The sequence below is a fragment of the Lolium rigidum genome, chromosome 5, assembly GCF_022539505.1.
Source record: "Lolium rigidum isolate FL_2022 chromosome 5, APGP_CSIRO_Lrig_0.1, whole genome shotgun sequence".
In the NCBI taxonomy this organism is placed as follows: Eukaryota; Viridiplantae; Streptophyta; class Magnoliopsida; order Poales; family Poaceae; genus Lolium; species Lolium rigidum.
The window spans coordinates 263029176-263101264 of NC_061512.1; the positions used below are offsets into that span (position 1 = coordinate 263029176).

General features: G+C 45.2%; 1 protein-coding gene across 6 annotated transcripts; it reads right to left on the bottom strand.

Annotated features, from left to right (window-relative positions):
* Nucleotides 1–34136: 34136 nt before the first annotated feature.
* LOC124652079 (protein indeterminate-domain 5, chloroplastic-like) lies at nucleotides 34137–40836 on the bottom strand. Of its 6 annotated transcripts, none has more exons than XM_047191102.1 (4): nucleotides 40733–40836; nucleotides 39852–40166; nucleotides 39372–39771; nucleotides 34137–35585 (listed from the first exon to the last, which is right to left on the bottom strand). In XM_047191102.1, the coding sequence occupies exons 2-4, from the start codon at nucleotides 39985–39987 to the stop codon at nucleotides 34529–34531; spliced, it is 1593 nt and encodes a 530-aa protein (XP_047047058.1). In that variant the 5' UTR covers nucleotides 39988–40166; nucleotides 40733–40836; the 3' UTR covers nucleotides 34137–34528. The 6 variants fall into 6 exon arrangements, with proteins under 6 accessions (XP_047047058.1, XP_047047055.1, XP_047047056.1 ...); XM_047191099.1 differs by lacking the exon at nucleotides 40733–40836 and adding an exon at nucleotides 40444–40664; XM_047191100.1 differs by lacking the exon at nucleotides 40733–40836 and adding an exon at nucleotides 40394–40664.
* Nucleotides 40837–72089: the final 31253 nt, after the last annotated feature.

Genomic DNA, 72089 nt, shown 5'->3' on the forward strand with positions numbered 1-72089 from the left:
CAGAGCAAGCTTCTTTCAAACACATCTAGGTCGCCGTCGTCGACAAGCATCATGTATCATCTTCATCGTCGGCATATGGTGCGGTGGTTCTCAACATCACCCTCTCAGACAAGTTAACCCGAGAGATTTTCCTGCTTTGGAAAACGCAAGTTCTCCCTGAGATTCGTGGTGCTCAGTTATTTGGCTTCCTCGATGGATCGTCGGTGGAACCGGAGAAGGAGATCAAGACCAAAGACAAGGATGGGGCTGTGGTGAATATTCCCAATCCCGAGCATGTGCGCTGGGTTGCGCAAGACCAGACCATCCTAGGGTTCTTGGTCAGGAATATGTCAAGGGGGGTTCTTACGCATGTGGTTGGCCTCTCGACATCCGCCGTGGTCTGTAAAGATGTGATGGAGATGTTCTCCGCGCAGTCACAGTCGTGAATCGTGCACCTCTGCATGAAGCTGAATCAATGTCACAAGGAGGATAAAACAGGGTCTACCTGGATGAGATCAATGGTCTCTCTGATGAGATGGCATCTACTGGCAAGCCCATGGACACCGTGGATGTGATTTCACACATCCTCGCTGGGCTTGATGATACCTATGACGGCTTCGTTGCCGCGATAAACGTCTTTCTTATGGCGGAGAAGAACGTGACTCTGAGCGATGTATATGCTCAGTTCATGGCAAATGAATCTCAGATGGAAGGGAGGCTCTCTGGAGATGGGTCATCTGTAAACGCCCCAACTCGTGGAGGTCGCATTGGTGGCCGTGGACGTGGGAACTACCAGGAGCAGTACCAGTACCGTGATTAGGACCAGTACCAGTACCATTATCGTGATCAACGCAATGGTTATGATCAGAGAAACAATAACCGTGATGGGTACAGAGGCGGCCGAGGCAATGGTGGTGGTCGCTACCCACAGGGAAACCGTCCATATGGAGGCGGACGCATCGATGAGACCTGCCAGGTGTATGCCAAGGTTGGCCACATTGCCTTGAGTTGTTGGAAGAGATTCAACAAAGGCTACCGGGTCCGGATAAATCAGCTGGTGTAGCATATGGTTCTGGTTCTTATGGTATCGATACAAATTGGTACAACGACACCGGAGCAACTGATCATGTCACAGGTGAGCTAGAGAAGCTTCATGTCTATGATCGCTACAATGGAAACGAACAGATCCACACAGGTAGTGGTGCAGGTATGGATATATGTCATATTGGTCAATCTAAAATTCGTGCCCCTAATCATGATTGGCATCTCAAAAGTATTCTGCAGGTTCCAAGTGCATCTAAGAGTCTCTTATCCAGTAGTCGTCTAGCCAAAGATAATCATGCCTTTGTTGATTATTGACCTAATTCCTTTTTTTGTTAAGGATCGGGATAGGAGGGAAATCCTGCTCCAAGGCACTTGGACACTATGCTGTTGTAGAGGTTGCGTGTAATTGGTATATTCATGATATTAATATATTTCCTTTATCCAAAAATATGTAGTGATAGTGCGGTTTCTTGCCATCGACCCTTGGATGTATCATATGTATGTGGTTCATTCATATGCCGAGTATCCAAGGTGTATATGTAGATGTGTGGGAGGCCTCTACCATTTGTCGGCGTCATCCTCTTCATCCCATGGTCAACAAGCTCATGGTGTCATCAAGTCGTCATCATCACTTTGGCATAGGCGTCTAGGTCATCCAACTTCAGGTGTAGTTCATCAAGTTCTTAGAGACAATAATATTTCTTTTAGTGAGGCAAATAAAGAGTCAGTTTGGGATGCTTGTCAAAAGGCCAAGAGTCATCAACTTACTTATCCTAAATCATCAAGTGTGTCTAATTTTCCCCATGAATTTGTTTTTTCTGATGTTTGGGGTCCTGCTCCAGGCTCAGTTGGAAGATATACATATTATGTCAGTTTTATCGATGATTATCGCAAGTTTACAAGGATATATATCTTGAAAAATAAATCTGAGACTTGTTTGCTCATGCGTCGTTGCACTTTTATACATTTTCCGGCACTAACCTATTGACAAGATGCCACAGTGCTAGTTCCCTGTTTTCTGTTGTTTTGTATTTTAGAAAAGTTGTACATGAAATATTCTCGGAATTGGACGAAACAAAAGCCGAACTCAATATTTTACCATAACGAAGACAGAGTCCGGAGGGGAGATGAAGAAAGGCCACATGGCGGCCAGACCAACCGTAGGCGCGGCCTGGGTGTGGCCCGCGCCTAGGGGTGGTGTGGGTCCCCTGGCCTCCACCGACCTCGCCTTTCCGCCTATTTATTCACGATCTCGGGAAAACCCTGAACACCCGAGTCTCCATCCACGAAAAGTTCTGTCGCGGACGCTATCGCAGACCCTAGCTTGGGAGGGTTCTGAAGCTCTTCCCGGCACCCTAACGGAGGGGAAATCATCGCCAGAGCCATCTACATCACCATGCCCGCCTCCGAAGTGATGTGTTCGTGACGATGCTATGAGGCACTCCAAACCGAAAAACGATATTTTTCACGAATTTGGTTGCAGATGCTCCATCTGGTGAATTTATCGGTTTCGCTTCTATCCACTTTGTGAACTTGTCGACGGCTACGAGCATATACTCGTATCCTCCTGGCCAAGCCTTGTGTAATTTTCCCACCATATCGAGACCCCACTGAGCGAAGGGCCATGACAACGGTATTGGCATCAACTCTACTGCCGGAGAATGAGGTTTTGCGGCAAACCTTTGGCACGCGTCACAAGTACGTACTATGTCCTTTGCATCCTCGATGGTTGTTAGCCAGTAGAATCCTGCTCTGAAAACCTTGGCTGATATAGCTCGGCTGCTTGCGTGATGTCCGCACACCCCTTCGTGTACATCCTTCAGGATTAACCTTCCTTCCTCGGGTGTGACACATCGTTGTAATACTCCCGAGATACTTCGTTTATACAGCTCTCCTTTGACCACAGTAAAGGCTTTAGATCGCCTGATAACTCGCCTTGCTTCAACTGGATCGTCGGGTAGTTCTTTTCTCAAAATATATGCTATGTACGTCTGCATCCATGGAATCTGTATCATCATTATTACTTTAGGTTCCTCCTCTTCTTCCGATGGTACTTCTTTAGCCCCCGAGGTTTCTCATCCTTTTCCTTCTTCTGCTGCTTCTTCGCCTTGGTTGATCTTTCAACTATCTCTTCCCAGAACACGCCAGGTGGTATTGCGAGACATTGCGACCCAATGTTTGCAAGAACATCGGCTTCATCATTGCTCAGCCTACTGATGTGATTTACCTCGCACCCGTGAAACAGCTTCTCGAGCTCATTATACACTTCTTTGTATGCTATCATACTATCATTGACTGCGTCGCATTGATTCATGACTTGTTGAGCCACCAGTTGTGAGTCGCCAAAGATTTTTAATCGAGTTGCGCCACAAGCCTTCGCCATCTTCATCCCATGTATACGTGCTTCGTATTCTGCCTCATTGTTAGACGCGTTTGGAAACGTCATTCGTAAGACATACTTCAACTTGTCGCCTTGAGGTGATACTAGTATCACGCCTGCTCTAGCTCCCTCCAATCTCTTGGACCCGTCGAAGTTCATAGTCCAAGTTCTCGATAAATCCGGAGGTCCCGTATTTTGTAGCTCCATCCACTCTGCGATGAAATCTGGTAAGATCTGCGACTTTATTGCTTTTCTTTTTTCGTATGTGATGTACCGAGGGGAAAGCTCTATTCCCCAAAGGGAGACACGACCCGTAGCCTCTGGATTATTTAGTATATTGGATAAAGGCGCCTCATTGACCACTATTATCGGATGCGCCGAAAAATAGTGTCGCAGTTTTCTTGCGGTTGTAAACACTCCATATGCTGGCTTTTTGTACTGCGGATACCGCTGTTTCGAGGGTGACAAAACTTCACTGATGAAATATACCAGCCTCTGCACTCCATGGAGTTTTCCTTCTTCCTCTCGTTCGACTACGAGTACTGTGCTGACCACCTGAGGCGTGGTTGCGACAAATAACAAGAGAGGCTCCTTCTCCTTAGGTGCCACCAAGATTGGTGGTGTCGAGATTATTCTCTTAAGATCTTCGAAGGTTCTGTCTGCTTCTTCATTCCACTGGAACTTCTCTCCTTGTTTGATCAAAGCGTAAAACGGCAACGCCTTTTCTCCTAGCCTGGCGACGAATCTGCTTAAAGTTGCGACTCGTCCAGTCAGCTGTTGTATTTCCTTCAACTTTGTTGGCTTTCTCATTGTTACGATAGCTTGAATTTTCTCTGGATTGTCCTCGATTCCTCTTGCTGAAACTAGGAACCCGAGAAGTTCACCCGCAGGAACGCCAAAGGAGCACTTTGTCGGGTTCAGCTTGAGGCGGAACTTGTCAAGGTTGTCGAAAGTTTCCTTCAGATCCTCGATCAATGTTGACCCCTTCTTTGTTGTTATAACGACATCGTCGATGTACACTTGTACGTTTTTGCCAATCTGTGTTGCAAGACACTTCTGCATCATCCGCTGGTATGTTGCTCCCGCGTTTTTTTTGACCAAAAGGCATTGTTCTGTAGCAGAACACGCCATAAGGTGTTATAAAAGCTGTTTTGACCTTGTCATCTTCTTTTAATCTGATCTGGTTATAACCAGAATATGCATCCAAGAAGGAAAGACGTTCACAGCCTGCCGTGGAGTCGATAATTTGATCGATCCTTGGGAGAGGAAAGTGATCCTTTGGACAATGTTTATTGAGACACGTGAAGTCGACGCACATGCGAAGGACTTTCGTGTTTTTCTTCAGGACCAGCACTGGGTTAGCTACCCACGTGGCCTCTGTATGTAACTCTTTGATAAAACCAGCCTCTCTAAGTCGATCAATCTCTGACAGCATGGCTTTGCGGTTTGGTTCCGAAAAACGCTGCAAAGGTTGTTTAATTGGTCTCGCTATTGGATCCAAGTTTAGGTGGTGCTCGGCAAGTTCCCTGGGTACTCCTGGCATGTCAGCTGGACACCATGCGAAGATTTTCCAGTGCTCACGGAGGAACTCGACGAGCGCGCTTTCCTATGCGAGGTCCATGTTTGCCGCAATGGACGTCGTTTTCTTGGGATCTGTCGGGTGAATCTGTACCTCCTTAGAGTCCTTGGTGGTGTTAAAGGTTGGTTCCCTGAGTGGCCTTCCTACATCTGGCAACACGTCATAGTCAGTTGTTAGGCTTGACGCCATATACTCTGCTTGCATCCGGAAATTTTTTGACAGTCGATGAAAATCCTTGTCACATTTATCAGCTAACGCGAAACTGCCTTTGACTGTAATCGGTCCCTTGGGTCTAGGTAGCCTCCACAACAAGTATGTGTAGTGTGGTACCGCCATAAACCTGGCATACGCTGGTCGTCCTAACAAAGCGTGATATTGTGATAGGAAATCCACAACTTCGAAATCCAGCCTTTCTATCCTGTAGTTTTCTCGGGTTCCAAACTGAACGTCAAGATTGATCTTCCCCAGCGGATAACTTGGCTTGTCTGGTGTGATACCATGGAAACGTGTAACAGTTGGTTTTAAGTTTGCCAGGGATATGTTCATTTTCCTTAATGTATCTGCATACATAAGGTTTAAACTGCTGCCTCCATCTATGAATACTCGAGAAACGTCGAATCTTGCGATCACCGCTGGTAAAATAATTGCTGATTGCCCTAGTCGAGGAACTTGTTGCGGGTGATCTGCTATTGTGAAACCAATGTCCTGTCCCGACCAATTCAGGTACTCAATTGTTGGTGGAGGCATCTTCTCTGCCATGAATACTTGACGCGAGATTACTTTCTGAGCCCTGTTAGATGGCCTGGCTTTCTGAATCATCGAGACCGCACCGTTGGTGTCGATATAAGGAGGTGGATTTGGAGCTGCCGCTATTTGCAGCTGATGTCGATTTGCATCCGTAATTGCGGGAGGAGGCGGAAGGTGGATCTCACTCCTTGGCCCCTGGGGGTTTCTATTCATTGCTTGCGTGTTGGCCTGCCCTGCAAATCTCAGCATTGCTTGCAAATTTCGACAGTCCTTCTGCGGATGTCCTGACTGCCTCTTCCCATTATTATCGAGATAAAAATGCATCTGACACGGTCCGTTCATCATATCCTCGGGAGATATATATGGTCTCTGGAACCTTGGTCCATTATTTGGTCTACTGTTACGGGAGTTGTCTCTATTATCGCCTCGCTGCTCGCTACTCCTTTGATAATCATCTCGATTGTTTCCTCTAGTGTTTCCTCGAAATCCAGCCGATATTTGGCCAGGAGCATCATAACTCGAGAACTGTCGAGGAAATCGTCGTCTATTTTGAAAGTTTCGACTGATGTCCTCCTCTGGCGACGTATGTCGCTTGTTGTGAACATCATCTTCTCCATCTGCCCACCTATTCGCTATTTCCATTAATGTTGATATTGTCTTTGGGTTGGTTCTCCCCAAATCTTCGAAAAAATCTCTCCGTCGAATTCCTGCTACAAACGCATCTATTGCTCTCTCGTCAGATATGTTCTCTGCCGAGTTTTTGATAATATTCCACCTCTGGATGTATTTTCTCATTGATTCATCATACTTTTGCCTGCAAGCCCTCAACTCTTCTAATGATGCGGGTTTTTTGCATGTGGATCGGAAATTTTTCACAAAAATGTCCTCGAAACTATCCCAACTATCGATGGACCCCGGAGGCAGCTTCTTTATCCATGATCGTCCGGCTCCACTCAAGTCTACTTGGATGCTCTGCATGGCTGTTGCTCTGGTTCCACCTATCAGCTTCACCGTCTCGAGATAATCAACTAGCCAATCCTAAGGATCTTGTAAACCATCGAATTTTTTAAATTGTCGGGTAGCTTAAATCCTGACGGGACCCGAGTTTTTCGGACTCGTCTCGTAAAGCACGGGAGTCCACACATATCTTCTTATCAACTTCTGGTGAATGCCGACGTTCCCTTCTGTCCTGTCGCGCTCTATCCACCCTTGCCTGAGTCGCTGCATCTCTTGACCCACTCGCTCTCGGGGATCCCGCACCGCCGCAGGTAGGTCGCGGACTATTTTGCCTTGCAGATCCTTCGGGAGGTGTAGTTGTGAATGCTGTTCCCATGGCTCCAACTCCTGCCATGGCCATGTTATACAACGCTTCTCTTGGATCTCCAAGAGGTGGCCTGGATGCGAAGATGAAAGCTTGCGTCGTCATGTACCTAGCTTCTGGTGTTTTGGGAATAATATTCCCCCTCGTGTCGATTGACATAAAAGACATGTCGAGGTTTTGAACTAAATTCTCTCTGTCAGCCTCAGGTATGTTTTGCGTACCGAGATCTTGCTCTGTTTCGAGCTGCTCTGTGACTATCTCCCAAAGTACCTGATTGTCAGCTCAACTCTGCCCTGTGCCTGCTTGACTCGGCAGCTGCCTCCCTTCTTCTATTCAGGTCAGTTTTCTGTTTTTCTAATTCTCTTCCAACACGGGCGAGTTTCTATTGGTATGCTTGCAATTCTTCCGCCGTAGCAGTTGTGGTCATTGGTTCTGTACCATCCATGGCTCTTGCGGCTCTGTCCCACACTGCTTGTGGGAGTTGAACCCTTAGACGCGGTGTAGGCCCGACATATTTAGTGCCTAAACCTCGCCTGAGATCAGCGGGATCGACATATGGGTTTCCCGCATCGTCGAAAGCCTCTGATGTCTCCGGCTCTGCTCGGATTGTATCTCCAATTGCATAGATTTGATGGTATTTTGAACTTTGATATTTGTCGGGATTGGTGACACCGTCATATAGATCGGCGAAGACCTCCCCAACAGCAATGGATTTGTCGATGAAGTTGAAACTATCGATGCTGTCTGAGTCGCTGCTTATATCAGAGTCCGCAGACGACTCGAAGGACATGTCGCCAAATATCTTGGCGAGATTTTCGCTTGCCATAGTGTTGATGAAGCGTGGCGGCTAAATCTCCTCGTCGCCTGACTCGATTGATGACACTGAATCCGAAAAGTCGGGATCGACCGCTGATAATCCCAACGAGATCGGAACTTCGAGACGATACGATCCTTGCTTTTCGACACGGAAGTGGAACTTTCCGAACATCATCTCCATGGGCTCCTCCAGATACGCATATGCATCCAAACGGGAGGGTGGGTGAGGAACAAAATCGACTAGATCAGTTTTGATCTGTTTACCTCTATCCATCGCGTTGCTTGCTACCGACGAAGTCGACGATCTTGAACGTGCCATCGAGATCAGCTCCTTGTTGCCTCTAATTCCCATAGACGCCGCCAATTGACAATGGATTAACTTATCAATGCCTACGTATTGTAGACTAGGGTTTAGTTGGAAGTAGAGGGCAAGTAGATCTCGAAGGTTTCAGCCGAAAAGTACTCGACGATTAAGAAGCTAGGGTCATGTTGACAATGGATTTGATCCTCTCTTTGTCCCTCGACTCCCCCTTATATAGGAGGCGGAGCCGAGGGTACCGTGTTACACAAGATTACAGATTCCGGGAGACTCTCTGACTTCAACCCGTGAAGTTACAAGTCTCTATATTTCCTAATACAACTCTAACTTTCCTTAATACTAACCGGGCTTCTGAACTTCATATTCTTCGACTTGTGGGCCTTCAGTAAACCTCGGGTACCATCTTTGGCAGGCCCATTGGGGATATCTATGTCATATGGGTCCATATCATTAGCTAGATGGTTGTCTTCTCCAATTTTTGACTCATGTGTTAGATCTTGTGAGCTTCTCTACCTGATCAAGATCATCCTAATGTAATGCTGCATGTTGTGTTTGCAGGGATCCAATGAATGTTGAATACTATGTTGAGATCGATTATATATTCTTGGCATATGTTATTTATGATCTTGCATGCTCTTCGTTGCTAGTAGATACTCTGACCAAGTAGATATTTGTGATTCCAAGAGGGAGTATTTATGCTCGATAGTAGGCTCATGCTTCTAGTTTTCTGGAAGAGTGACAATAACTTCTAAGATTGTGGATGTGTTGTTGCTATTAGGGAGAAAACAACAATGTTTTATCCAAGGATAATTCTATTGTTTAGTTTACACACATTGCTTAATGCGATAATCTGTTGCTTGCAACTTAATACTAGAACGGGTTCGGACGATAACCGGAAGGTGGATTATTAGTCATAGACGCAGTTGGATTACGGTCTATGTATTATGATGTAATGCCCAAACGAATCTCATGGTAATCATCTTGTCATGTATGGTCGGTATTCTGTCAATTGCCCAACTGTAATTTGTTCATCCAGCATGTTATTTATCTTTATGGAGAGACACCTTTAGTGAACTATGGACCCCGGTCCTTTCTTTTATGCTGATAAATTCATCCACTGCAATCCTGCTATGTTTACTTACTGCAAGCATTGTTCTCTTTAATTACTGCAAACATCTCTTTCCGCTTGATACGTCTAATCCTTTGTGTTCAGCAAAACCGGTGAGATTGACAACCTCACTGTGTGCAGGTTCCATGTTGTTGCTGACGCCGGTAGTGCGCCCTGCCAATAGTTAGCTAGCAACACCTTCAGAAGTCATGTTATTCTACTACTGGTCGATTAAACCTTGTTTTCTGACTGAGGGAAAACTTGCTGTTGCGCTCATCATACCTTCATCATCTTGGGGTTCCCCAATGGTGTGCATTCTGCGCTCATCGGTGTAGCATATGGTTCTGGTTCTTATGGTGTTGATACAAATTGGTACAGCGACACCGGAGCAACTGATCATGTCACATGCGAGCTAGAGAAAGTTCATGTATATGATCGGTACAATGAAAACGAACAGATCCACACAACTAGTGGTGCAGGTATGGATATACGCCATATTGGTCAATCTATAATTCGTACCCCTTATCATGATTGGCATCTCAAAAATATTCTACATGTTCCAAGTGCATCTAAGAGTCTCTTATCCACTAGTCGTCTCGCCAAATATAATCATGCCTTTGTTGAGTATTGGTCTAATTCCTTTTTTGTTAAGGATCATGTCAGGAGGGAAATCTTGCTCCAAGGTAGATGCGTGGGAGGGCTCTACCATTTGTCAGTGTCATCCTCTTCATCCCATGGTCAACAAGCTCATGGTGTCATCAAGTCGTCATCATCACTTTGGCATAGGTGTCTAGGTCATCCGTCTTCGGGTGTAGTTCATCAAGTTCTTAGAGACAATAATATTTCTTTTCCAAGAGTCATCAACTTCCTTATCCTAAATCATCAAGTGTGTATCTAATTCCCCTTGAACTTGTTTTTTCTGATGTTTGAGGTCCTGCTCCAGGCTCAGTTGAAAGATATAAATATTATGTCAGTTTTATCGATGATTATAGAAAGTTTACAAGGATATATCTCTTGAAAATTAAATCTAACGTGTTTCAGAAGTTTCGTGATTTTCATCACCATATTGAACGTCTCTTTGATAAGAAGATTGTTTCCATGCGAACTAACTGGGGAGATGAGTATCAAGAGCTCAACTCCTTTTTCCAGAAAGTTGGTATCACTCATCTTATCTCTTGCCCCCATCCACATCAGCACAATGGTCCAGCTGAGCGCAAACAAGTCGTCGGAGTTCAGGGCGTCTATTCAGTTTCCATGACAAATGCTCCATTCGTGAGAGTGAGAGCCTGCAGAGCTATATGAGCCTTACTTCTAACCCCCAAGCTTCTTCCGCACCAGAGGCAATTTCCTTCCTGAGCTGACATCATTGTCATAGTTGGTTGTGTTGAAGTAGACTCGATCTGTATGATGTGTGCACCCCCTACCTCGTGCCAATTGATGAATGATTGTTTTCACAATCTAAAGTATTTTCAACTTTGGAAGTCGGAGATCGGTTTATTTGTTCGGCAAAATGCTTGGGTCAACAAGGTTGGATGAAATACACATTGATGATGATGAACTTCTCTGAGGGGGAAAGAACAGTCACGCCCCCCGTGCTGCTCCTCTCGAGCAGCCCGGGCGGAACCCTAGGCGAACAGCACCGCCGCCACCAAACGCCCCTCCTCCCTCTGCCGCCGCCGGAGGGCGCCACCGGGCAAAAGCCTGTACGTTGTCGGCGGCGGCGGGGCAGCCTCTCCCCTGCAACATCTCCACGCGGGCGTTCTCACGGGGCTCTCCCCCGGCTGGTGAGCTTCTGCTCCGGCGCGGCTTTGGCGTGGAGTGCCCTTGCCCCGGTGTGGTGCTCGTCCGCGTGCCGGCGTGTAGGTCGCCCCGTGCCGGCAAGGAGCTGCTCGGCCTCCCCCGTCTCGGTCTCCTCCTTCCGGCTCCATGCAACGCCGGCCTCCTTCCCGCGGCGGATGCTCGCGCCGGCGCCGGCCTATGCGACGCCCCCGCGCCCCTGGCGGTGTGGCTGGCGGCTGCTCCCCTTCCCTGCTGGTGTTGCTCCACGCGGGGGCAGATCTCGCCCGGCAGATCTGGCCTTGGAGCGTCCCGCAGGGGCTGGACCGGCCTGCTTCCCCGTCCAGGTTGGACCGCTCAGCTCTACGGCCACTCCCTGCCCCGGTGGCCCGTGTCCACCCTACGACCGTGGTTTCCGCTGATGTGGTGGAGGTCAGCCTGTCTCGACGCTTCGTATCAAGCTTCGAGAGAGATCTTCGATCCTGGCCTCGCCGGATCTGGCGGTGGCGGCGCTCTCTGCGTCGTTCTTCTTCCTTGGAGGCACCGTCCTGAAGCTTTGCACGTGTCGGATAGCTATGCCTCTCTTCGTCTCGCCGACCCTTGGCTCGTATCCCTCTGGGGCTAGGTTGTTGTCATGGTGGCCTAGACTGTGCTGCCTGGACGTCCTGGGGTGGCCTCGGCTTGCGTTGCTCTTCGACCACGGGGGTGGCACACCGGTAACATCGCCCTAGACTCGGCTATCCGACGCCCTTCGTCTGTGATTGGTCTCAATGGCACAATGCCCTTCGGCTTCACCAATGTCACACCGGTGCCATCGCACGGTCTCGGCTATCCGATGCCCATCGACCGTGCCGGTGACGCTTCTTGATGTGCTCATGTCTGGTCTCCACGTATTCAGCTACCTGTTTCGTTGGGCTGCTTGCCTTCGGTGTTGAGGTTCTCACCGAATGTCCTCCTTGGCGGCCGGCTTGAGGTCCTCGAGGTGGCTTGCTGGTTATGACTTTGCTCCGGTTCGTGCTTGTGGCGTGACTCGACTCTGCATCGCCCTTCGGCCACGGGGTCGGCACACCGGAGTCGTCATCCCGGGCCTCGGCTATCCGACGCCCTTCGACCGTGCTTGGTCTCGGTTCCGCGGGTCCTTCGTCGCCGCCCGTCGCTCACCCTGCTAGGTCGTGGTGCTTGTCTCTTGGGGAGCTAGCCTCCCGGGGGTTCAGTTGTCTTCTGATGCTAACCTCCCTCTGCCTTTTTGTGTTCCCTTGCTTCTAGTTTGTTTTTGTTGTATTTTTTCTCTCTTCTACTCCCTTGTAACCCCCTGTAATTTCTCTAATCTGGTTGTAAGAACTTGGGCCTGCCAGACTACTTTCGTGGAATGCAACAAGCGGTGGGGATCCCCCCCCGTCAACCTCGAAAAAAATGAACTTCTCTGAGACTTTATTATCGTTATGATGACAATATAAGACGTAAAGACTAGAATATGAACTTTACAGGCTTATAGATGCACTCAGTGAGATTTACAAAATGGATCTAGGGTTTATGGCTATGGATTTCTACCGGCTTGATGTCGCTGTGTTCCACTTCCCCTCTGTATGAATGGCTTCAGTATATATAGTCGTCGGCGGTAGGAGTCTTCATGTTGCACGCTATGTCTTCGTAGTCTTGCACGTGTACATCTGGTTGACGAAGTCTTCGTGACATCTTGCTGTAGCACGACATCTAGGTCGGCTGAAGCTTCATGGATGCATGCCTTCACGTCGTTTAGGTCATGAGCTAAGAAGAGATGCTAGCCCATGTATGTAGGGGTACGGGCTGAGTCCACTTATATCCGACAACCGATGTCCGCCGGAGTGACGGGAGGTGCCGTGTTGTCTGCGCCGCCTAACACGTCGTGAGAGCCCATTTGTCATCACTTGGGCAGATGCAAGCCCGTGTCTTCTCTTTGACGGTTATTTTTGCCTTTTCGGATATTTTTTCCATGGTTGCCGACCGTCTTCTCCTTGCCTTTACAAAACACTCGGGAGTATAGACCTCATAACATGCAATTCCTTCTCCTTGTTTCAGACTGGGTGTAATTAATATATTCGCGATATTAATATATTCTCTTTATTGAAAAAATATAAACAATTTCGATATGTTATCAGAGCTAGCCAAATCCATCTCTCTTGAAAAAAAAGCAAACTAGCCAAAAATATTGGCTGTCACAAACAAAGTGTGATAACTGTTTTACACAACTACATACAGCATGAATCAACTTGGAATGATCCGTTCATTCCTATCCAACCCAGCAACCTAGATATAGTTACCGCGACGCTTCCGTGTGACATTTCACAGCAGTACTACTCAGAGACCTCCATAGTAGCTAGCTAGTTCTGGCCTTGTGCCTGCTGCACTGACTTGCATGCATCCGTCTTCTCTCTCGTACCTCTCTCTTCACGTGGACTACAAAAGTTTTCAGAGGGCCACTTTGTTCTGTAGCATTTAGCTACTTCCAAATGTTCCATTGCAACGCAGTACATACCTTTTCCTGTGCCTACAGTTGTATATGTCAATCCACTCCGTTTGTGGTTCTTCAACCATGCACAGAGAGCACGAGAAAGTATGTGAGAGCAGTGTAGAATTAGACTGCAGACGACAGCAAAGTCAAGAGGCCAAGATCGAGGGAATAATTAGCTAGCTCGGGGTGCATTCTAGCGGGCAGCGGCTCACAGTGGGATGCGTGCTTTGGATCATCCGCTTGTATCTTCCTCCCCTGTCGTGTGCTTCATGTCTCGTCTGGCTTGAGCTTACCTACTGATCCAGCCTGACTGACCCCGGCTAGGACGTCTGCCTAATTAATGCACACTGTTCTTGCTTCATCTTCCAGGCCTTTCAGCTTTCAAAGCAGCGCCACCCAGAGAAGAAACCAGCTGCGGCAGCCAACATTGCTCACACTGTCACACACATATCTGTTGTTGCTTCGCATGCAGTTGCATGTGTACGTGTACCAGCAAACAAGTAGTAGGGTCGTGATTGGTTGCCGGTATCCCCTCCAAACAAACTTCATATGTGCAAAAATTATGTCTTTGGAGTCTTAGGGCATCTCCAGCGGCGCGACGCATTTTAGCGTCCGCGCGCGTCCGTTTGCGTCGGCCTTTTTGGTCGAAAACGACCGCGCGTCCGTTTGCGTCGGGGGTGGCTCCAGCGGCACGACGCATTTTTTTTAGGACGAATCATTTTTTTGAACTGAACCATAATTTACAAAAACTGAAACATAACTTACATACTTGAAAACATAAAAAAAAAATCTAAAACGCCTATCGCCGCGCATCGTGGCCGTGTCGCTCCTCGTCGTCTGTCGAGCAAGATGATCTCCGGTATTTCCCACGACCGCGCAGCCATCCGGGGAGCGTACGCCGGGCGCGATCACGGTGCTCGAGGTTGAGGAGGTTGCGGCCGAGGCGGCGGTGGAGGCGCCCGTGGCCGCGGCCGTGGCGGCGGATGAGGAGCCCGGCCCATAAGGCCGTGGCGGCAGTGGGGAGGCGCCGAGCCATAAGGCCGTGGCGGCGGTGGGGAGGCGCCCAAGGCCGTGGCGGCGGTGGAGGAGGCGCCGCCGAGTCCAGGAGCGCATGTCGAAGGGCTTCATCGGCGGACGAGCCGGGCGGCATGACAGGCGGTGGCGTAGCGGGGCAACGGCGGCCGCACGAGCGCGTCGTACTCGGAGACGAGGAGGCCGAGCTTGGCCATCTCGTCGTCCGTCATGTTGTCGGGGAACTCGAGTTCCGGCCCTCCGCCATGGCTCGCTGCCATTCGTGGAAGACGAGGCCGACGTAGTCCTCGCTGTCGTCCTTCACCTCCTCGCTATGGTACGCGAGCGCCTCGATGTAGTCGTCGTCGTCGTCGTACACGGCGTAGGCTTCGTCGTCGTCGTCCTCGTCGTCGCGGTCGTTGTGCTGCGGCTGCTCACGTCGCGTCGGCGCCTGCTGACGACGCGTCGGCGCCTGCTGACGACGAGCCGGCGGTGCAGGCCGAAGGGATAATCCTCGCCGCCCATGAAGCCAGCCCTTCGTCCGCTGTCCGTCTCCGTGGACAGGTACGTACGCCAACTCTCCGAGTCGATGGCGTACGCCGGATCGGCGCGGAGGTCCGCCGGCGGATATCGCCTCCTCGCGCCGGATCTCCTTGGTCCGCTCGGGCTCGCGCGCAGTGCATCGGAGGGATGGGCACCCGGCGGCAGCCGAGCCGCCGGCCGCCGGCAGCCGCACGCCGGACCAGGCGTCGCACGGCACCCATTTGCCGTGCATGAGCCTCCCCACCGTGACGGGGAGCGCCACCTTCTTGCTGCCGCTGCCGGAGGCCTCGAAGTCGTTCTTCTTCCCCATGGCGCAGCGGCGGTTGTGGTGCGAGTGGAGCGGTGGGCGAAGGAGCAACGCGGCCGCTGGACTTTGAAGGGCGGCCGCGCACGGGATACGATGCCATTGAAGGCGCCGCGAAGCCCAGCCGCCGCCCGCCGGTGCACGCGCGGAACGGGAAGCCGCGGCATTCATGGCGAAGGCTGCGGCGCGTACGCGGAGGCGCCGACCGCGGAAGCGATGGCCGCGGAAGCGATGCCCTCCATGCGGGCTCGCCGCCGGGCGGGCCCGGTGGAGACCGCAGCGGACACTTTGCGCGTCCGCGCAGCGTCCACCGAGACGCAAACCTGGCGTATATTTGGGCCAGGTTTGCGTCTCCGCGGACGGCCCGGTCACTTTGCGTCGTGCCGCTGGAGAGGGTGCCAGACACATTTACGACCAAAGCGGACGCTGAGCGACCGTTTGCGTCGCGCCGCTGGAGATGCCCTTAGAGCATCTCCAGCCGTGTCCCCCAAACCATCCCCAAATTGCGCCGGATTGAGCGTTTGAGGGACGTGTTTCGTTCGTGCCGCGTTTGGAGGACGTCGCTTCCCAGCCGCGTCCCCTAAACGCCGCCCCCAAACATTTTTTTTTTGTTTTTTGCATTTTTATTTCAATAAAGAGAAGAAATATTCCACAAACTAATACATAATTGAGTAGTGGTTTACACGAAGACATAATTTGGAACATGGTTTTGCACAAACTAATACATAGCTTGAACCATGGTTGACATAAATATAAAATATTGCAAAAGAACTAAACCTAACTAGGCCGGGCATCGAAGGTTTCGTGTGTTCGTTGCCAAGAAAGAACACTCGAGGGCACACCCAGTCAACCAAACTGGAAAATCCAGCTGGTGAGGGTGCCCCTATTGGTTCTTCCGAGGAAGAACAACCAGAAACCTTCGTGCATATATTCGTTGCCAAGAAACAACACTCTTTAGTCATCGTCCTCGTCGGTGTTGTCGCCGTGGTAGTTCCGGCGGCAACGCGTCTCGTCGAACACCTTGACTCTCATGTCCCTGTCGCCAAAGTAGGAGAACAGGAGGACGAAGCCGGCTTCGAGGAAGTGGTAGCGTGCAAACTTCTCCCAGCCGATGTGGAGGTACATCTTGCTGCGCGCGTCGTAGATCATGTCGACGATCCACCGACAGCAGCCGCAGCCGTCCTCCCGCGGATGCAGCGAGCGCGAGCGCTCGTCGCCGGCGACGTAGTCGGCGAAGGAGTCAGGCAGCCTCTGGATGCCGTGCGGGTCGCCCATGAGGACGACGATGAACTCGAACATCACGGCCCCCTCCTCATCCTGCATGCCCGACGATGAGGACAACGATGGCGTCGCAGGCGACGGCGAGCGTGTAGCTCTGCCGCGGCCGTGGCCACGACCAAGATCACGGTCGCGAGCTCGGCCTCCTCCTCTACCAACCATGGCGGCGACTCTTGAGATGGTGGCGGCTATTGTTAGGGAGAGATGCGCTAGGGTTTCTGTGTGAGAGGGACGATGAGAGGCGGCCCTTTTTATAGGCCGGAGGGAGGCGGGGGAGCGGTGGCGCTCATTAACGCTGGAACGAGAGCTAGGCGCGATGAGACGCTTCGCTGCGCCTTTGTGGGAACTGCACCGTCACTGCACGGCAATAACTTCCGTCGCGAGGTAGGCGACGGTTAGGTTGAAATTCAATGTGTCGCTGATGAGTCAGCCCCACCACTCCTGGCCTCGCTTTTCGGTGTGTCCGGCGTCCCTGGTGCATCCCCTGCGGGGCGGGGACGGGCTCAGGGCGCCGGACACCGTATCGGGGTGCGCCGGACAAAAACTGGGGGACGCGGCTGGGAACGTTTTTTTGTCCAGCGTTTTTTTGGGGGACGATTTGGGGGATGATGTCTACGGGAGCTTCTATTCTTGTAGACAGTGTTGGGCCTCCAAGAGCAGAGGTTTGTAGAACAGCAGCAAGTTTCCCTTAAGTGGATACCCAAGGTTTATCGAACTCGTGGAGGAAGAGGTCAAAGATATCCCTCTCATGCAACCCCGCAACCACAAAGCAAGAAGTCTCTTGTGTCCCCAACACACCTAATAGGTGCACTAGTTCGGCGAAGAGATAGTGAAATACAGGTGGTATGAATAAGTAGTAGCAACGGCACCGGAAAAGTGCTTTGCCCAGGACGAGTAATCAAGCAGTAGTAACGCGAGCGTAGTAACGCAAGTAAAACAATGAAACAAGCAGCGATAGCGATATTTAGGAACAAGGCCTAGGGATTACACTTTCACTAGTGGACACTCTCAACATTGATCACATAACAGAATAGATAAATGCATACTCTACACTCTTGTTGGATGATGAACACATTGCGTAGGATTACACGAACCCTCAATGCCGGAGTTAACAAGCTCCACAATAATGCTCATATTTTAGTAACCTTTAGTGTAAGATAGATCAAAAGACTAAACCAAGTACTAGCATAGCATGCACACTTGTCACCTTCATGCATATGTAGGAGGAATAGATCACATCAATATTATCATAGCAATAGTTAACTTCGCAATCTACAAGAGATCATGATCATAGCATAAACCAAGTACTAACACGGTGCACACACTGTCACCTTTGCACACATGCAGGAGGAATAAAACTACTTTAATAACATTGCTAGAGTAGCACATAGATAAATTGTGATATAAACACATTGCAATCATAAAGAGATATAAATAAGCACCTCGCTATGCCATTCAACAGTGAATAAGTATTCTGTGAAATATAGCCTAAGAGACCCACACAGTGCACACACTGTCACCTTTACACACGTGGGACAAGGAGTCTCCGAAGATCACATAAGTAAAACTCACTTGACTAGCATAATGACATCTAGATTACAAGAATCATCATATGAATCTCAATCATGTAAGGCAGCTCATGAGATTATTGTATTGAAGCACATAGGAGAGAGATGAACCACATAGCTACCGGTACAGCCCCGAGCCTCGATGGAGAACTACTCCCTCCTCATGGGAGCAGCAGCGGTGATGAAGATGGCGGTGGAGATGGCAGCGGTGTCGATGGAGAAGCCTTCCGGGGCACTTCCCCGCTCCGGCAGGGTGCCGGAACGGAGACTCCTGTCCCCGGATCTTGGCTTCGCGATGGCGGCGGCTCGGAAGGTTTTCCGTATCGTGGTTTTTCGCATCGGGGGTTTCGCGACGGAGGCTTTAAGTAGGCGGAAGGGCAGAGTCGGGGGCCAGACGAGGGGGCCACACCATAGGGCGGCGCGGGCCCCCCTGGGCCGCGCCGCCTTGTGGTGTCGCCACCTCGTTGCCCCACTTCGTATGTTCTTCGGTCTTCTGGAAGCTCCGTGGAAAAATAGGCCCCTGGGTCTTCGTTTCGTCCAATTCCGAGAATATTTCGTTACTAGGATTTCTGAAACCAAAAACAGCAGAAACAGGAACTAGCACTTCGGCATCTTGTTAATAGGTTAGTTCCAGAAAATGCACGAATATGACATAAAGTGTGCATAAAACATGTAGGTATCATCAATAATATGGCATAGAACACAAGAAATTATCGATACGTCGGAGACGTATCAGCATCCCTAAGCTTAGTTCTGCTCGTCCCGAGCAGGTAAAACGATAACAAAGATAATTTCTGGAGTGACATGCCATCATAAACCTGATCATATTGTAAACATATGTAATGAATGCAGCGATCAAAACAATGGTAATGACATGAGTAAACAAGTGAATCATAAAGCAAAGACTTTTCATGAATAGTACTTTCAAGACAAGCATCAATAAGTCTTGCATAAGAGTTAACTCATAAAGCAATAATTCAAAGTAGAGGCATTGAAGCAACACAAAGGAAGATGAAGTTTCAGCGGTTGCTTTCAACTTATAACATATATATCTCATGGATAATTGTCAATGCAAAGTAATATAACAAATGCAATAAGCAAGTATGTAAGAATCAATGCACAGTTCACACAAATGTTTGCTTCTTGAGGTGGAGAGAGATAGGTGAACTGACTCAACATAAAAGTAAAAAGAATGGTCCTTCAAAGAGGAAAGCATCGATTGCTATATTTGTGCTAGAGCTTTGATTTTGAAAACATAAAGAGAGCATAAAAATAAAGTTTTGAGAGGTGTATGTTGTTGTCAACGAATGGTAGCGGGTACTCTAACCCCCTTGCCGGACAAACCTTCAAAGAGCGGCTCCCATTTTATTTTATTTTTGGATGGCACTCCTTCCAACCTTTCTTTCACAAACCATGGCTAACCGAATCCTCGGGTGCCCGCCAACAATCTCATACCATGAAGGAGTGCCTTTTTATTTTAGTTTTATTATGATGACACTCCTCCCAACCTTTGCTTACACAAGCCATGGCTAACCGAATCCTTCGGGTGCCGTCCAACAATCACATACCATGGAGGAGTGTCTATTTTTGTTAATTAATTTGGGACTGGGAATCCCATTGCCAGCTCTTTTTGCAAAATTATTGGATAAGCGGATGAAGCCACTAGTCCATTGGTGAAAGTTGCCCAACAAGATTGAAAGATAAACACCACATACTTCCTCATGAGCTATAAAACATTGACACAAATCAGAGGTGATAAATTTTGAATTGTTTAAAGGTAGCACTCAAGCAATTTACTTTGGAATGGCAGGAAATACCATGTAGTAGGTAGGTATGGTGGACACAAATGACATAGTGGTTGGCTCAAGTATTTGGATGCATGAGAAGTATTCCCTCTCGATACAAGGTTTAGGCTAGCAAGGTTATTTGAAACAAACACAAGTATGAACTAGTACAGCAAAACTCACATAAAAGACATATTACAAGGATTATAAGACTATACATCGTCTTCCTTGTTGTTCAAACACCTTACTAGAAATTATCTAGACCTTAGAGAGACCAATTATGCAAACCAAATTTTAGCATGCTCTATGTATTTCTTCATTAATGGGTGCAAAGCATATGATGCAAGAGCTTAAACATGAACACAACAATTGCCAAGTATCACATTACCCAAGACATTATAGCAAATTACTACATGTATCATTTTCCAATTCCAACCATATAACAATTTAACGAAGAGGAAACTTCGCCATGAATATTATGAGCTAAGAACACATGTGTTCATATGAACCAGCGGAGCGTGTCTCTCTCCCACACAAGCATGATGTATTCCAATTTATTCAAACACAAACAAAAATATAAACAAACAAACAGACGCTCCAAGTAAAGTACATAAAATGTGACCGAATAAAAATATAGTTTCAAGAGAAGGAACCTGATAATTTGTCGATGAAGAAGGGGATGCCTTGGGCATCCCCAAGCTTAGACGCTTGAGTCTTCTTGAAATATGCAGGGGTGAACCACCGGGGCATCCCCAAGCTTAGAGCTTTCACTCTCCTTGATCATAGTATATCATCCTCCTCTCTTGACCCTTGAAAACTTCTTCCACACCAAACTTTAAGCAAACTCATTAGAGGGTTAGTGCATAATCAAAAACTCACATGTTCAGAGGTGACACAATCATTCTTAACACTTCTGGACATTGCTCAAAGCTACTGGAAGGTAATGGAACAAAGAAATCCACCCAACACAGCGAAAGAAGCAATGCGAAATAAAAGGCAGAATCTGTCAAAAACAGAACAGTCCGTAAAGACGAATTTTAAAATGGCACCAGACTTGCTCAAATGGAAAAACTCAAAACTAATGAAAGTTGCGTACATATCTGGGGATCACTCACGTAAATTGGCATAATTTTCTGAGTTACCTACAGAGAATTAGACCCAGATTCGTGACAGACAGCAATGCTGTTTCTGCGCAGCAATCCAAATCTAGCATCAACTTTACCATAAAGACTTTACTTGGCACAAAAACATGATAAGGATAGGTTGCTACAGTAGTAAACAACTTCCAAGATACAAATATAAAACAAAGTACTGTAGCAAAATAACACATGGGTTATCTCCCAAGAAGTTCTTTCTTTATAGCCATTAAGATGGGCTCAGCAGTTTTAATGATGCACTCGCAAGAGATAGTATTTGAAGCAAAAGAGAGCATCAAGAAGCAAATTCAAAACACATTTAAGTCTAACATGCTTCCTATGCATAGGAATCTTGTAAATAAACAAGTTCATGAAGAGCAAAGTAACAAGCATAGGAAGATAAAACAAGTGTAGCTTCAAAAATTTCAGCACATAGAGAGGCATTTTAGTAACATGAAAATTTCTACAACCATATTTTCCTCTCTCATAATAACTTTCAGTAGCATCATGAGCAAACTCAACAATATAACCATCACATAAAGCTTTCTTATCATGAGTCTCATGCATAAAATTATTACTCTCCACATAAGCATAATCAATTTTATTAGTAATAGCGGGAGCAAATTCAACAAAGTAACTATCATTATTATTCTCTTCAAGTGTAGGAGGCATAGTATAATCACAATAAAATTTACTCTCCATAGTAGGTTGTACCAAAAGACCACTATTATAATCATCATAAATAGGAGGCAAAGTATCATCAAAGAAAATTTTCTCCTCAATGCTTGGGGGACTAAAAAGATCATGAAAACCAGCTTCCCCAAGCTTAGAACTTTCTACATTATTATCAAAATGGTGTTCAAAGCGTTCATACTAATATTACTACCAGCATGCAAATAAGATTTCATAGGTTTTTTAATTTTCGCATCAAACAATCCATGTTTTAAATCAGGAAATAGAATAAGAAGCTCATTGTTGTCCATTATGCCAAACTAGTGTAAACAAGAAACAAAAAGATGCAATTGCAGGATCTAAAGGAAATAGCTTCGAGCACAAACACAATGGCGCCGTGAAAAGTATCATGTACCGGAACCGGAGTATGAGTGCCTTTTTACCTTTCCTCCCCGGCAACGGCGCCAAAAAAGTGCTTGGCGCGTAGTTGACGAGGGAGGAAAAGTGCTTAGTTGCCGGGCTTGCCAATGTGTGAGTGCCGTTTACCTTCCCTCCCCGGCAACGGCGCCAGAAAAGTGCTTGATGTCTACGGGAGCTTCTATTCTTGTAGACGGTGTTGGGCCTCCAAGACCGGAGGTTTGTAGAACGGCAGCAAGTTTCCCTTAAGTGGATACCCAAGGTTTATCGAACTCAGGGAGGAAGAGGTCAAAGATATCCCTCTCATGCAACCCTGCAACCACAAAGCAAGAAGTCTCTTGTGTCCCCAACACACCTAATAGGTGCACTAGTTCGGCGAAGAGATAGTGAAATACAGGTGGTATGAATAAGTAGTAGCAACGGCACCGAGAAAAGTGCTTTGCCCGGGACGAGTAATCAAGCAGTAGTAACGCAGCAGTAGTAACGCAATAAAACGAGAAACAAGCAGCGATAGCGATATTTAGGAACAAGGCCTAGGGATTACACTTTCACTAGTGGACACTCTCAACATTGATCACATAACAGAATAGATAAATGCATACTCTACACTCTTGTTGGATGATGAACACATTGCGTAGGATTACACGAACCCTCAATGCCGGAGTTAACAAGCTCCACAATAATGCTCATATTTTAGTAACCTTTAGTGTAAGATAGATCAAAAGACTAAACCAAGTACTAGCATAGCATGCACACCTGTCACCTTCATGCATATGTAGGAGGAATAGATCACATCAATATTATCATAGCAATAGTTAACTTCGCAATCTACAAGAGATCATGATCATAGCATAAACCAAGTACTAACACGGTGCACACACTCGTCACCTTTGCACACATGCGGGAGGAATAAAACTACTTTAATAACATTGCTAGAGTAGCACATAGATAAATTGTGATACAAACACATTGCAATCATAAAGAGATATAAATAAGCACCTCACTATGCCATTCAACAGAGTGAATAAGTATTCTGTGAAATATAGCCTAAGAGACCCACACGGTGCACACACTGTCACCTTTACACACGTGGGACAAGGAGTCTCCGGAGATCACATAAGTAAAACTCACTTGACTAGCATAATGACATCTAGATTACAAGAATCATCATATGAATCTCAATCATGTAAGGCAGCTCATGAGATTATTGTATTGAAGCACATAGGAGAGAGATGAACCACATAGCTACCGGTACAGCCCCGAGCCTCGATGGAGAACTACTCCCTCCTCATGGGAGCAGCAGCGGTGATGAAGATGGCGGTGGAGATGGCAGCGGTGTCGATGGAGAAGCCTTCCGGGGGCACTTCCCCGCTCCGGCAGGGTGCCGAAACAGAGACTCCTGTCCCCCAGATCTTGGCTTCGCGATGGCGGCGGCTCTGGAAGGTTTTCCGTATCGTGGTTTTTCGCATCAGGGGTTTCGCGACGGAGGCTTTAAGTAGGCGGAAGGGCAGAGTCGGGGGCCAGACGAGGGGGCCACACCATAGGGCGGCGCGGGCCCCCCCTGGGCCGCGCCGCCTTGTGGTGTCGCCACCTCGTGGCCCCACTTCGTATGTTCTTCGGTCTTCTGGAAGCTCCGTGGAAAAATAGGCCCCCGGGTCTTCGTTTCGTCCAATTCGAGAATATTTCGTTACTAGGATTTCTGAAACCAAAAACAGCGAGAAAACGAGAACCGGCACTTCGGCATCTTGTTAATAGGTTAGTTCCAGAAAATGCACGAATATGACATAAAGTGTGCATAAAACATGTAGGTATCATCAATAATATGGCATAGAACACAAGAAATTATCGATACGTCGGAGACGTATCAGGGGACGCGACTGGAGATTCTCTTAGAAACGGGCTGCGTTACTGCTCTGACGCTGCTAAAAGTTGTCCCGGGCCAGGCCCAATAGGAACCCGGAGGACGTCAATGGTGCGAAAAACGAAAATGGTGCGCGTGGGAGATCGACCGAGATGGCGGAGAAACCAAAATCGTCGGTTGGGTTTCGCGGCGGAGCTAGTGTCACTATGTCTATCCATTCACCTCCTAGCAAAACATCCGCTGATTCCGTCAACTCTGGCACGGGAAGGTCGGTCTTGTCCATCGCAACAACGCGCTGGTATCCTTCATCTCCGTCCCGGGCTCTGCGGGCGAGCTCTTTTTCTTCTACGAACCCGACTACTTACCTTCGTGCGCAATGGCAGAGGTACACCACCGTCTCCTCCCCTACTTCCTATCTTGCTCCCTGTTTTCCCCCACCGTACTCACCTTGAAGTATGGATACCATCTGCCGTTGTTTCGTATCTTGCTCCAGGTTTGCCCCCACCGTTAGGGGATAGCCCGTACAGTAGATTTAGTAAACACTCATGTTAGATCTAATTGAAAAGGTCGACTGGATGAATTTGATCCATCAGGCAGCAACACTGGTAGCTGTGATTCAGGTCTAGATCCTCCTCCTTCACAAAAGTCCAGTTAGGTAAGCTACTTATCCGATAGTGACTTATGGTCATATGCCTCTCTGAGATAAGGAGATGATTTTCAATCTGAACTAAATCCACAACTCGAACGATGTAGTGGTTGTCCAGATGTTTCAGATGAAAATATTCCCCTTCTATAAACTTGTAAAGAGGTTTAGGCAGAGAAGACTATTGCAAGATAGCATCGACACCTTTGTGAAAGAGTAAGTTTCTATGTTCCTTCATGTTGTTGGCCATAACCAGAATTTCAGAGTAAACCACAACACATTCAGGAGATCCATAGAGACGGTTTCTGCTATTTCAGCCAAGTCCTTTATGCAATTGGGGAGCTCGGGTAATAGATGACCAAGCCACCTTCTGGTGAAACACAGGAAACAACGGCAAATGGTATCCATACTTCAAGGTGACACAAATATTGCTTTGTCATTTGTTCAGAATACCACAATGCACAAAAGCATGTTTCTTTGTTCTTATCATGACTATTTGTTTTTGTCATTGGAGGAATGTATTGGCACAATTGATGGTACTCATGTAACTGTTAGAGTGCCAAAATACAATCAACAACATACAGAGGAAGAAAGCGCTACGCTAGCTAGAATGTGCTTGCTTTTGTTGATTTTGATCTCAAGTTCACATATGTGCTAGCTTGTTGGGAAGGATCATGCCATCATGCAAGCATTACTACTGACAACATGTCTAGACCTGATGGGATACATCTACCTGATGGTAACTTCTACCTAGAAGATACTGGCTATGGTTGTCGGCCTGGGATTCTACCATCCTTCACGAAAACCATATATCACCTGAACGTGTTCTCTCCAAGGAACTGACCGAAGAATGCGGATGAGTTGTTAAATCTAAAACAATCTAACCTCACAGTCACCATCGAGAGGGCTTTTGTTGCATTAAAAAAAGGTCCAAAATACTTGACCAGAAGCCATGCCACCCTTTTCCCACTCAAGTTAAGCTTGTTCTTGTATGTTGCATCCTTCACAATTGCATTCTAGGGTGTGGTATCAATGACCATGTCCCATATGAGCTTGAAGTTACTCCTGATGAAGTTGAGGGTGGCCATGGTGTTGAGCACAACCACACCCAAGCTTGGAAAAACAAGAGAAATGAGTGGGCTCAAGCATTGTGGACACGCAGAAATGAAGTGCACGATTGAGAAGGAAAAAATAAGAAGAATAATGATAAGGGGTGGCCCGATCTTCTCAGTAAGCAACGGTGGTGATGATGATCACGAGGTGATGGCAGCGGAGAAACACGACGATGAGGTGATTGATAACTTGTATGACGCAACGAGATCTCTCGATTGGTCCCTGTCGCCAATGCAACAGCTCTCAACCCTGCAAGATATTCGCAACTCCACACACTTGCGCACGTAGTCGCCGACCACGAAGCGGTAAGTTGCAACCGTCTAATTCCCAATGGAACAACGAGATCACACAAGACTTTTTCAGGATCTACACAATATCAAGCAATATGGTGTAGGGATTCAATAGTTTTGCTAGAGCAAACAACTAAGAACTAGGGTTTATCTTAAACGTGGTCTAAAACAGCTAGGGGGCGTCCTGGGCACTTATATAGGTGTCCGGGATGAGTTCTCAGTCGAAAAGATACAAGAATAACCGACCCGAATAGATCCGGTCGAGACGGACTCGGACCGGTCCGGTCCGGAATCCGGTCAACCGGGCCGTGGACCGGGCGGGCCGGTCTCGTGGTCCGGTCAATCGGGCGGCAACCGGAAACTTCGCAACTTTCCGGTTGTTGCCCGGTACGATGCTTCATATCCGGTTGGCGGCCGGTTGGCGACCGGTCAACCGGGCCTCGTGACCGGGCTGGCCGGTCAGGGGTCCGGTCGGACCGGGTGCTGGACCGGCCTGGACGTCGTCTTCTCCTCTCGCGCATTCCTCCCGCTCCTCCCTCGCGCGTCCATGAGATATCTTCATGTCCAGCTCCTTGTCCAACTTCACATCCATCTTCACGTCCAGCTGCTCCTCTCCTCCTCGTGCGATGCTTGTCTCCTCTTCATACCTGATGATACATAAGTAATAGGACTTAGGTAGTATAAAGTTCTCATCAATCAAGGTATCGTTTAGGAACAAGTTCACCTGTTGTTTAAGTAGCTTCGCACGAGCTCGTGTCATTGGTCCAATCCCGACTTCATTGGACTTGAGTTTCACGACGAGGTTCATCTTCGATTGGTGATGACGGAGGTAGTAGTGAGGTAGGGATGTCCTCATCATCTCCCCCCTTCAAAAGGCGTCGACCCCGACGCTCCAAGGTCTTCTCCGTCATATGGTGTCAAATCAGCAACATTGAAAGAATTACCGACACCAAACTCATCCTCTCGGAAGATCTATCGAGTATGCATTATCATTGATCTTGGCAAGCACTTTGTAAGGACCAAGCACCACGAGGCTTCAACTTAGACTTCCTCGGCTTCGGGAACCTATCCTTGCGAAAATGTACCCAGACCAAATCACCAGGCTTGAACAACATCTCCTTGCGCTTCTTATTCATCCTTGCAGCATTGCTCTTGCCTTTCTTCTCAATAAACTCTTTAGTCTTCACATGAATCTTCTTCACAAAATCTGCCCTCTTTGATGCCTCCATATTAACTCTCTCATGTATGGGTAAAGGCAACAAGTCAAGTGGAGTAATGGGTTTGAAACCATACACCACCTCAAAAGGACATAGCTCCGTGGTAGAATGCACCGCCCTGTTGTAAGCAAACTCCACATGCGGAAAACACCCTTCCCACTCCTTCAGGTTCTTCTTGATCATGGATCTCAACAGTTGTGACAATGTTCTATTCACCACTTCAGTTTGACCATCAGTTTGGGGATGACAAGTAGTGCTGAACAGCAGCTTCGTCCCCGGCTTTCTCCAAAGCGTCTTCCGAAGTAGCTCATAAACTTCACGTCACGATCGGAAACAATAGTCTTCGGAACTCCATGTAGACGTACAATCTCCCCGAAAAACAGGTTAGCAATATGCGACGCATCGTCGCTCTTGTGGCGAGCAATAAAGTGTGACATTTTAGAAAATCTGTCCACTACCACAAATATAGAATCATGGCCTCTTTTAGTACGCGGCAAACCCAACACAAAATCCATACTAATATCTTCCCAAGGTGTAGTAGGTGCCGGTAACGGAGTATACAAACCGTGAGGCTTCAGCTTGGACTTGGACTTGTTGCAAGTAATGCACCTCTTCACATACCTGTCCACATCCCGCCTCATCTTTGGCCAATAAAAATGATCGGCGAGCATGAGTAGCGTCTTCTCACGCCCAAAGTGACCCATCAAACCTCCAGCATGTGATTCCTGCAATAAGAGCAAATGCACAGATGATTCTGGAACACATAGTTTGTTAGCTCTAAACAAGAACCCATCATGTATGTGATATTTTTCCCATGCTTTACCAAGAGCACATAAACGATATGGTTCAGCAAAATCATGATCAGTAGCATACAAATCACATAGTATCTCTAAATCAGGAATTTTAACATCAAGTTGAGTTAATAGCATATTCTTCCTAGATAGAGCATCAGCAACAATATTATCTTTTCCCTTCTTATGCTTAATAATATATGGAAAAGACTCAATGAACTCAACCCACTTAGCTAGACGCTTATGCAAAGTAGATTGGGCTTTCGAGATATTTCAAAGCTTCATGATCAGAATGTATGATAAATTCTTTTGGCCACAAATAATGTTGCCAAACCTCAAGAACTCTAATTAAAGCATACAATTCTTTATCATATATTGGATAGTTCACCTTAGCACCGGAAAGTTTCTCGGAAAAATATGCAATTGGACGACCCTCTTGCATCAACACACCACCAATTCCAATACCACTAGCATCACATTCAATCTCAAATTGCTTATTGAAATCGGGAAGTGCAAGTAACGGTGCAGAAGTTAACAATCGTTTCGATTCATCAAAAGCATGATCTTGGGCAACGCCCCACTCAAATGCAACACCCTTTTTAGTCAATTCATTCAAAGGTGCAGCAATAGTAGAAAAATTGGGCAAAAACGGCGATAAAACCCAGCTAGACCATGAAAACTTCTTACTTGACTCACATTCATGGGAGTAGGCCAATTTTGAATAGCTTCAATTTTAGACACATCTACTTCTACTCCATGCTTAGAGACAACATAACCCAGAAATATGACCTTATCTTTGCAAAATGTGCACTTCTCAAGATTACCATAGAGTTTACTATCACGCAACACTTGCAAAACATGTCGAATATGTATAATATGATCAGATTCATTGCAGTCTGTAGATTAATATGTCATCAAAATACACAACCACGAACTTGCCAATAAAATCACGCAAAACATGGTTCATCGAGTCTCATGAAAGTGCTAGGTGCATTAGTTAAACCAAAAGGCATTACTAACCACTCATATAAACCAAATTTTGTTTTAAAGGCGGTTTTCCACTCATCCCCTTCTTTCATCCTAATTTGATGATAACCACTACGCAAATCAATTTTAGTGAAAACAACGAGCACCACTCAATTCATCTAGCATATCCTCTAAGCGGGGAATAGGATGACGATATCGAATAGTAATGTTGTTTATAGCTCTACAATCTACGCACATACGCCATGTACCATCTTTCTTAGGAACAAGAATAACAGGAACAACACAAGGACTAAGGCTTATGCGGATATAACCTTTGTCGAGTAGCGCTTGTACTTGCTTCTGTATCTCCTTCGTCTCTTCGGGGTTCGTTCTATATGGTGCCCGATTGGGTAGCGAAGCGTCGGGAATCAAGTCGATTTGATGCTCAATACCTCGCAATGGTGGAAGTCCTGCGGGTACCTCGTCCGGAAACACGTCGCCAAATTCCTGCAAAACATTAGAAACACCAATAGGAAGAGGGGTCATGTCGTTAGAAACCAAAACCGTACCCCCGTACAAGAGCACAAGAGGCATGGCTGTAGGATCCTCACTAAATTCTCTCATGTCTTCTTTGGTGGCTAATGAGACTAAGGAATTCACTCTCTCACTTTTCGTTATATCACTCACAACATTACAATTCTCTCGCCTATCTATCGAAGCATCCTCCAAGTTGACTTCAACTTTACGACGAGACTCATTGACAATTTGCTTGTGGTGTCATAGGCTGTAAATTAATTTTCTTGCCCTTGAACTCCAAGTGATATGTATTAGCACGGCCATTGTGTTGCACAGAACGGTCATAGAGCCAAGGCCGTCCCAATAGTAGGTGACACACCGTCATAGGAACAACATAAAAATCAATGCAATCCTTATATGGTCCAATAGCAAACTCAACACGCACCATGTGGTTTACCTTCATCTCACCATTGTCGCTCAACCACTGAATATAGTATGGATGTGGGTGCGATAGATACTTCAACTTCAGCTTGGTACATAACTCCTTGCTTGCTAAATTGCGGCAACTCCCGCCATCAATAATGACCTTGCAAGCCTTGTCAGGACCAACTAAAGCCTTTGTTTGGAACAAATTGCAGCGCTGAGTAGATGCACTAGGCAACACATTAAGAGCACGCTGCGACACAACAATGGTGCGAGCATCGGACGGATATGCATCTTCACCATCGGTGTCATAGTCATCATTGTCCGGAGCATTAGGATCAACATCATCTCCGAGTCTCGTATTCATTGTCCTCATTGATAACCATGACTTTGCGGTTAGGACAATCTCTCTTGAAGTGACCCTTGCCACCACATGTATGACAAACCATATCACGGTTACGCGCAGTAGACACATTAGAGCCACTCGTACTTGTCGCAGAATCGGACTTCTTTGTGTTAGACACATTGGAGACCGGTTTACTAGGCGGAGTAGAGTAAGGTGCGGAGCGCGTCGAAGGCGCCGGCGCCGAAGATGGTGCCGTGCGGGGTGTGAAACGCCCACCTCCTGTAGCTCGACCTTTGACCTTTGCTTCGTCGACCAAGCGTGATTCAGCTTCTCTTGCATGATGTAACAATTGATTCATATTGGTGTAGTTGTAGTGACGAACAATGCCTTTGATATCATACTTCAAACCGTTGAGGAATCGCTGCATTGTCATCTCAAGAGACTCACGGACACGGCCACGCTGCATAAGCATCTCCATCTCCATGTAGTATTCATCCACAGTCTTCACACCTTGTCTCAATAGAGTCAGCTTATCATATATATTCCACAAGTAATTTGTAGGCAAAAAGCGAGAAGTCATTGCCTCCTTCATGGCATGCCATGTGCGTATAGGCTGGTCACCATCCTCTTCGCGATTACGAACAAAAGCATCCCACCAACGCAAAGCGTAGCCATCAAACTCGGAGGAAGCAAGCTTGATCTTCCGGTCTTCAGTATAATGTGGATGTAAGCTCCACAACTTCTCAATCTTCAGCTCCCAAGTGAGGTATTCTTCAACGTCAGCTCCTCCTTCAAACTTGGGTATAGAAAACTTGGGTTTACCCAAGCCATCTTCCTCATCTTGTCCACGACCATTGCGGCCAAGTGGAGCCCAACCGCGAGGACGATTACCACGTGGCGCATCACGAGCATTGTGTGCATCATCTTGAAGCTCAGGATCTTCGTCATCGTCTTGTTGTTGTTGCGCGGTCAAATTCTCAACAGCTAAGCGCAAATCAGCAAGATTACGTTGTACATCCGTCATTTGATCTTGCATGGTAGTGACGGTCACATGAGTAGCATCCAGCTTTTGGGAAATCTCATCAATCTTCCGAGTAAGCACCTCATCCTGAGCGCGGAATTCACGTCGCATCTCATTACGAAGAGCCTCATACTCCCTCCATGTGATGATATCTGCAGCACTCTTGTTTTCCTGGTTAACAATTTTATGATCACTAGCAGACATCGTTAGTAGATTAGTGCACTAAATCAAAAATATATGGTGGTACTCTCACAACTCACTCAAAACTGATAAGAGAAGGAAATCTTACCGTTCCAAAGTAAATTAGTGTTGCTTACCACTTGTAGGAACAACTAGTGCACGGATGTAGCGAAGCGAATATCAAGGGTATAAGAACAAATCACACGACAAAGCAGGGTATATGTGGGGCTATAGGTAGGCTACCTATTTGCACCAATAACAAGCTCTAGCGCTGACCGTAGACAACCAATGATACTCACACAAGGCGATATAATGGGGCAATGCAACTATATGTGGGAAAGGTTGCAATGCACAAGAGAGACGCTAGCAAAGCTCAACGAGACAGACACAAGATTGCTCAACTACGGGTGCAGTAAAGTAAACTTAGGCCTTCACTTGATTCAACTAGCACATCACTTTTCTTTTTGGATTTTTCTTTTTGTAGAACACACGCAGCTATGTAGCTCCTTTTGCTTCTTTTCAATTTTCTCTTCTTTTTTTTGATTCAACTCCTTGATAACACGGCCAACAGAAATTGCAAAGCACCAAAACCCTAACGAGCAGCCTGTCGAGCGGTAAAACTAGTCTCTTCTGGGGAAGTTCCTAGTCACTTTATATCGAAAGGCTGTGTCTATGGTTGGGAACAAGCACACTGTATGCTATGTGGACTCGGAGTAACAAAACTGACTCACTATGAGAAACTAGATGATAGAGAAAACACAAACCCTAACAATACTAGATGGAAAGAAAAAGATACGCAAAAACAACTACGAAAAGCAACTAAAACTCGAAATTAGTGCAATCTAAGGCTATAGCAAACCCTAACCCTAATTTTTTTATGGCTTTTTACTGGATAGGAAAACACTCACAACTCAACTATGGGGTGGATTGTGGATGGCTTACCGAGGAAAACTGGAAATCTGATACCAAGATGATAAGGGGTGGCCCGATCTTCTCAGTAAGCAACGGTGGTGATGATGATCACGGGGTGATGGCAGCGGAGAAACACAACGATGAGGTGATTGATAACTTGTATGCCGCAACGAGATCTCTCGATTGGTCCCTGTCGCCAATGCAACAACTCTCAACCCTGCGAGATATTCGCAACTCCACACACTTGCGCACGTAGTCGCCGACCACGAAGCGGTAAGTTGCAACCGTCTAATTCCCAATGGAACAACATATCACACAAGACTTTTTCAGGATCTACACAATATTAAGCAATATGGTGTAGGGATTCAATAGTTTTGCTAGAGCAAACAACTAAGAACTAGGGTTTATCTTAAACGTGGTCTAAAACACCTAGGGGGGCGTCCTGGGCACTTATATAGGCGTCCGGGACGAGTTTTGGTCGAAAAGATACAAGAATAACCGACCCAGAATAGATCTGGTCGAGACAGACTCGGACTGGTCCGGTCTGGAATCCGGTCAACCGGGCTGTGGACCGGGCGGGCCGGTCTGTGGTCCGGTCAACCGGGCGGCAACCGGAAACTTCGCAACTTTCCGGTTGTTGCCCGGTACGATGCTTCATATCCGGTTGGCGGCCGGTTGGCGACCGGTCAACCGGGCTCGTGACCGGGCTGGCCGGTCGAGGTCCGGTCGGACCGGGTCTCGGACCGGCCTGGACGTCGTCTTCTCCTCTCGCGCATTCCTCCCGCTCCCCCCTCGCGCGTCCATGAGATATCTTCATGTCCAGCTCCTTGTCCAGCTTCACATCCATCTTCACGTCCAGCTGCTCCTCTCCTCCTCGTGCGATGCTTGTCTCCTCTTCATACCTGATGATACATAAGTAATAGGACTTAGGTAGTATAAAGTTCTCATCAATCAAGGTATCGTTTAGGAACAAGTTCACTCGTTGTTTAAGTAGCTTCGCACGAGCTCGTGTCATTGGTCCAATCCTGACTTCATTGGACTTGAGCTTCACAGCAGGTTCATCTTCAGTTGGTGATGACGGAGGTAGTAGTGAGGTAGGGATGTCCTCATCAAATAAGGTTGCCCTTGCCCTACCACCTTGATCGCCATTGATACTATTCCCCGATCTATACTGATAAACTACTATTCTTAGTAGTTAGGGCTGGATTTAAGTACCCGTAGTCGCAATGAACTGCTAGTCGCTATGTGTGATGAACTGGTAGTCACTGTGTAGTTGATTTCATTTCTAGACAATGTGTGTGATGTGGTGGTGTACTCTGTTACTGTCACCATTAAAGAGAAGAGGTCCCCGCAAAAACTCGATCGCCAAAAAAAGAGGTTACCACAAACATAGGTTACACACAACCAAACATACAATCTTGCATCGGCATATCGGTTTGTGCATACGTACGTGCGGCCAACAAATCATCAACATAAGAAATGAGCAAGTGTTGCTATCCGGGGTACCAAACAAAGTCGTTTTGCTCTGGCCATGCCCCTCAGGAGCTGAAAAGGGGACTCATGCAACCAATCACACCCAAGAACTGCAAATGGTCAAGTTTAAATTCCGTCTTACATGGCCTGTAATATGATGATGGATTCTCAGTTTGCATCAAGGGGAGACTGACCAAATGTACATACAACATGATAGAAAAACAGCTAATTGACAGTTTGTACGAACAGCAAAATTAAACTGAAGTTCTGGCCTCACAGGGTTATTGAACCGGCTACCTAACGCAGCTAGCTATGGCGCCAACATGAACACATGCATCAACTAATAACAGGCTGATAGATTATCCAAGAAATTAACCTTGTCCTCACTCCTGACTAGTCCTTGACGTCCTGATGTGATATGTTCCATGAAAATCTTCAAGATTTTTTTTTTTTTTTGCATGCATGCATGTTTTCTTGTTTTGTTTCTTGTCGATTCTTGCGGACTACTTCAGCTCGGCCGGGTCCAGCGAGCCGATGTGGAGCCCGGCAGCGCCACCGTGCCGCCGGGGCGGGCCCATGCCAGCGTGCACCACGCCACCGGGACCGACACCCAGGAAGTCCCTCGTGCTCAGCTTGCCGTCGTCGATGGGGAAGCCGCCGCCGCCGAACGCCACTGTGCCACCACCCGTAGTAGCAGGAGCGCCGCTCCCGTTCGCCAGGGAGTTCATAATGAGGTCATGGAACGACTGCCTCTCGCTCGCAGACGACGAAGACCCGCCTTCTCCGGCGCCACCCCTCATCCCAGGGCCACGCATCAGCCCGGCGCTCGCGTTGTGGCTGCTCGTCGTCGCGCCCATCTGCGCCGCTTTCTGCAGCAGCGCCGTCGCCGACATCTGCGGGAGTCCGCCGCCTGACTCAGACGAACCGAACAGCGAAGGGAAACCCCCACCACCGCCGCCGAGGAGGCTTCCATTGTTCTCGGCATTGACGTTGCCGTTTCCGGCGCTGCTGTTGAACTGGTTCTGGAACATGACACGCCCGTCCTGGCCGCCGCCGTTGCCCGAATAGAAGCCAAGGTTCAGGAGGTTGTTGTTACCGTTGCTTCCGCTTGCCTGGTGTTGGTCTGGAAGTTGCATCAGGCCGTGGAAGGCCGCGGTCGACTTGCCCTGGAGAAGAGAGCTCTGGTTGCCATGGGAGCGGTGGACGTCATCCTCGGCGAAGTCCTGGGCGGCGGCGGCGCCGAGGTAGTACGGAGAAGACGAGGCGGCCTGGGAGCGGAACATGGAGGATCCCGCGGACTGTGGCATGAGGTGCTGGTCGAACTGGCCGCCATTGCTGCCACCGCCAAGGTTGTGGATGTCCATGGCCGACGCTGAGGAGTGGTGGCCGGACTGGTCAGGAAAGCTGCCGACCGGCAGTTGTTGGGGCATGCCGGAGAGAGTGTTGAGGGCGCCCATGTTTCCGACGCCACCGTATAGGCTGGCGCCGATCGCCGGCAAGCGCGCGCTCTCCTGGGCCAGCGCGTCGCAGAAGGCGCGGTGGGTGATGAAGCTGTCCCTCCTGCACGCGTACGTGAAAAAATGTCAAAAACAATTTATTACGAACGGTCGGATGCTTAAATGTGATTTGCTTTGCTCGAGTGTGAATCACACTACAAATTTTCGAGAACACATAACGTGTACAATGATATGGGTGGTGTAAGTGATTTATAGTGGACAAATACAAACAGGGGCGAATATATGTTTCGAGCGATTTGAGATTTAGGCCTCGGTCCTGCGTTATCAAAAACACATAAGTGTACTGAAATGGGAGTGGTACGTGTAGGTAAAAACACATAAGTGTACAATGAAGTGGGAGTGGTGTAAGTGTTTTATAGCGGACCGATACAAACATGGGCTGATATATAGTGCGCTCTCCCCCCCTCTCTTCCTGCCGTGCACGGTATAACATTTACATGTATGCCTGTGTGCTGTATTTTCGTTATCAGCCTGGTAATGAAAATCGATCCCATTGGATCGCTTGGAAAAAATGGGCTGATATATAGTGGACTAATATAAACATGGTTCGTCGCTGTCGCTTAGGATTTAGATCCAGGGCCATGATTTCAAGAAACTCAGCCGAAACCTCCTTCATCAATATGAAAAATACTAGTTGAGTTGAGCTAGCCCGAGCCTTAGCCTGCCATTAGCCCCACCTCTGCATACATAAAACATATACTATATTTTTTGTGCATTCCCTAATGAAAAACATGCTCTCACTAGATCAATTGCACATCCTATGAAGTTATAACTTATTGAAAACCATATGCACAATTGAGAGATTAAAAAAGATAATTGACTAGTAGCAATGTATTGCATCAAAACTATCGTCCCACTGATTAATGGCGATCCGGATATAAGTTTACTAATTTATTGAGTGGAATCGCTCCGTGCCCGCATGTTATATATACCTCGAACCTAGCAAAACCCCAATTGTACCGAGTAATCACGCTTTGATGCCGTGTTGAATCAAAAGAATTGTTCCACTTATTAATTGTGCTTGTTATAAGTTTACTTATTTATTGAGTGGAATCGCCCGGCACTGCGTGCTATATATACCTCAAATGCAGCCAAATGCTAAATGCACTAAGTAATCACGCTTGAGGCAGGGAGGATATCTTTTTCGAGTTGGCAATATTAATTTCTGTTAACTGGTTTTTGTTATTTGTATCCAATGAAATTAAAAGCAAATCATAGGAAGATGCATGTAAAATTGGCAATGCCAAAATGTGGTGAGCAAGTTAAGCTATGCCAGATTGTTACATCAAAAGGATATAAAATGGCAATACTCCCTTTCTAATCATAGTTACTATATGCAATAAACATAGTGTAGTAAACACGTGCAAGACAAGACTAGCACACACTGTATGACATGCATCAAGACCAATAGCCATGCTATTAGTGTGAAAAAAACATGCTCTCACAAGATCAGTTGCACATCCGATCTACTTATCACCTCCTAACTTATTAAAATTCACACATACTATCAAGAGATGAAAAGGAGAATTGACTATTAGCAAAGAAAAATTGACATGACTAGTACTAATATATTGAAGCAACTTGCTCGTTCCTATTATTAATTACCATCGAATTATATGTTTACTTATTTATGGAGTGTAATCGCTCCACACCGTGAATCCAGCCAAAACGCTAAATGTACCGCTATATACACCGTGGACCCGGCCAAAACGCTAAATGTACTGAGTAATATGCTTGAGGCCAGGAGGAATCTTTTTCGAGCTACCAATATTAGTTCCTATTAAGTGGTTTTTGGAAAATGTATCCAATGAAATTAAAAGCAAAGCAGAGTTAGATGCATGTCAAATTAACAATGCCAAAATGTGTTAAGCAAGTTAAGCTACACTAGATTGTTTTGTCAAAAGGGCAATCAAACATCCTTTCTAATTATAGTGAATATATGTCATAAACATAGTGTCGATAACACGTCCAAGACAAGACTAGCACGAACATATGATATGCATCAAGACCTATAGCCATGCTATTAGATGGAAAAACATGCTCTCACAATATCCATACATACAATCGAGAGATTAAAAAAGACTAGTAGAATTTTTTTTGACATGAATACTAGCAATATATTGAATCAACTTGATTGTTCAAATTATTAATTGCCACCCAGTTACATGTTTACTTATTTATGGAGTGGAATATCTCCGCACCCACGTGCTATATACACCGCGGACCCGACCAAAACGCTAAATGTACTGAGTAATCAAGCTTGAGGCCAGGAGGAAATCTTGTTCAAGGTAGCAATATTAGTTCCTTTTAAGTGGTTTTTTCAGAAATGTATCCAACGAAATTAAAACCAAAGCAATGTTACATGCATGCCAAATTGACAATGCCAAAATGTGGTAAGCAAGTTAAGCTACACTAGATTGTTTCGTCAAAAGGATATAAAATGGCAATCAAACAACCTTTCTAATCATAGTGGCTATATGCCATAAACACACTGTATTAAACACATCCAAGACAAGAATAGCACACACATATGACATGCATCAAATCCTATAGCCATGCTATTAGTGTGGAAAAACATGCTCTCACAACTGACTAGTGGCATTTTTTTTGACATGACTAGTAGCAATGGATTGAATCAACTTGATTGTTCCAATTATTAATTGCTATCCAATCATACATTTACTTATTTATGGAGTGGAATCGCTGCGCACCCACGTGCTATATACACCGCTTACCCGGCCAAAACGCTAAATGTACCGAGTAATCATGCTTGAGGCCGGGAGGAAATCTTTTTCAGGCTAGCAATATTAATTTTTTAACTGTTTTTTGGAAAATGTATCCAACAAAATGAAAAGAAAAGCAAAGCTAGATGCATGACAATGAGAAAGTGTGGTAAAATTAGGCAAGGTTTCATGACCACATCAACCTAATCACAATCACTATAGGACATCAATCAATCAAGGATAAAACACATTCATGTAAGACAACACCAGCATGCAAATGTACATGACACATGCATCATCTAGAGCCTCGGCAGGCTAGCTTTGTGGCTAGCTAGTCGACCGGATGGTGCTGATTGATAGCTGAAAGCAGGCTATGCTAGGCATGGCCAGCAGTAGTACGTACTTGCCACTTTGGCAGTTGCCGTGCATCGTTCACATGAGAAGGCAAGGAAGCCTGCGTTGCTGCTACTGCTGCCATGGCTGGAGCCCTTGGTTGGATTGGTCGATTGGATGCAAGGAGGAGAGAGTGGCAGCGGCATGTCATCACGTGAACAGGTGGGGGATCCATCGGTCGGTCGATGCAGACGAGAGAGAGTGTGAGAAGAGTGCGGATTCCGAGGTGTAAAAAGGCGGAACTGCCGCCAGATGACCATGTCAGGACGTGTGAGTGTTTTAGCATATCTCTCCAGTCCCCTCCCGACAAGGGCGATTCACGTGGGAGCAGAGCCATCGATCCACTCTCTCTCTCTCAACATGCCCTTCTATCTCTCTCTCCATCCCTTCCATTCTCTCTCTATGGAATCCAATCCTACCGAAGCTAGCTGCTGCACACACTCACACGCCCATCCTTAGCTAGGTTCTACCAGCAGTAACAGCCCTAACCCTAGCTATCTATCCTACCATCACATCACCCATCAAATCGACTCCTCGTCAAAGTTTCATCATGACCCAATCATTCATCCACGCATAGCATATCCAAATCGGAAAAGCAAACAGTACATAACATATGAACCGTAATCTCGAATAAACTGAAAATGGAAGAAATATATTTCGCCAAGATTGAACTCGTCGATCGACCGATCGAAGATGGACACAAGCGTACGTACCTGGAGAAGAGGGTGCCGCAGTCGCAGCGGTACTCCCTTGTGCCGCAGGTCTTGGAGTGCGCCTTCCAGTCGGACTGCACAGCGTAGCGCTTGGCGCACTTATCGCACTTCCACTTCTTCTCGCCGTGCTTGCGGCAGTAGTGCTTCTTGATCCCGGTGAGGTCGCCGAGGGCCCTGGCCGGGTCGTGGTGCACGCAGGTCGGCTCCGGGCACAGGTACACGCGCCGCCGCAGCGCGTCCTTGGGGTTCTTCTGCTTCAGCTTCCATGGCAGGTTGTGGCCGCGGCGGTGCAGCTGCAGGTTCTGCTCCCGCTGGAACCCCTTGCCGCACACCTCGCACACGAACCGGTTCGTCGCCATCAGGGAGCGCGGCGACAGGGCGATCACCTCCGCGTCCGGATCTGAAGGTCGATCGATTGATCAGTCATCATACTACATAATCACCTAGGTTAAAGGAAGAAGAGATGGATGGATTTGTTACTTGGGTTGCCTGGCTGGTTGCGCTTCTTCTTGGGCGCCGGCGCGGCGGCAACGGGAGCGGGAGGCTGCGCGGGCACCATCGGCTGCATCTGCGCGTCGGAGAGGCCGAAGAAGGGAGCAGACGAGGCGGCGGCCATCGGTGGAATAGAACAATCAGCTACTCCTTCCAATTGCTTGTCGTTGGCTTCAAGTGAGCGCCGCCACCGAGCAGTCTTCCAGTCCTAGTGTGTCAGTGAGTCTAGAGAAGAACACAAGGCGACGACATGGGATTCGATTAATTGCAGCTACTGCTTGCTTCCGGCGGCGTCTTGTGGATCTACAAGACAAAGACAAGCAGGAGAGGATCGATGAGAACAGCTGCGCCCGTATGTACGTGAGAAAGAAAGACATAAATATGACCAGGATCTAGCTAGCAGCCTGCTAGCTGTGGTATTGAGGTAGCAACCATGTACAGGACAAAATCCAAACCATATACCATGCCATACCCCCTTGCGAGCAAGAGAACAAAGCAAGGGAGACGCCAAATCCACAGGTAACACTCACGCAACACTCGCAAACAAGCAACCCAAAGGAACACCGGTGGAAGCACGCACCGCGCCAAGGTAGGAGAAGACTCCGTGGAGAAAATGGCCCAAAACACACGCGCGCGCGAGAGAGAGAGAGAGAGAGGGAGCTGGAGAAATGGAGATTGGGGAAAGGCGGGCAGGCAGTCAAGGGTTGGAGGAAAACGAACCACACCAGCCCCTCAAAACAACAGGAGCAAGGAACCAAAGGAGCGATGGATAGACAGCAAGAGGCCGAGACCAGGGAAATATATAAAACGCCGCGTGATTTCGATAGGAGAATTTGAAGGTAGCGAGGACATGGAGCGAGGAACCCTACCCGGTTGTTGCTTTCCTCCCCGGCCGCTTCTCCTCGCCTTGGACTGGAGTCTACGATATCTGCTCGTCTGGTGCGGTGTGGGAGGATGGAGGGATGGAGTGGTTGCAATGGCCTGGCCTGGAGCTAATATATTGCCTCCCGGCGATGAGGACAGCGACGCCCACGCAGGAGGAGGAGCAAGGGTCGCGAGGTGCGCGCGGGAGTGGGTCCAAGGGTCGCGTGCACGGTCTCGCAGTTCGATTCTACCTGACGCATGCGTCTAGCTAGGTTCACCAGGGCCGTTAGTTTCAATGATCCAACGGTCATGTGGAATTTTCTCGAGGTGGCGTGTGTGGGGACAGGATGGCCGGGTCATGATAGCCGTCCGTCCGTGCAGTTGTTATGCGACTGTGCGTCGATTGCGTGCAGCTACCCAATGTATGTACATTCATGCCTTGTGTATGTAACTATGTATGTCTCATGGCGAGTGTGCTACTGCCTGGCTAGCTATTTCTCCGTAGGCTCGAATTGACGGCGCTGCCTAGTGGAAGATCTACCTTTTGGCCAAAGGTCTTGCATATATGATTCTTGTTTAAAACTTTCGCAGTGTCGGAAAAAAAAAGTACAGTACTGGTGTTGTGATCTGCGTTTTTCTGTTTCTACTTCTTTCTTCACACATGTATGATGTAGTCACATTTTTAGATGGGGTCCACCTCACCCTAACGCTAGCTGGTTCCGCCTCTAGCAACACACGAAGGTGCATCGATGGATAACGGCGTAAACGGGGCGCGAGGTCCATAGATCAGATACATGGTCGCCTTTGGCAACACAAACGTCTAAGTTCACCGGAACCGTCGGTTTCTCTCATCACACGGCTATGTGGAACTCTCTATCAGGTGCGTGTGTGTGTGGTGAGGATGGCTAGGACACGCCGACCGTCTGCTTCTGCACGTCAACGAGCATGGTTGTGCGTCGATCACATGTAGCTACATATGTATGCACATTTGTGCCTTGTGTAGTATATACCTCTCAGCGAGGATGCTACTGGTAGGAGGTTTCTCCATCGACTGAGATGGACGACGCACGACGGTTGCAAGTGGCAGCTCTAAATTTTATTTGTGGTGTGGGGTAAAATATTTACTAGGGTATATGAGTTGTTTTTTCCGTTTCTTCTTCTTTGTTCACGCACGTATGGTACGATGGCATCCTCAAGCGGGGCCCACCTTACACTAACGCTAGCTAGATCCACCTCTAGCAAGGACACAGACGTAGGTGTAGATATGTAGGAGTAACGAGGTCCACGAGGGTGTGGGCCTAGGGGTCACGTACACAATCACGCTTGCCGACGCAAACGTCCAAGTTCATAGGTACCGTTGGTTTCTCTCATCCAACGGTTTTGTGTAATGCCTCCACCAGCGTGTGTGGGGTCTGAATGTCAGGGTAATGCTGGTCGTCTTTCTTCCACCCTGCACGACTGTGCGACTACAGTTGCCTCATATGTTTATGTCTTCAAGTGATGATTTTGTTGGTTAGGTTTATTCTCTATCGGCCCACGTGGACCTCGAACAACGATGGTTGTTAGTGGGTGGCATACAAATATTTGGTAGTATGAGGCAACAAAGATATTGAGGTGTATATGCGCTAGATTTCTTTTTTCTTCTTCTTTTTTACTCATATATTGTAGGATGAAATCTTCGGCTAAGGTTCGCACAACATGAAAACAGCTAGGTCTTCTCTTGTCAGCGTCGCACACCTACTCGGAACCAGGGTCACGAGATCCATGCGGGTGTAAGGCCCAGGGGCGTGTTAACATTTGTCCTTGCCAACTCACCCTTTAACTCTACCTCGATGCATATGTCTAGGTACATTACGGTCATCTCTTTCGTTTATACCATAGTGCTCTCGAATGTATTGAGATGCCGATTGTGGGGTCTAGCTGGCCGAGCCATGCGTTGTTCGTTCATCCTTGTGCATGGTTATGGAACAACCGTGTGCACGGGCCTCCTGTTTGCATATCTCTGAGCGAGGATTCTCCTATATTACCATTTCTTGGTCCACCAACATGGACGACGCACAACTAGCGGCTGCAGTGGGCGTCCAGAAAATTTTGGAAGTGTGGGGCATCAATGATATTGTGTTGTTTAAGAGCTAGATTTTTTAACTTTTTTTTTTCATTTTAACTCATATATAGTAGGGTGGAATATTTGGTTATGGTTCACTCACCATGTAACGAGATGGATCCACACCAAGGATGGGGTTGGGGCCTGAGGAGCATGGTCCCCATATCCTACTTGCGGTTGTACTCCTGGTTGACGTGTATGCACGTGAGCTTTCTGATTTTCTTCTTGTGTCGGGGCTAAATGGCCTGGTCATGTCAGCTATATGTTATTCATGGCGGACGGGCGTCGATCGCGTAAAGGTAGACAAACAAGTATGTGCGTATTGTGTGTTCCCCTGAGCGAGATTTCTGCTTTGAAAGGTAGGAGCATGGTCGGGTGACATGCTACGATGCATTAGCATAGCATCTTTGAGGACATCCTAGGTGGCCTTTAAGAAATTTGTGTACATGTGTATTGTACACATTGTAGGTCATACAAATTAAATCATAGCTTGTTTAAGTGTTATGGACATTTCTTCGTGTACAAGAATACATTTAGAGGTGGCAGCGAGGCTTAATCAATTAACTAAGGCTAACAGGTCATCCAATAAAGTTTCTCCATTTCTCAAAATAGTGCAAATAGAGAGGATGATGAACATCTCCAAATCGAGCCTCCTACTTCCTTGGACGAAGCCATCGACTTGCAGTGCGCTTACCCAGGTGCGGCCTTCCTGGCTCTACTCTCTCTATTTTTACGCCATGGTTGTCAATCCTCTAGTCAGTTGTAGTAGGATCAATATTTTTTTTTGGATCACGCCTAGCAGCATAGATTTTCTTACATTCCTTGTATAAATACTCTCAATTTCTTCCTCACGAGACGTTCATTATCATCTAGTATGTCACTAGTATCTCCTCGTCCTCTCTCTATAACCCTCTTACGCTATCTAGTCTTCAGTGTTTTCGGGAAGGAGGGTTTTTCGATCAGGTTTGTGGGTCACGCGGTGTCTCTGGTCATCTAGATCTGATTCCCCTTTGTTCCGCTTGGAACCTCCTAGGAGATTTCATTTCCTTTTCACTGTTTGCCTGTGCATGGTGATGTTGCATGGCAGTCACATTTTGTGGCAAGATACAACGATGTGTTTTTTCTCGACAAGCGTACCATCCTTTAGGGAAGTGCACTCGTGGATCGAAATGTAGGCATATAATATGTTCCAAAGTGATTCCTACTTTGGATAGTGTGGATGATATGGCAAATTTGAGCAAATTCTTGCCTAAAAGGACAACCATACTCTCCAAAACCCTAAATTCAAATTGGAGCCGATGCCACTCTCTCTCTCATGTGCCTGTCGGAGCTCTGAAAACGCGTAAGAGCATCTCCATCGGCGCGCCCCAAAAAGGCGAAAGCTTTGTTGAGACCGTTAGAAGAGGAGGAAAAGCTTCATTGAAGTTGTCATAAGTATCATGGGTGCATTTTGAACGGTGTTTTCAGTTATGTATTTTCATAAGTAGTATTAAGATTTTAGTATTTTACCGCGTTTACGCTCACCTATTCTGCTTGTTTCACTAGATCCCAAAATAAAGAGATTGATGGATAAATCAACTAAAATAATTATTTGGGCATAAATATGATCATTGGAAGAAATAAATGCCTTCCAAACATGTACGCATGCACCTTGGTGTCAAGCCAAAGAGATAATCCTTGAAGAAACAAACACCAAAGTTTGATGACCATTAGTACGGTCATCCGCGGCCGTATGGATGATCATACAATATGTTAGCGTCTTTGTCTCTTAAAATACTTTCACCACCCCACATGCAATTAGATCATGTATCTGAGATACATAAACCACCGAATTTCGAAAAAAAACTCACCTCCTGAAAGGATCTGGAGGGGGAACTCGTAGAGTGAATCCACCGCCACCGTTGCTCGGATCTTGGAGGCCTTGTCATCGATGTTCATCACCCTCATCCATCTTGTTGTAGTTCGAAACCTTAGTGTGGAAATGCATGTCTACTTTTTTTATCCTTCATACTCCATTCATACCAGCATGATGATGTTGTTTTTCTCCATGTGTGAGTAATTTCATTTTTTTCCCGGAAAAATGGAGAAACCCTAGCAATTTCATGAACTGAAATGAAGATTATGTTATCTTCATTTGTATTATGTGTGGTGATATTCTTCAAAGATGTTGTGTGAATGTTGAACGCATAATAATTTCCCCATTAGGACATTGGAAGAAATAATAGTTGTATGTAGTTGGTAGTACGTGGGCATCAATACATGACAACATTCCCTGCCTTTGTCAACTACGTATTAGCGAGGGGTCCTGTGATCCAAGAGTGGATATCCATAGCCATGGGGAGACCCCTAATTACTAGCAGTGTACTCCATTTGCTGGCTTAGGGGGACTAGTGGTGGTTATGCGACGTTCATATAAGTGCAACTAAGTGCACCTTTATGTGGGACTCCACCCATACACATATGCTACAAAGACATCATATATCCTACTCATGTTTTAACCATGCTAGTGGGTGAATCCACAACTCTTTGAGAACTTTTTACCATTATTGCAGTTTCAAGTTATTTACATCGCTTACTATGTTTCCTTTCTCTACCAACTTTATTAACTATTGCTTTGTTAAGAACCCAACACCAACAATCGCTTTCATCATACTTTGATTTGGATCGTAAATAACTTGCATGTACATCTAAGCGAATGTAACAAAAGGCAATTAAACCTTTACCAAATAGCTCCACTGTGGTTTGATACTCTTATTTTGAAAGTAGCTACAAACATCTTGTCCACTTGCATACATCACTAGCCATTGCCGCATGAACCTACGAACAACAAATCACTAGCAAACCACACAAGGTATCCTATTATTTTCTCTAGCAAGCATGCAAGCCATGTGGTTGTCACCCCAAATATACAAAAACCCTAGACACCCACAAACCTCACTCGGTGGCCACCAAAAACATAGGAGGACCTCCCCACTATTGGTAGAATGCTCGCCGACACTATGGAACATGATTGTGGCAGTGTTGCAAAAGAGTGGAAATATAGGGTCCTCCGGATATGGCCTAGGGTTTGTCCTGGGTGTGTCTTGGGGAGCGCCATGTGACATGGAAAACTAATTCTAGATGACTAGTTCCTTTCTAACCCAGATCGCAAGAACCCTTAATGGGCTAGGAAGGGCCTCAAGATTTATATCAGTTAGGGCCCATGCTTCATTTTAGTGAGAATTTCTCGCTTCGGGCCTAGGTTGGGCTGGTTGGTTGAGGTTGGACTTCCAAGTCCAGCCCCAAACCTAGCGCAGCTCGAGGAATGCCGAGGTCTAGCGACCTTGCAAAGAAGGATGTAATTAAGGGACCCATGACAATTATTGAGATGTAAATATTCTAATTAACGCATCCGATGACAATTAAATAAGGAAGGTAAGATATTGTACATATATTTTGACACCTCTCCGAATTAATATGTTCTGAGGTAGCGATACCATTTCTCCTTTTGTGTGTACGCAATCAAGATTTTTATAATAATCGAGGTGTTTCTCATCATCTCAATTAGAGTTTCCTCTCACGATTTGTTAGAGAGACGAGATGAGATCTCGCGACTATGGTGGTGAACCCCACTCGGAGGAGCGAGACCACTTGCAAGCCACCACAATCTCTTCCCCTAGCGGTACCATATCCGTTCCCATCGATTTGTCTCTCCCCCCATCCACTTCCATTTTCGTGGGTCCTCTCCAGCTCGAACCTACCGACTGTCTTACTAACAACTCGTGTCATGTCGGTCAAAATTAGAAGCCTTATTGCGGCCACACGTCCTATAATTGACTTAAACCTCATCCGTAGTGATGACGATGGAGATCTCCAAATTGAACCTCCTACTTCGATGGACGAAGCTGTCGACGTGTAGTGTGCTTTCCCGGGTGCGGCCTTCTTGGCTCTATTCCCTCGGTTTTCACACCATGGTTGTCAATCCTCTAGTTGGATTAAGTAGGATATATATTTTTCGTTTGGATCATGCCTATTAGCCTAGATTTGCTTGCATTGCTTGTATAATACCATCCATTTCTTCCTCAGTAGCCACGAGATGTTCATTGTCATCTAGTATGGCGATCGGATCTGCCCGTCCTCTACCTCGACGCTCATCTTGGGGACGAAACTCCTTGCGGGGTCGCTCCTAGAAATACTCTTTCTGACCCTCTTGCCCTATCTAGCCGTCAGTGTTTTGGGTATGGAATGTTGGTCGGTCAGGCTTAGTGGGTCATACGGCGTCTTTGGTCATCCAAATCTGATTCCCCTTTGTTCCGCTTGGATCTGCCTTGGAATTTCCATTTTTTGTTTCACCATCTACCCGTGCGTTGCAAGGCGGTATGTGTTTTTATCCTCGACAAACGTACCATCATTTAGGGGAGTAAATTGTAGGCATATAATATGTTCCAAAGTGATTCCTACTTTGGATAACATAGATGATATGGTAAATTTGAGTAAATTCTTGCCTAAAAAGGACACCCCTAGTCTCCAAAACCCCAAATTCAAATTGGAGCCGCCACACTCTCTCGGATCTTTGACAACGGGTAAGAGCATCTCCGACGGCGCACCCCAAATAGGAAGCGATAGATGTGCCTCTGGTGGCTATGGTGTGTGTTGGCAACACTTCCCTAAGTTAAGGGACGGCCGTTCCACAGTGGAGCACCCCATATGTCCGGCACCCAAATAACTAAATTTTTTTGAATGCTGTTTTTTATTGAAATTTGTTTCAAAAGATAGTGAAATTTAAAATAAAGCATTAGAAAGTACTAAACTAGCCGAACACGCGGTAGGCCCTGCTCTCTGCATCGTCACCGCTGTCATTTCTGGAACATGAGGCGAAAGCTTCGTCGAGGTTGTCGTAAGGCTCACGAGTGCATTATGAATGGTGTTTTCAGTTATGTATTTGCATAAGTAGTGTTAGGATTTCGCCATTTTACCGCCTTTACACGCACATATTCTGTTTGCTTCACTAGATCCCAAGATAAAGTGACCGATGGAAAAAATCAATTAAAATAATTATTTGGTCATAAATATGACCATTGAAAGCAATAAATCCCTTCCAAATATGTATCCATGCACCTAGGGGTCAAGCAAAACAGATAATTCTTAAATAAATAGTGACCGAAATTTTAGCGACAATTAGTACGGTCATGCCCGCCCTTATAGATGGTCCTAAAATATGTTAGCTTATTTCTCTCATCAAATACTTTCACCCCTCATGCAATTAGATAATATATCGGAGATACAGAAACACCATTTCGACAAAACCTCACCTCCGGAAGCGATCTGGAGGGAGAACTCGCAGAGTGAATCCACCGCCATCGTTGCCCGGATCTTGGAGGCTTTGTCATTGTTGTTCATCACCCTCATCCATCTTGTTTTAATTCCAAACCCTAATGTTGAAATGCACATCTACTTGTTTGATCCTTCATACTCGATTCATACCATCATGATGATGTTGTTTGCTTCCATGCGTGAGTAGTTTCATTTGTTTTTAGGCAAACCCTAGTAATATCATGAACTAAACTAAATATTATGTTATCGTCATTTGTATTATGTGTTTGGTAATATTCTTCAGAAATGTTGTGTGAATGTCGAACACACAATGTTTTGCCCATTTAGGATATTGGAGGGAATCATAGTTGTATGTAGTTGGTGGTACGTGGGTGTTAGTACGTGTCAACAACTCAACATCCCATGTCTGTGTCAACTATGTATTAGTGAGGGATCATGGGATCCGATAGTGGATATCCATAAACATGGTGAAACCCTTAATTACTAGTGTACTCTGATTACTCGCCTTGGAGGACTAGTTGTGGTTATGCGACATGCATATTAGCGCAAATAAGTGCACCTTTAGGTGGGACTCCACCCATACATACATGTAAATATTCTAATTATCACGTCACATGACAACTAAATAAGGAAGGTAAGATATTGTACATATATTTTGACACGTCTCCGAATTAATATGTTATCAGGTGGCCATAACATTTCTCCTTTCGTGTGTACGCAATCAAGATTTATAATAATTGAGGTGTTTCTCGTCGTCCCAATTAGAGTTTCCTATCACGATTGGTTGCAGAGAAGAGATGAGCTCTCGCGACTATGCGGGCGACCCCCATTTGGAGGTGCGCGACCACTCTCCAGCCGCCACAATCTCTTCCTTCAGTGGTACCAAATATGTCCCCTCCGACTTGTTTCTCCCCCTACCCACTAGCGTTGCCGCGGGTCCTCTCCAGGTCAAAATCACCCACCCCCTTCCCATCGACTCGTGCCATGGCGGTCAGATCTAGAAGCCTTGTTGCAGCCACCAGTCCTATCATTGACTTAAACCTCATCCCTAGTAATGACGATGGCGATCTCCATATCGAGCCTCCTACTTCTATGGATGAAGCCGTCGACATGTGGAAATGCACGTCTACTTATTTGATCCTTCATACTCCATTCATACCATCATGATGATGTTGTTTGCCTCCATGTGTGAGTAGTTTCATTTGCTCTTAGGCACATGGAGAAATCCTAGCAATACCATGAATTAAACTAAAGATTATGTTATCTTCTTTATATTATGTGTTTGGTGCTATTCTTAAAAAATGTTGTGTGAATGTCGAACGCACAATGTTTTACCCATTTAGGACATTGGAGGAAATCATATAGTTGTTTGTAGTTGGTGGCACGTGGGCGTCAGTACGAGACAACATCCCCTGCCTCTGTCAACTATGTATTAGCGAGCGATCACGGGATCCAAGAGTGGATATCCATAACCATGCGGAACCCCTTAATTACTAGTGTACTCCGGTTACTGGCTTAGGAGGACCGGTGGTGGTTATGCGACATGCATATTAGCGCAACTAAGTACACGTTTATTAGGTGGACTCCACCCGTACACACATGTAAATCTTCTAATTACACATCCCATGACAACTAAATAAGGAAGGTAAGATATTGTACATATATTTTGACACCTCTTCAAATTAATATGTTCTGAGGTGGCGATACTATTTCTCCTTTTGTGTGCACGCAATTAAGATTTACAATAATCAAGGTGTTTCTCTTTGTCCCAATTAGAGTTTCCTATCACAATTGGTTTGAGAGAGGAGATGAGCTCTCGTGACTATATATGCGGTCGACCCCCATTTGAAGGTGCGCGACCACTCTCAACTTCCTCCGGCGGTACCAGATCTATCTCCTCCCAGATTTTTTGCACCCCATACCCGCTAGCATTTCCGTGTGTCCTCTCAAGCTCAAATTCACCCACCCCTTTTCTGCCGACTCCTGTCATTGCGGTTGGATCTTGACGCCCTGTTGCGGCTGGAAGTCCTACCAATCATTGACTTAAACCTCATCCCTAGTGACATAGGCATCCCTAATGGGCCTACCGGAGAAGGTACCCGGGGTTTACTGAAGACCCACGATCCAAAGATTACGAAGCCTAAAGCCCAATAAAGTATCGATATGGAAGATAGAGATATATTAGGAATAGAGACTTGTAACTATACGGGACGAACTCAAAGAGTCTCCCGCTGTTTGTAACTTGTATGTTACGAAACCCTCGACTCTGCTTCCTATATAAGGGGGAGTCGAGGGATAAAGAAAGTATCGATTCATTGTCAACACAACCCTAGTTTTTAGCAGTCGAGCACCTTTTCGGCTGAAACCTTTGAGATCTACTTGCCCTCTACTTTCCATGAAACCCTAGTCTACAACTTGTAGGCATTGACAAGTTAATACCTTGTCACCTAGGAATGACGATGGCGATCTCCAGATCGAGCCTCCTACTTCTTTGGATAAAGCCATCGACATGCAGTGCGATTACCCAGGTGCGGCCTTCCTAGCTCTATTCTCTCTATTTTCACACCATGGTTGTCAATCCTCTAGTTGGTTGTAGTAGGATCGATATTTTTTGTTGGATCACACCTAGTAGCGTAGATTTTCTTGCATTCCTTAGGTAAATACACTCAATTTCGTCATCCATGGCCACGGGGAGTTCATTATCATCTAGTATGGTTATGGGATGTCCTCGTCCTCTACCCCTTCGCTCGTCTTGGGGAAGAAACTCCAAGCGGGGTTTCTCCGTGCAATACTCTCTATGATCCTCTTGTGCTATCTAGTCGTCAGTGTTTCGGGGATGTAGGGCTTGTCTGTCAAGCTTAGGAGGCCACAGTCCATCTCCAGTCGTCTAGATCAGATTCTCCTCTGTTTCGCTTGAATCGGCCTAGGGATTTCCATTTCTGTTTCACCGTCTATATGTGCGTGGAAAGGTTGCATGGCGGTCACATTTCAAAGGATGCTACTACCTTTTGTTTTTTCCTCGAAAATGTACCTTCCTTTAGGGAAGCGAAATGCGCGATTAAATTATACTCATATAATATGTTGCAAAATGTTTCCTATTTTGGATAGTGTAGATTATATGATAATTTTGAGTAAATTCTTGCCTTAAAAAGGGCACCCCTAGTCTCCAAAATCCAAAAATAAAATTGGAGCCAACGCCACTCTCTCTCGTGTGCCCTGCCAGAGCTCTAACAACGCGTAAGAGTATCCCCACTGGCGCACCCCACATTGGCGGCGGCAGCTACGCCAGTAGAGCACTATGGGGCTCGGCAACACTTCTCTAAGCTAAGGGATAGTTGTTCCACATCGGCGTACCCCATATGTCTGGCCACCAAATAATTTGAACTTTTGGAACCCTGAAATTCATTGATATTTGAAACAAAACATAGAGAAATTTAAAATAGAACATTAGAAAATACTCGAACTAGCCGAACGCGTGGTAGGCCACTGCTCTCTGCACCGTCGCCACCATCATCGTCGGAAGGGGATTCAAAAGCTATGTCAAGGCTGTCCTAAGGCTCATGAGTGCATTTTGAATGGTATTTTCAATTATGTATTTGCACAAGAAGTGTCAGGATTTTGCTATTTTATCGTATTTATGTGCATCTATTGTACTTGTTTCACCAGGATCCCAAAATAAAGAAGTCGATAGAAAAAATCAATGGAAATAATTATTTGGGCATAAATATGATAATAAGCAATAAATACCTTCCAAACATATACCCATGTACTTGGGGGTCAAGCCAAAGAAACAATCACTCAAGTTTTTACGACCATTTGTACAGTCGTCCCCACCCGTATGGATGATATTACAATATGTTAGCGACTTTGTCTTGTCAAATAATTTCACCCCTTATGCAATTAGATCAAGTATAAGAGATACATAAACACCACATTTCGACAAAACCTCACCTCTGGAAGGGATGTGGAAGAGGAGCTCGTAGAGTGAATCCACCGCCACCGTTGCTCGGATCTTCAAGGCCATGTCATCAATGTTCATCACCCTCATCAATACTGTTGTAATTCCAAACCCTGGTGTGGAAATGCACGTCTACTTGTTTGAGCCTTCAAACTCCATTCATACCATCATGATTATGTTGTTTGCCTCTAGGTGTGAGTAGTTCCATTTGTTACAGGGAAGATGGATAAACCCTAGCAATATCATGAACTAAAATAAATATTATGTTATCTTCATTTGTATTATGTGTTTGGGTGATATTCTTCAAATATGTTTTGTGAGTGTCAAACGCACAATGTTTTGCCCAGTTAGGCATTGGAGAAAATCATAGTTGTATGTAGTTGGTGTTACGTGGACGTGAGTGCGTGATAACATCACATGCCTCTGTCAACTATGTATTAGCGAGGGATCACGGGATCCATGAGTGGATATCCATAACCACGATGAACCCGTTAATTACTAGTGTATTCCGTTTACTCGCTTAGGAGGACTAGTAGTGGTTATGCGACATGCATATTAGTGCAACTAACTGCACCTTTAGGTGGGACTCCACCCATACACACATGCTACAAATACATCATATATCCTAATAATGTTTTAACCATTCTAGTGGTAAGTCCACAACTATGTGAGAATTTTTTACCGTTATTGCAGTTTCAAGTTCTTTACATCGCTTACTATGTTTGCTTTTTCGACTTGCTTTATTTACTATTTCTCTGTTAACAATCACTTTCATGACACTTTACTTTGAATCGAGAATAACTTGCAAGTACATCTAAGTGAAGGTAAGAAAAGGCAGTAAAACCTTTCCTAAATAGCTCCATTGTGGTTTGATAATCTTATTTCGAAACTAGGTACAAACGTCTTGTGCATTTGCAGACCTCACTAGCCATTTCCGCATGCTACTACGACGAACAAAACACTTGCGAAACCACACGAGGCCTCCACTTTTTCTCTAGCACACATGCAAGCCTTGTGGTTGTCACTACAAATATGTATAATTCCTAGCCACCCACAACCCTCACTTTGTGACCACCAACAACATAGGGGGACCTCCTTTCGTGGAGGCTTTGTAATTGATGTTCATCACCCTCATCCATCTTGTTTTAATTCCAAACCCTAATGTGGAAATGCACGTCTACTTGTTTGATCCTTCATACTCGATCCATACCATCATGATGATGTTGTTTGCTTCCATGTGTGAGTAGTTTCATTTGTTCTTAGGCAGATGGAGAAACCCTAGTAATATCATAAACTAAACTAAATATTATGTTATCGTCATTTGTATTATGTGTTTGGTAATATTCTTCAAAAATGTTCTGTGAATGTCGAACACACAATGTTTTGCCCATTTAGGATACTAGAAAATACCCCGCGCGTTGCTGCGGAATATTTTGGAAAAAAATCATAGATGATCACATATGTTGTAGCATGATTGAAAGGTTATAGAAATTTTGTACAGCTTCAAATATAGCGCGATCAAAATCATGTTTTAGCAAGTTATACAGAAATAAAGAAAAATCAATAATCCATCGCATGCCTTCTAGTTCCTCTTATAGATTCGTGTAAAGACAAAGTATAATAACTATACATAGAGTTACTTAAAGAAATTGTCAAAATGAACAAACCCATGAATTAGAAAGTGACAATTAATAGTAGCAACTTGTCCAGATGAATATGGTAATTTATCAATAGTTGTACGAATCCCTCAGCAGTTGATGTAAGCTATGCACATGAATATTAGTGCAGACACAGTCACTAACATAGAAGCACAACATGCATGAACAATACTTTTAAGTCCAGGGTAAATTATAGATCTAGGCGGAAATCTGAACAATACTTTGAGCAGACAAATCAATTCCTCTCCTTACATGGATATGAGAGCCAAATCAGGCACCTGATAATTGCATATCATAGCTCAAAAGATAACACAAATTTCTTTTAGACGCATCCATTGCCACATCATATCCCTTGGTTGTTCTCATATAAGAAAGTGCATAGACATGCATCAGATCAATCCGAACTGTAAATCAATGAGACGATGCATGCCGTGTTAAATCTTGCAATCTAAGTTTCCAAGAACGAAAGGATGACTTGGGCGCGACGATGACGAAGAGGCTGATGCAGGTTTACTGAATATATATCTAACACAAAGATGGATTTCAACAACACAGAATCACCATGAACATATACTAAAACAAACTAATTAAATTGTATTACAAAGATGTACTTGCACTGTATATAATCACGAGAAACAATTACTGAAACAAACGAATAAATTTATAAAAGGCAAAGCAACATGTTACCGAGAGAAATTCCGGAGTATGTATTGACATTGACTTCTGGTACTGCGGTCGAAATCTCAGAAAGTTCTTTTCATCGTCTGGCCGGACAATATCCTCTAAAAAAGGCTAGTGCATGACCGAATGAGATCATTAAATCAATTGTACAGAATAGTATATAAGATTTCTTCTCAAGGAAAATCCATATAGCATTGAGAACGTCCTGTATGTGGCTTCAAAGGGCCAAGGAGCATGCATCCATGAAAATAACGATTTTTCTGCTATGACTGTAGCACGTACCTTGAAAATGTCAAATAAGAATATCTCATCCTACAAACAACTCAATGGTTTAGAGCCAAATGAAGCCGCCATGGCTCTGTTTGTGTGTCTAGTTATATATATGCAAGCGCCTGCAAGAGTATACATGAAGGACTTGATCTACACCCACGGTAGAGGAGAAGTTCCAAATGGACAACATCGTCTCTCCACGGCAAGCTATGTATCACCTGTCCAAGCATGTCATCTGGCTAGGTAATGGACAGTGTTACGAAGTATACACGGAGGCAGGGGAGAGGAACGTGGCATGATTGGCCAAGGAGCTCCACGGATATGAGATGCGCTCTAGACGATTCGAACAGATCGGACCTTGAGACGAAGCATGGCATTTATAAATAGGAAAAAATTACGCAGACTTCTCATATGCCTCCATTAATGTCCTGTGCAACTGGTCCGTTCAGAGATTGTGGGGGAGAGGAAGCGAGTGCGGCGTTGCTGAGAGTTTAGGAAAGACAAAGTGTCATGTGTCAATGGTAGTGGTGCGGTGCCTCGACTGGTAAATGAAGTTGCATGTGGACCGTTTGGTGTTATTTACAGGATGAAGAAACTGAACGCATTAACAGAATACAAACGGTACTCTCACCAAAAATAAAGACGGGAACAGAGAAGGATCGGAAAACTAAACTGAAAAATCGGACTGAACCAAACTAACCTGATTTTTTTTTTGCTGAGGTGGCAGAGTTGAAGAGATGTGGCAGCCTAGGATTGCTCAAAGATGATTGATGAGGTGGACATCTTGCATGTTGAGAGAATTCAACTTAGTGGGTTGCTCCTATTTAGATATTATAGATTGGAGGGAATTATAGTTGTATGTAGTTGGTGGTACGTGGGTGTTAGTACGTGTCAACAACTCAACATCCCATGTCTCTGTCAACTATGTATTAGTGAGTGATCATGGGATCCGATAGTGGATATCCATAACCATGGTGAAACCCTTAATTACTAGTGTACTCCGATTACTCGCCTTGGAGGACTAGTTGTGGTTATGCGACATGCATATTAGCGCAAATAAGTGCACCTTTAGGTGGGACTCCACCCATACATACATGTAAATATTCTAATTATCACATCACATGACAACTAAATAAGGAAGGTAAGATATTGTACATATATTTTGACACGTCTCCAAATTAATATGTTATCAGGTGGCCATAACATTTCTCCTTTCGTGTGTACGCAATCAAGATTTATAATAATTGAGGTGTTTCTCGTCGTCCCAATTAGAGTTTCCTATCATGATTGGTTGCAGAGAAGAGATGAGCTCTCGCGACTATGCGGGCGACCCCCATTTGGAGGTGCGCGACCATTCTCCAGCTGCCACAATCTCTTCCTCTAGTGGTACCGAATATGTCCCCTTCGACTTGTTGCTCCCCCTACCCACTAGCGTTGCCGCGGGTCCTCTCCAGGTCAAAATCACCCACCCCCTTCCCACCGACTCGTGTCATGGCGGTTAGATCTAGAAGCCTTGTTGCAGCCACCGGTCCTATCATTGACTTAAACCTCATCCCTAGTAATGACGATGACGATCTCCATATCGAGCCTCCTACTTCTATGGATGAAGCCGTCGACATGTAGTGCTCTTACCGAAGTGCGGCCTTCCTAGCTCTATTCTCTCTATTTTCACACCATGGTTGTCAATTCTCTAGTTGGTTGTAGTAGGATCAATATTTTTTACGTTGGATCACGCCTAGTAGCCTATATTTTCTTGCATTCTTTATGTAAATACCCTAAATTTCTCCCTCAATGGCAACAAGACATTCTTTATCGTCTAGTATGGTTATGGGATCTCCTCGTCCTCTACCCCTCCGCTCGTCTTGATTAAGAAACTCCAAGAAGGGCTGCTCCTGAAAATACTCGTGTCATGGCGGTCGGATCTAGAAGCCTTGTTGCGGCCACCAGTCCTAGGATGAGTCAGTGTTTGGGGATGGAGGGATTGTCGGTCAGGCTTAGTGGGTCATGGTCTATCTCCGGTCGTCTAGATCGGATTCCCCTAAGTTCCGCTTGACTTAGCCTAGGAATTTCCACTTTTGTTTCACCATCTACCTGTGTGTGGCAAGGTTGCATGGCAGACGCATTTTGAGTGATGCTACAACCATATTTTTCCTTGACAAATGTGCCTTCCTTTAGGGAAGTGTAATGTGCGATTATATTGTAGGCATATAATATGTTCCAAAATGATTCCTTCTTTGGATACAGTAGATGATATGACAATTTTGAGTAAATTCTTGCCTAAAAAAGGACACCCCTAGTCTCCAAAACCCTAAATTCAAATTGGAGTCGACACCTCTCTCTCTCTCTTGTGGGCCCTGCCGGAGCTCGGACAACGCGCAAGAGCATCTCCACTAGCGCGCCCCACATAGGCGGCAGCAGCCGCGCCTGTAATGCGCTATGGGGCTTGTCGGTAACACTTCCCTAAGTTAAGGTGGGATTGTTCCACAGCGGCGCACCCCATATGTCTGCCCCCTAAATAATTTGAAATTTTTGAACGCTAAAATTCGTTGAAATTTGTAAAAAGTAAAATAAAAAAAATTAGAAACTACCAAACAAGCCGAACGCGCAGTAGGCCCTGCTCTCTGCACCGCCGCCTCCATCATCGTCGATAGACGTAATCCACTGCAAGCATTGCTCAGATCTTGGAGGCATGTCATCGATCTTCAATACCCTCATCCATATTGTTGTAGTTCCAAACCTAGTGTGAAAATGCACGTCTACTTGTTTGAGCTTCATACTCCATTCATACCATCATGATGATGTTGTTTTGCCTCCAAACGTGAGTAGTTTTATTTGTTCTTGGGAATATGGAGAAACCCTACCAATATCGTGAACTAAAATAAAGATTATGCTATCTTCATTTGTATTATGTGTGTGGTGATATTCTTCAATGATGTTGTGTACTTGTGTGAATGTCGATGACACAATGTTTGTCCATTTAGGACGTAGGAGGAAATCATAGTTATATGTAGATGGTGGTATGTAGGCATCAATACGTGACAACATCCCCCGCCCATGTCAACAATGTATTAGCGAGGTACCAAAGAATCTAGGCGTTGATATTCATAACCATGGGAACACCCTTAATTACTAGTGTAGTCTGGTTCATTGCTTCGGAGGACTAGTGGTGGTTATACGGGGTGCATATTATCGCAAATAAGTGCACCTTTATGTGGAACTTCACCCATACACACATGATACAAATACATCATATATCCTAATAATATTTTAATCATTCTATTGTTGAATCAAGAACTCACTGAGAACTCTTAACCTTTATTATAGTGTCAAGTTCTTTACATCACTTATAATGTTTCCTATCTCTACCCGCTTTACTTTTACTATTGCTCTATTGACAACCCAACACCAACAATCACTTTGGTAACACTTTGCTTTGGATCGAGAATAACTTGCAGATACATCTAAGTGAAGGTAACAAGAGGCAATTAAACATTTACCAAATGGCTCCACTATGGTTTGATACTCTTATTTGGAAACTAGCTACAAAGTGCACTGCGGACATCGGTAGAGAAACTATACAAGGCCTCCACTTTTTTCTCTAGCACACATGCAAGCCTTGTGGTTGTCACTCCAAATATACATAATCCCTAGTCACCCACAACCCTCACTTGGTGACTTGCCAAAAACATAGCGAGGGCATCCTCACTATTGGTAGAAGGCTCGCCGTCACCATGGAACATGCTTGTGGTAGTGGTGCTAGAGGGAGGCAAGATAGTGGACTCCAGCTACGGCCTAGCTAGGGTTTGTCCCTGGTGTCTCTTGGGGAATGACACGACACACAGAAAAATAGTTCTAGATGACTAGTTTCTTTCCAACCTAGGTCCTACTCTGTTTTTGAAAAACCCCGAATGGGTTAGGATGGCCCTCAAGATTTACCTCGGTTAGGGCCCAAGATTCATTTTAGTGTGAATTTATGGCTTTGGGCCTAGGTTGGCCTAGTTGGTTGAGGTCGGCCATTTGCCTAGATCTAGGTTGGCCTGGTTGGTTGAGGTGCGACACCAAACCTAGCCCAACCCGAGAAATGCCTAAGTCTAGAGACCTCGCAAACGAAGAATGTAATTAAGAGACCTATATACTATTTAAGGATTGGGATGTAAATCTTCTAATGAAGGCATCCAGTACCGACTAAATGGGCAAGGTAAGATATTTTACATATATTTCGAGAAGGGCCACCTAACCGAATTAATAAGTTCTGAGGTGGCGATGACATTTGTCCTTTCGTGTGTACACAATCAAGATTTATAATAATCAAGGTATTTCTCATCGTCCCAATTAGAGTTTCCTATCATGATTTGTTGGCGAGAGGAGATGAGCTCTCGCGACTATGTTGGCGGCCCCCATGCAGAGGTGCACGACCACTCGCTAGCTGCCCCAATCTCTTCCCCTAGTGTTACCAGATCTTCCCCTCCGAGTTGTTGGTCCCACATCCCCGCTTGCGTTCCGTGGGTCATCTGTAGCTCAAATCCACCCACCCCATCCCCAATGACTCATGTCATGGCGGTCAGATCTAGAAGCCCTATTGCGGACGCAAACCTATCATTGGCTTAAACCTCATCCCTAGCGATAACGATGGCAATCTGCAAATCGAGCCTCCTAATTCCATGAACAAAGTCAACAACATACAGTGTGGTTACCCACGTGCGGCATTCCTTATTCTCTATGTTTTCACACCATGGTTGGCAATCCTCTAGTTGGTAGTAGTAGGATCGATTTTTATTTTGATCATGCGTAGTAGCCTAGATTTGCTTGCCTAACTTGTACAAATACCCTCAATTTCTTCCTCACTAGCCACAGGAATCGTTCACTATCGTTTATTATGGAAATAGGATTTCCTCCTCCTATAACTCGCCGCTTGTCTTGGGGAAGAAACTCCAATCGATGTCGCTCCTGGCAATACTCTCTATGACCTTCTTGCTCTATCTAGCTGTCAGTGTTTTGGGGATGGACGGCTTGTCAATCAAACTTAGTGGGTCAGCGGCATCGCCGGTCATCTAATTCCCTTCTATTCCGCTTGTATCCGCCTAGGAAATTCCATTTCAGTTTCACCGTGTTTCCTATGCGTGGTGAGGTTGCATGGTGGTCACATTTTGAGGGATGCTAGAACCGTGTGTTTTTATCCTCGACAAATGAACCTTCCTTTAGGCGAGTGAAATGTGCGATTGAATTCTAGGCATATAATATGCTCCAAAGTGATTCGTACTTTGGATAGTGTAGATGATATGGTAAATTAGAGTTAATTCTTGCCTACAAAAGGACACCCCTTCTCTCCAAAATCCCAAACTCAAATTAGAGCCGACGGTAGCTCTCCCTCATGTGCTCTGCCGGAGCTCGGACAATGCGTAATAGCATTTCCACCGGCGCACCCCAAATAGGTGGAGGGAGCTGCACCGACAGTGCGCGGGCACTGACAACACTTCTCTAAGTTAAGGGGTGGTCGTTCCAGAGTGGCGCGCCCCATTTTTCCGGCCCCAAATAGTTAAACTTTTTGATCACTGAAATTCATTGAAATTTGTACAAAACATAGTGAAATTTAAAATAAAACATTAGAAAATACTAAATAAATCGAACACGCGGAAGACCCCGCTCTCCGCGCTGTCGTCGTCGTCACTGTTGGAAGAGGAGGCGAAAGCTTCGTCGAGGCTATCGTAAGACTCCTCGTTGGGTTGCGGAGCTAGCGTAGGCGCGGGCGCATCAAGGTCAATGGCTTTGCCATTGTCCATCACCGACCACCGCTAGGCAATCCGATCGCTAGTTGTCGGCACTGTTTTGAATGAGCGGGTCAACAGTGCCACTTTCACCGGCACGTCTGATACGTCCCAAACATATCTATAATTTCTTATGTTCCATGCTACTTTTATGATGATACTCACATGTTTTATACACATTATATGTCATATTTATGCATTTTCCGGCACTAACCTATTGACGAGATGCCGAAGAGCCGATTGTCTGTTTTCTGCTGTTTTTGGTTTCGAAATCCTAGTAAGGAAATATTCTCGGAATTGGACGAAATCAACGCCCAGGGTCCTATTTTTGCACGAAGCTTCCAGAAGACCGAAGGAGTCACTAAGTGGGGCCACGAGGCGCCGCCACAACAGGGCGGCGCGGCCAGCAAGGGGCCCGCGTGGCCCTGTTGTGTGGGGCCCCCGTGGCGCCTCTTGACCTGCCCTTCCGCCTACTTAAAGCCTCCGTCGCGAAACCCCCAGTACCGAGAGCCACGATACGGAAAACCTTCCGAGACGCCGCCACCGCCAATCCCATCTCGGGGGATTCAGGAGATCGCCTCCGCACCCTCGCAGGAGAGGGGAATCATCTCCCGGAGGTCTCTTCATCGCCATGATCGCCTTCGGATCGATGTGTGAGTAGTTCACCCCTGGACTATGGGTCCATAGCAGTAGCTAGATGGTCGTCTTCTCCCCATTGTGCTATCATGTTAGATCTTGTGAGCTGTCTATCATGATCAAGATCATCTATTTGTAATCCTTCATGTTGTGTTTGTTGGGATCCGATGAATATTGAATACTATGTCAAGTTGATTATCAATCTATCATATATGTTATTTATGTTCTTGCATGCTCTCCGTTGCTAGTAGAGGCTCTGGCCAAGTTGATACTTGTGACTCCAAGAGGAGTATTTATGCTCGATAGTGGGTTCATGCCTCCATTAAATCCGGGACGAAGCGATGAAAGTTCTAAGGTTGTGGATGTGCTCGTTGCCACTAGGGATAAAACATCGATGTTTTGTCTAAGGATATTTGTGTTGATTACATTACGCACCATACTTAATGCAATTGTCTGTTGTTTACAACTTAATACCGGAAGGGGTTCGGATGATAACCTCGAAGGTGGACTTTTTAGGCATAGATGCATGCTTGGATAGTGGTCTATGTACTTTGTCGTAATGCCCTGATTAAATCTCATAGTACTCATCATGATATATGTATGTGCATTGTTATGCCTTCTTTATTTGTCAATTGCCCAACTGTAATTTGTTCACCCAACATCTGCTAACTTATGGGAGAGACACCGCTAGTGAACTGTGGATCCCGGTCCTATTCTTTACATATGAAATACAATCTGCTGCAATTGTTCTTTACTGTTCTTCGCAAACAACCATCATCATCCACACTATACATCTAATCCTTTGTTACAGCAAGCCGGTGAGATTGACAACCTCGCTGTTACGTTGGGGAAAAGTTCTGTGATTGTGTTGTGCAGGTTCTACGTTGGCGCCGGAATCCCTGGTGTTGCGCCGCACTACACTCCTCCGCCATCAACCTTCAACGTGCTTCTTGGCTCCTACTGGTTCGATAACCTTAGTTTCTTACTGAGGGAAAACTTGCTGCTGTGCGCATCATACCTTCCTCTTGGGGTTCCCAACGGACGTGTTAACTACGCGCAATCAAGCTCTTTTTCTGGCGCCGTTTCCGGGGAACGAAGAAAAGTTACACCACAAAGATTTTCAACTCCCACGTCAACAGCTCTTTTTCTGGCGCCGTTGCCGGGGAGATCAAGACACGCTGCAAGGGGAGTCTCCACTTCCAATCTCTTTACTTTGTTTTTGTCTTGCTTTATTTTATTTACTACTTTGTTTGCTGCATTATATCAAAACACAAAAAAATTAGTTGCTAGTTTTACTTTATTTACTGTCTTGTTCTCCATATTAAAAACACAAAAAATTAGTTACTTGCATTTTTTACTTCTGTTATCATGTCTAGCTCTGCACCTGTTACTTCTTCACCTGAGGAATTAGTCTTCACTTTTAAACAAGGGGATGAGGAGAGTTTTAAAGATGCTTGGTCCAGAATTTTTGATTCTTATCGTAAAGTTGAACCTCAAATGACTCTAAGTTTGCTCCTTAGTAATTTTTATTTTGGGCTTATGATTCGCTATAGATATGCCTTGGATGCTATAGTAGGAGGAGATTTCCTTCATTGCGACGGTGATCAAGCTTTTAATGCCATAAAAAAATTGGTTGCATCACATAGTTCAGCTAATAACTTTGATTCAGCTCTTATTAGCATTTATAATAGATTAAACACTCTTGAGACAAGTGCATCTTGCTTGGAAAAAAATTATAGTTATGTTCGTAACCGTCTTGAACAAGTTTTAGTGAACTCTGAACCTTCAATATGGGACCCTACTATTAAAGTTGTTATAGGTGGTGAAACTTTTCATGCCAATTGTGATATTATGTCTGAATTTTGCCTTATGCCTAAGAGTATTTATGAATCTTTGACACTTTGGGGACTCGTTGAAGGGGGAGAAGGAATAACTCTTATTGATAACTCTGTTATAACTCCTAAGGGAATAGCCGAGGATGTGCATACAACCATTCTTGGAAGAACAATATCGACTGATTATCTTGTTATTGATTGTGTAGGAACATGACAAATCACACTCGGAAGATCCCTGCTGAAACTATTGGGAGCAGTCATAGATGTGGGAGAAGGCACCTTAAAATTCACCTCTACACCGGGAGGTAGACATGTGTTCCCTAAATCAAAGGGTAAGAAAAAGAATAAGAAAGGTAGGTGTAATGCCCGAGGTAATGCTCCATCTCTCGACAATACTTGATTCACACTTTCTGCGCCTAGCTGAAAGGCGTTAAAGAAAAGCGCTTATGGGAGACAACCCATTATTTTACTTCTGCACTTTATTTTATATTTGAGTCTTGGAAGTTCTTTACTACTGTAGCAACCTCTCCTTATCTTTATTTTATTGCATTGTTGTGCCAAGTAAAGTCTTTGATAGTAAAGCCAATACTAGATTTGGATTACTGCGCAGGAACAGATTTCATGCTGTCACGAATTTGAGCAGTAGTCTCTGTAGAAAAATCAAAAAAATCTGCCAATTTACGTGCATGATCCTCAGATATGTACTCAACTTTCATTCAATTTGGGCATTTTCATCTGAGCAAGTCTGGTGCTACTTTAAAATTCGTCTTTACGAACTGTTCTGTTTTGACAGATTCTGCCTTTTATTTCGCATTGCCTGTTTTGCTATGGTAGATGGATTTCTTTGTTCCATTAACTTTCAGTAGCTTTGTGCAATGTACAGAAGTGTTAAGAATGATTATGTCACCTCTGAATATATGAATTATGCACTGACCCTCTAATGAGTTTGTTTCGAGTTTGGTGTGGAGGAAGTTTTCAAGGGTCAAGTGAGGAGGATGATACAATATGATCAAGAAGAGTGAAAAGTAAAAGCTTGGGGATGCTACCGTGGTTCATCCCTTCATATTTTAAGAAGACTCAAGCGTCTAAGCTTGGGGATGCCCAAGGCATCCCTTCTTCATCGACAACTTATCAGGTTCCTCTAGTGAAACTATATTTTTATTTCGTCACATCTTATGTGCTTTACTTGGAGCGTCTGTTTGTTTTTATTTTTGTTTTTGTTTGAATAAATCGGATCCTAGCATTCTTTATTTGGGAGAGAGACACGCTCCGCTGTTTCGTATGAACACATGTGTTCTTAGCTTTATCTTTAATGTTCATTGCGAAAGTTGAACTATTTCATTCATTGTTATATGGTTGGAAACGGAAAATGCCGCATGTGGTAAATGGTAAAATGTCTTGAATAATGTGATACTTGGCAATTGTTGTGCTCATATAGATCTTGTTTAAGCTCTTGCATCATGTACCTTGTACTCATTAATGAATAACTACATAGAGCTTGTTAAAATTTGGTTTGCATGATTGATCTCTAGAGTCTAGATATTTTCTAGTTGAGGTGTTTGAACAACAAGGAGATAATGTAAAGTCTTATAATAGCTACAATATGTTCATATGTGAGCTTTGCTGCACCTTTTATACTTGAGTTTGCTTCAAACAACCTTGCTAGCCTAGCCTTGTACTGAGAGGAATTCTTCTCGTGCATCCAAATCCTTGAGCCAATAATCATGTCATTTGTGTCCACCATACCTACCTACCACATGGTATTTCTCCGCCATTCCAAAGTACATTACTTGAGTGCTACCTTTAAAATTTCTATTCTTTGCCTTTGCAATATATAGCTCATGGGACAAAATAGCTTAAAAACTATCGTGGTGAAGAATATGTACTTATGTGTCTTATTTCTTAGTAAGTTGCTTGTTGAGCGGTAACCATGTTTTCTGGGGACGTCATCAACTCTTTTACCTTTGTTGAATATCATGTGAGTTGCTATGCATGTTCGTCTTGTCTGAAGTAAGGGCGGTTCTCACAATCAAATGGTTTGAGTATGCATACTCGTTAGAGAAGAACATTGGGCCGCTAACTAAAGCCATGATTCATGGTGGAAGTTTCAGGTGTGGACAGCTAATCCTCAATCTCTTATGAGAATATTAACTGTTGTTGAATGCTTATGCATTAAAGAGGAGTCCATTATCTCGTTGTCTATGTTGTCCCGGTATGGATGTCTAAGTTGAGAATAATCAAAAGCGAGAAATCCAATGCGAGCTTTCTCCTTAGACCTTTGTACAGGGCGGCATAGAGGTACCCCTTTGTGACACTTGGTTGAAACATATGCTATGCAATGATAATCCGTGTTAACCCAAGCTAATTAGGACAAGGTGCGAGCACTATTAGTATATTATGCATGAGGCTTGCAACTTATAAGATGTCTTATACATAACTCATATGCTTTATTACTACCGTTGACAAAATTGTTTCTTGTTTTCAAAATGAAAAGCTCTAGCACAAATATAGTAATCAATGCTTCCTCTCGCGAAGGGCCTATCTTTTACTTTATTGTTGAGTCAGTTTTCCTATTCTTTCTATCTTAGAAGCAAACACTTGTATCAACTGTGTGCATTGATTCTTACATGTTTACTTATTGCACTTGTTATATTGCTTTGTGTTGACAATTATCAATGAGATATACATGTTGAAGTTGAAAGCAACCGCTGAAACTTTATCTTCCTTTGTGTTGCTTCAATGCTTTTACTTCGAATTTATTGCTTTATGAGTAACTCTTATGCAAGTCTTATTTGATGCTTGTCTTGAAAGTATTATTCATGAAAAGTCTTTGTTATATGATTCATTAGTTTACTCATTATCTTCATCATTGCTTCGAATCGCTGCATTCATCTCATATGCTTTACAATAGTATGATCAAGATTATGATAGCATGTCACTTCGAAATTATCTTTGTTATCGTTTACCTACTCGAGGGCGAGTAGGAACTAAGCTTGGGGATGCTTGATACGTCCCAAACGTATCTATAATTTCTTATGTTCCATGCTACTTTTATGATGATACTCACATGTTTTATACACATTATATGTCATATTTATGCATTTTCCGGCACTAACCTATTGACGAGATGCCGAAGAGCCGCTTGATGTTTTCTGCTGTTTTTGGTTTCAGAAATCCTAGTAAGCAAATATTCTCGGAATTGGACGAAATCAACGCCCGGGGTCCTATTTTTGCACGAAGCTTCCGTAAGACCGAAGGAGTCACGAAGTGGGGCCACGAGGCGCCGCCACAACGTGGGCGGCGCGGCTAGCCAGGGGCCCGCGCGGCCCTGTGTGTGGGGCCCCCGTGGCGCCTCTCGACCTGCCCTTCCGCCTACTTAAAGCCTCCGTCGCGAAACCCCCGATACCGAGAGCCACGATACGGAAAACCTTCCGGAGACGCCGCCGCCGCCAATCCCATCTCGGGGGATTCAGGAGATCGCCTCCGGCACCCTGCCGGAGAGGGGAATCATCTCCCGGAGGTCTCTTCATCGCCATGATCGCCTCCGGATCGATGTGTGAGTAGTTCACCCCTGGACTATGGGTCCATAGCAGTAGCTAGATGGTCGTCTTCTCCCCATTGTGCTATCATGTTAGATCTTGTGAGCTGCCTATCATGATCAAGATCATCTATTTGTAATCCTTCATGTTGTGTTTGTTGGGATCCGATGAATATTGAATACTATGTCAAGTTGATTATCAATCTATCATATATGTTATTTATGTTCTTGCATGCTCTCCGTTGCTAGTAGAGGCTCTGGCCAAGTTGATACTTGTGACTCCAAGAGGGAGTATTTATGCTCGATAGTGGGTTCATGCCTCCATTAAATGCTGGGACAGATGACGAGAAAGTTCTAAGGTTGTGGATGTGCCGTTGCCACTAGGGATAAAACATCGATGCTTTGTCTAAGGATATTTGTGTTGATTACATTACGCACCATACCGATGGCGTGTATTTCACACGTTCGTTGGGCAACCCCAAGAGGAAGGTATGATGCGCACGAGCAGCAAGTTTTCCCTCGTAAAGAAACCAAGGTTTATCGAACCGAGAGGAGCCAAGAAGCACGTTGAAGGTTGATGGCGGCGGGATGTAGTGCGGCGCAACACCAGAGATTCCGGCGCCGATGGCGTGTATTTCACACGTTCGTTGGGCAACCCCAAGAGGAAGGTATGATGCGCACAGCAGCAAGTTTTCCCTCGGAAAGAAACCAAGGTTTATCGAACCGGGAGGAGCCAAGAAGCACGTTGAAGGTTGATGGCGGCGGGATGTAGTGCGGCGCAACACCGGAGATTCGGCGCCAACGTGGAACCTGCACAACACAACCAAAGTACTTTGCCCCAACGAAACGGTGAGGTTGTCAATCTCACCGGCTTGCTTGTAACAAAGGATTAACCGTATTGTGTGGAAGATGATTGTTTGCAGAGAAAATAGTAAAAACAAGTATTGCGGCAGATTTGTATTTCGAGTATTAAAGAATGGACCGGGGTCCACAGTTCACTAGAGGTGTCTCTCCCATAAGATAAAAGCATGTTGGGTGAACAAATTACAGTCGGGCAATTGACAAATAGAGAGGGCATAACAATGCACATACATGACATGATAAGTATAGTGAGATTTAATTGGGCATTACGACAAAGTACATAGACCGCCATCCAAGCTGCATCTATGCCTAAAAAGTCCACCTTCGGGTTATCATCCGAACCCCCTCCGGTATTAAGTTGCAAAGCAACGGACAATTGCATTAAGTATGGTGCGTAATGTAATCAATAACTACATCCTCGAACATAGCATCAATGTTTTATCCCTAGTGGCAACGGCACAACACAACCTTAGAACTTTACGTCAGCTGTCCCGGTGTCAATGCGAGGCATGAACCCACTATCGAGCATAAGTACTCCCTCTTGGAGTTAAAAGTAAAAACTTGGCCGAGCCTCTACTAGAAACGGAGAGCATGCAAGATCATAAACAACACATGTATAATAACTTGATAATTAACATGACATAGTATTCTCTATCCATCGGATCCCGACAAACACAACATATAGAATTACGGATAGATGATCTTGATCATGTTAGGCAGCTCACAAGATCCGACAATGATAGCACAATGGGGAGAAGACAACCATCTAGCTACTGCTATGGACCCATAGTCCGGGGGTAGACTACTCACTCATCACTCCGGAGGCGACCATGGCGGTGTAGAGTCCTCCGGGAGATGATTCCCCTCTCCGGCGGGGTGCCGGAGGCGATCTCTGGATCCCCGAGATGGGATCGGCGGCGACGGCGTCTCGGTAAGGTTTTCCGTATCGTGGCTCTCGGTGCGGGGGTTTCGTCACGGAGGCTATTTGTAGGCGGAAGGGTAGGTCAAGAGGCGGCACGGGGCCCCACACCACGGGGCCGCGCGGCCAAGGGGGCCGCGCCGCCCTATGGTGTGGCCCCTCCGTGGCCCCTCTTCGTCTCTCCTTCGGACTTCGGAAGCTTCGTGAGAAAATAGGCCCCTGGGCTTTGATTTCGTCCAATTCCGAGAATATTTCGTTACTAGGATTTACGAAACCAAAAACAGCGAAAACGACAAGCGGCACTTCGGCATCTTGTTAATAGGTTAGTTCCGAGAAAATGCACGAATATGACATAAAGTGTGCATAAAACATGTAGGTATCATCAATAATATGGCATAGAACATAAGAAATTATCGATACGTCGGAGACGTATCAAGCATCCCCAAGCTTAGTTACTGCTCGTCCCGAGCGAGGTAAAACGATAACAAAGATAATTTACGAAGTGATATGCCATCATAACCTTGATCATACTATTTGTAAACATATGTAGTGGATGCGGCGATCAAAACAATGGTGATGACATGAGTAAACAAGTGAATCATAAAGCAAAGACTTTTCATGAATAGTACTTCAAGACAAGTATTAATAAGTCTTGCATAAGAGTTAACTCATAAAGCAATAAATCAAAGTAAAGGTATTGAAGCAACACAAAGGAAGATTAAGTTTCAGCGGTTGCTTTCAACTTGTAACATGTATATCTCATGGATAATAGTCAACATAGAGTAATATAACAAGTACAATATGCAAGTATGTAAGAATCAATGCACGGTTCACACAAGTGTTTGCTTCTTGAGGTGGAGAGAGATAGGTGAAGCTGACTCAACATAAAAGTAAAGAGAATGGTCCTTCAAAGAGGAAAGCATCGATTGCTATATTTGTGCTAGAGCTTTTATTTTGAAAACATGAAACAATTTTGTCAACGGTAGTAATAAAGCATATGAGTTATGTACATTATATCTTACAAGTTGCAAGTCTCATGCATAGTATGCTAATAGTGCCCGCACCTTGTCCTAATTAACTTGGACTACCGGATCTTTGCAATGCACATGTTTTGACCAAGTGTCACAATGGGGTACCTCCATGCCGCTCGTACAAAGGTCTAAGGAGAAAGCTCGCATTTTGGATTTCTCGCTTTTGATTATTCTCAACTTAGACATCCATACCGGGACAACATGGACAACGAGATAATGGACTCCTCTTTTATGCATAAGCATGTGGCAACAATTATTATTCTCATATGAGATTGAGGATATGTGTCCAAAGCTGAAACTTCCACCATGAATCATGGCTTTAGTTAGCGGCCCAAAGTTCTTCTCTAACAACATGCATGCTCCAACCATGAAGGTGGTAGATCTCTCTTGCTTCGAGACAAGACGGACATGCATAGCAACTCACATGATATCCAACAAGGAATAGTTGATGGCGTCCCCGAAACATGGTTACCGCTCAACAAGCAACTTAATAAGAGATAAAGTGCATAAGTACATATTCAATACTACAATAGTTTTTAAGCTATTTGTCCCATGAGCTATATATTGCAAAGGTGAATGATGGAATTTTAAAGGTAGCACTCAAGCAATTTACTTTGGAATGGCGGATAAATACCATGTAGTAGGTAGGTATGGTGGACACAAATGGCATAGTGGTTGGCTCAAGTATTTTGGATGCATGAGAAGTATTCCCTCTCGATACAAGGTTTAGGCTAGCAAGGCTATTTGAAACAAACACAAGGATGAACGGTACAGCAAAACTCACATAAAAGACATATGGTAAACATTATAAGACTCCATACCGTCTTCCTTGTTGTTCAAAACTCAATACTAGATGTTATCTAGACTCTAGAGAAACCAAATATGCAAACCAAATTAGCAAGCTCTAAGTATTTCTTCATTAATGGGTGCAAAGTATATGATGCAAGAGCTTAAACATGAGCACAACAATTGCCAAGTATCAAATTATCCAAGACATTTTAGAGTTACTACATGTAGCATTTTCCAATTCCAACCATATAACAATTTAACGAAGGAGAAACTTCGCCATGAATACTATGAGTAGAACCTAAGGACATATTTGTCCATATGCAACAGCGGAGCGTGTCTCTCTCCCATAAAGTGAATGCTAGGATCCATTTTATTCAAACAAAACAAAAAACAAAAACAAGCCGACGCTCCAAGCAAAGTACATAAGATGTGGCCGAATAAAAATATAGTTTCGGGGAGGAACACTGATAATGTTGTCGATGAAGAAGGGGATGCCTTGGGCATCCCCAAGCTTAGACGCTTGAGTCTTCTTAATATATGCAGGGGTGAACCACCGGGGCATCCCCAAGCTTAGAGCTTTCACTCTCCTTGATCATATTGCATCATACTCCTCTCTTGATCCTTGAAAACTTCCTCCACACCAAACTCGAAACAACTCATTAGAGGGTTAGTGCATAATAAAAATTCACATGTTCAGAGGTGACACAATCATTCTTAACACTTCTGGACATTGCATAAAGCTACTTGGACATTAATGGATCAAAGAAATTCATCCAACATAGCAAAAGAGGCAATGCGAAATAAAAGACAGAATCTGTCAAAACAGAACGAGTCCGTAAAGATGGATTTTATTAGGCCACCAGACTTGCTCAAACGAAAATGCTCAAATTGAATGAAAGTTGCGTACATATCTGAGGATCACTCACGTAAATTGGCATAATTTTCTGAGTTACCTACGAGAGAATTAGACCCAGATTCGTGACAGCAAAGAAATCTGTTTCTGCGCGATAATCCAAATCTAGTACTTACTTTTCTATCAAAGACTTTACTTGGCACAACAAAACATAAAACTAAGATAAGGAGAGGTTGCTACAGTAGTAAACAACTTCCAAGACACAAATATAAAACAAAGTACTGTAGGTAAAAACATGGGTTGTCTCCCATAAGCGCTTTTCTTTAACGCCTTTCGGCTAGGCGCAGAAAGTGTATACTCAAGTAACATCAAGAGATGAAGCATCAACATCATAATTTGTTCTAATGATAGAATCATAAGGTACCTTCATTCTCTTTCTAGGGAAGTGTTCCATACCTTTCTTGAGAGGAAATTGATATTTAATATTACCTTCCTTCATATCAATAGTAGCACCAACGGTTCGAAGAAAAGGTCTTCCCAATATAATGGGGCAAGATGCATTGCATTCAATATCCAAGACAACAAAATCAACGGGGACAAGGTTATTGTTAACCATAATATGAACATTATCAACTTTCCCCAAAGGTTTCTTTTTAGCATTATCGGCGAGATTAACATCCAAATAACAATTCTTCAATGGTGGCAAGTCAAGCATATCATAGACTTTTTTAGGCATAACGAAATACTTGCACCAAGATCACATAAAGCATTACAATCAAAATCTTTGATTCTCATTTTAATGATGGGCTCCCAACCATCCTCTAGCTTTCTAGGAATAGAAGTTTCAAGTTTAAGTTTCTCTTCTCTAGCTTTTATGAGAGCATTTGTAATATGTTTTGTGAAAGCCAAATTTATAGCGCTAGCATTGGGACTCTTAGCAAGTTTTTGCAAGAACTTTATAACTTCAGAGATATGGCAATCATCAAAATCTAAATCATTACAATCTAAAGCAATGGGATTATCATCCCCAAGGTTGGAAAAAATTTCAGCGGTTTTATCACAAGCGGTTTCAGCGGTTTTAGCGGTTTCGGGTAATTTTGCGCGCTTTGCACTAGGAGTAGAAGCTTTGCTAACACCAATTATTTTATCAT

What these genes read in the sequence shown, in the direction of transcription:
- LOC124652079 (XM_047191102.1), bottom strand. Translation starts at nt 39,987, where the DNA reads ATGGCCGCCGCCTCGTCTGCTCCCTTCTTCGGCCTCTCCGACGCGCAG. An exon ending in CAACCAGCCAGGCAACCCAA is followed by an intron (nt 39,772 to 39,851) that starts GTAACAAATCCA and finishes ATCGACCTTCAG; the next exon opens with ATCCGGACGCGGAGGTGATC. An exon ending in TGCGGCACCCTCTTCTCCAG is followed by an intron (nt 35,586 to 39,371) that starts GTACGTACGCTT and finishes GTACGCGTGCAG; the next exon opens with GAGGGACAGCTTCATCACCC.